The 72089-nt window shown below is 34.5% G+C and overlaps 1 protein-coding gene across 2 annotated transcripts; it reads right to left on the bottom strand.

The window, feature by feature from the left end:
- Window positions 1–14745: 14745 nt before the first annotated feature.
- Window positions 14746–40559, bottom strand: LOC145671327 (uncharacterized). Of its 2 annotated transcripts, none has more exons than XM_081740333.1 (3): window positions 40124–40559; window positions 34583–35131; window positions 14746–18189 (listed from the first exon to the last, which is right to left on the bottom strand). In XM_081740333.1, exons 2-3 carry the CDS (start codon window positions 35053–35055, stop codon window positions 17010–17012), a joined length of 1653 nt encoding a protein of 550 aa, XP_081596459.1. In that variant the 5' UTR covers window positions 35056–35131; window positions 40124–40559; the 3' UTR covers window positions 14746–17009. The 2 variants fall into 2 exon arrangements, with proteins under 2 accessions (XP_081596459.1, XP_081596458.1); XM_081740332.1 differs by lacking the exon at window positions 40124–40559 and adding an exon at window positions 39912–40102.
- Between the last annotated feature and the right edge of the window lie 31530 nt (window positions 40560–72089).

Below are 72089 nucleotides of genomic sequence, written 5' to 3'. Positions count from 1 at the left end.
GAGTATTCTGCACTTACTATTAGGTATCGGCCTGGGAACTTTGGCGCAGCTACCCAGCCTCCTTCTTGGTGTTGCATTTTTATGGCGAGTACTGAGTAGAAATCATCTTGTGAGCGAACACGTTTTCAGCTGACACCATACTTTTAATTGTTGCGACATAAAAAAAAAACATACCTGTTAATTAAAATGTACAGAGAAGTTGTTTGAGTTTGAATATAGGATTGTATATGGCTGTGCATTTTGCATTATTATTAAAGTGCTGGAACTAACTAACAACAAAGCATATGATAAATTCTTACAGTAATATATCACATATTGATTTACTCTGTATGAAAACGAAAATAGTTTAACATATGGTTAACCTCCTTTGTGCCCATAATTTTAAAATTAACGCTTGTGTCACTTTTCAACACTTGGCTTTGCAGTAGCTTCCCAACGAATTAGCAGGAAATCCAAACTTATAGGACACCCTGCAGGTAAATACATTTCTTTGGACACTTTCACTGCTCCAAACTAAGATTGTTAATTTTATTATTATTGGCACAAAGGAGATCAAACATATTTTAAGCTATTTAGTTTTCATACAGAGTAAAACAATATTTGACAACATTACAGTAAGAATGTATCATGCATTTTGCAGTATGTTGCAGCACTTTAATAATGGTGCACTATACGTACAATCTAGATCCTGCATATGTCCAATCCATATATTACAAGAAGGCAATACGTATGCGATACAGGTAAAATCCGTATATTTCATATGGACAACCTATTAGCTATATACATCCAATCCATACATTACATATGGCCAACCTGTACGCGACATACGTATAATCTATATGCTGCATGCATACAGTCTGTAAGCTACATATGTGCACTCTGTATGGTGCATATGGATATTCTGTATGCTGTATCTGGACAAGCTGTGTGCGACATAAGGAAAATCTGTATAATACATACGTACAATACGTATACTGTATCTAGTCGTACGTACGGGGCACAAGTACAATATAGATGCTGTCTTGGGGTTGAACGAAAGAAACATACGTAAAGAACGTATATTGCATACTTCTTGAAATTATGCTCCGTCCTGATAGTCAGTGTGTGTCGTCATTATTAACCCACATGCTACATACGATCCTGACGTCACAAAGCTAGATATCACCTCCGTATATATTTGTTACTGCAGATGACGTCACACGAATGACGTCATTGCACTTATGCAGACAGTGCGTATAATACATACTTTTTCAGCTATACGTTTGCTGCAGGATGTTATATACGGTTGTACGTTAAGTCCAGAAACTACAGGAATTACGAATGTAACCTACGTTTTTAAGTATGCCACCTACATTTTTTTTTCTCAGTGCACTATCGTTAGTGCTACAATATTTTGGAATTTATTCTACATTTTTGGTGGGGTGGGTAACTTCAGTAATATCAAATTCTATACAAATAGAGATAGGAACATAGGGTTAACGGCAATCGTTAGTGCATCGCTAGTGCACTTAAACGCAGTAAGCACTAATGTCAGTTCTACCGTATTTTGGTATTTATTCAAGATTTTTGGTTAGATGTCAAAGTTAGAAATATAAAATTCCATACAAATTGATGTAGAAACATGGGTTTAACAGCAATAGTTAGTGCTTCGCTAGTGCATTTAAACGCACTAAGCACAACGTTACTGCTACCATATTTCGGGATTTATTTAAGATTTTCGGTGGGGTGGGCAACTTCAGATATATCAAATTCTGTACAAATTGACGTAGAAACATGTGGTTAACGGCAATGGTTAGTGCATCGTTAGTGCACTTAAAAGCACTAAACACTGATGTTAGTGCTACCATATTTTGGGATTTATTCAAGATTTTTGGTGAGGGTCAACTTCAGAAATATCAAATTCTATACAAATAGAGGTAGAAACATGCAGTTAACGACAATCGTTATTGCATCGTTAGTGCACTTAAATGCAATAAGTACTAACGTTAGCATTACCATATTTTAGGATTTATTCAAGATTTTTTGGTGGGGGGGGGCAATTTCAGAAATATCGAAGTCCATACAAATCTTTAGTGCTTTCTAGAAGCACTAACGAATGGCATTAAATTTTTGTTAGTGCTTGAAGTTGGGGCAAGTTCACCGTGCCCTCCAAAGATATTGTAGCACCTACACTAATGAAGTACTAACGTTAGGGGTTGGTGCACTAAGAACTACTAACAATTGCACTAGAAGATATCATTAGTGCTCTTGAATTTGACGGAAACTTGATGCAATTAAAAATTCCCAATAAATTTCTTATGGGAATTTCGTGACATGTAATTGTTCATAACTACAGTAATATTGAAGTACTAACGAAACTGTTAGTGTTTTCTAGAAGCACTAACGATTGCACTAGAAGAGATCATTAGTGCTCTTGAATTTGACGGAAATTTAATTCAATGTAAAATAAATTTATTATGTGAGTTTTGTGACATGCAATTGGCCATAACTAAATTAATAGTGAAGCACTAACTTTTCTGTTAGTGTTTTCTAGGAGCACTAACAATGCACTAAAGAATGGCATTAAGTTTTTAGTTAGTGCTTGAAGTGGGGCGCTAAGTTCACTCTGGCCTCAAAAGGTATTTTAATTGTAGCACCTATACTAATGAAGCACTAACCTTAGGTGTAGATGCACTAAGAAGTACTAACAATGCACTAACGATTGCTCTAGAAGAGAACATTCGTGATTTTGAATTTGGCGGAAATTCGATTCAATAAAAAATTTGCCATAAATTTCTTGTGAGTGTCGTGATATATAATTGGCCATAACTACACTATTAGTGAGGCACTAACGAAATTGTTAGTGCTTTATAGAAGCACTAACGAATGGCACTATTTTTTCCGTTAGTGCTTAAAGTGTGGATGCGAAATTCACGCTGACTTCCCCAAAGGATTTTTTTTACTTGTAACACCTACACTAATGAAGCACTAACGTTCGGTGTTTGTGCTCTAAGAAGCACTTACGATGCACTAACAATTGCACTAACAGAGGTAATTAGGGCTTTTGAATGCGATGGGAATTTCATACAATGATTAATTCCCCATGTGTTTCTTATGGGAGTTGTGTGACTTATAACACTGTTCAACAAATTTTCATCGAAAGTATGTAAATTCTTTGAAATTGCGATTTTTACATTCATTTAAGCATAATATGAAAGGAAATGATAATAGAAGAATTTTCTTAGCTCAGGTTGTGAAAAAAACGCCCTTGTACAACAGTAGCTGTATATATACACAAATGTATTAATATTTATAGAACATTTAAGCAAAATCCTTGTAAAAACCTACATTTCACTTTTTTAAAAATCTATTTCACTGTGATGTGATAAGCTGGGGAGTTAAGAAGTATCCTAACCTATAGCTTTCTATACCCTTGTACTTCCTTTTTCAAAATTGCGCAAATACCAGTTTCACAGCGATACAGAAAATAAAGTAACCGTGGTCAAGTTAAACATTAACAATTCCGTAATAAAAATCAGTATTAACATCAAAACATGAAAAATATGTACAAATACCTTTTTGTGCAAGAACTACACTGTAATGTAGACAAAAGTTTCAAGTGATCCCTTGTACAGGATTATGTTTATTTTATTTTGAGCGTCTTCGCTTGGCTTGCCTTTTGTAGGTTACATCTGGAGCATCCCTTGCAATAGTCCAACAGTAGTCGGCCAATATGTTAGAACTCCACTTTCCCTCATATCTCTTCTCCATGGCTGCAATATCTTGATGGAAACGCTCACCATGTTCGTCACTTACTGCTCCACAATCTTCGGGAAAGAAGTCTAGATGTGAATGAAGAAAGTGGAGTTCACTAATAATGTAAACTTCTGACATTATTTATGTCTAATAAGACATAGATACCAGAATTATATTCTATTAGTTACTATAAAAAGGATTTAATTGCTAATGTTTAATATATTACGATAAGGCAAAGTTATTTCATGATCTTGATCACGTTAGTTTTATTTAAAGTAATCGTCGACTTTCTCTTTTACTAGATGTAAATATGTTACAAAAGAAAGAGACATCTATTATCCTCCTGATACATTATAGAGGCTTATACAAACATAATATTTCGAATTAGTAGCTTTTCCTATCGAAAGTATATTGATTAGTTCATTGAAATGTAAGTAACGAAACATGTTCTAATGTAATCGGTCACGAAAATAGCTTTGTAAGCCTTCGAACTGTCTGACAATATTTACATGAGTATAGTGCTGCAAACTGTTGGTCTTATATCCTACCTCAGCGGACGTTACCGATTCCTCAGCTTTTACATGGAATACTATTAGCCGATTAGCATTTTCTTCATTTGTCGCCTTCCCCACCAGGGGCCACGTACAACTCATGTTCTTGTCATTTTCCCTTTGCAGCAACTTGGTGCAGTTGCCAGACTACTGTTCACTTGTAAAAGCACTACGGTATATACTAATGTATGCACATTTTTATTACTCACAAAACGTCTTCTATCATTTGTAAAAGTGTAAACTCTCTTTGTATACGTTTGGAGGAGTCCGCCTACACTGCATCACCATATAACAAATGAAGAACGCGAACCGAACATACAGGAAGCGCGACCAGACGACGATTTCTCCCATCAGGCTCTTTACAGGCAAAGCTGTTATTGAGCTGGCGGGCCGCCACGCGAAATAACTGCGAAACTGCCGCAGGCACTTTAGCGGAACAGCTGCTATCGTCACCGGCGGGCTGCCGCCGGGAAAGAGCTACGAAACGGCATAAACGGGCAACGCCCATATACCGTCTTGACACCGCCTGTGTTCGCGGCCTGGCCGCCAAAGTATGGAGGCGGTCCGCCATCGATGGCGACAAATTGTCAATGGGGTTGTTATTATTATAAAATTAGTTTAGCAGAACAATAATAAGCAGTCATTTTTTCTAACGCAGTATGGCATTTCAGTCAGTGTTACATTATATGAACTCGTTTATATAGCTGTCAAATAAGAGTTTGTTCTGGCATTTACGTAAAGCGATTCGAAACATGAAATATTGCGTTTATAAAGTTAGCGAAGCTCATTAAATTTCCAATAAAGTAACTATTCGCATGAAAGATATAGCTGCGCTACTATCATCAACTTACAGTTCTCAACTACGATGATTAGTTTTTTCCTAACATATTAAAAGTTTCGGAAATAAAAGTAACGCGTTAGTAATGCATTACTTTCGAAGTATGGTAATAGTTACTTTGCTGGGACAAGTAACGCGTTACATTTTAAAGGAAAGTAAAGTAACTTGTAAAAACGTAACGCGTTACATTTTTCTAAGTAACTTACCAGTGTTGTATATAAGACATTTTACGAAACTATTCAGTTGATTTCAAAACTTCTCTCCGTTGGGAAGCTTGCCTGGTGTCAGTGATGATACGCTATACTTTGTCTCGAAAAATGGGCCCTCGGAGACTAAGGTGACATTTTTGATTCATTATATATAAGGAATTTTCAGATACTACTAAACCAGTTTAAAAAATTATTTTGCTGTTAGAGACTCATCAAATGCGAGCGATGATACGCTATATTCTATCGCGCAAAATGGGCTCTTGGGCGTCACTTTCCCTTTATATATATATATGAGAGATTTTGGGAAACAACCCATTTCAGAAATTCTTTCGCTGTTGGAAAGCCTGTCTAATGCGATATTGTACGCTATATTTGATGAAAAAGTGCCCTTGTGCGCTGCTGGTGGTAGTTTTTGATTCATTATGTATAAGAAATATTCAGCAATTCTTTCGCTGTCGGAAGCTCATCTAATGCCAGTGATGGTATACTAAATTTTATCCTGGAATTTGCGCTGCTGGACTGAAGGAAATTCAATTTTTGTTTTTTTATATATAAAGAAAAATGTTCTGAAACTAATTAACTGTTTTTAAAAATTCTTTCACCATAGGAAAGTTTATTTAATGCCAGTGGTAATATATTATATTTTATTCTGGAATACGAGTCCTTAGGCGCTAGGGTTGTCATTTTTCTTCATTATATATAAGAAATTTTCAGTGCCTACTGAACCGATTTCCGAAATTCTTTCTTTGTTGGAAAGCTTATGTTATGCCAGTGCAGATATAATATATTTTGCTTTGTTTTCACATGGGTAGTCAATCGTTAGAAGAGCGCAATATTAAATCCATTGAAATTCATTAGGTAAATAAATATAAAATACGGCATTCTAAACAAGTATATGTACAGTACAAAGTTAGTCAGTATATATGTTGTTAGTTGTATCATATAGTTAATTAGTATATAAGTCGTTAGTCGTATCATGTATACAGTATATCCTAATATCAAGTATCCACTGAAGATCAACGTATTTTACGCAATTAAGAAAACTAATGCTGGATGCCACCTGCAATTTCGCCCGTTGGGTTTATTTTCAACATCAAATCGGGAAATATCGGGAATTTATCATTCTAATTTATTTTAATTTATGAAATGGTTACTGAAATGTTTTTCAGTGTCAGGTATCTACTTAAGATCAATTTGTTTTACGAAATCGCGAAATGGCTGGATCTCACTGCAATTTCGCCCCTAAGTCAAACGGAAAAATTGGGAAATTATTCCCAATACTCCACTTAGGTGGGCCAATGTGGGAAATCAGTGAAAATTTGATGTGGGCACCCCTGCAGATCGATTGTTGTATTTCCCATGACTGCCAATGCATGGTATGCATGTCAACATGGGACAACGTCAGTTCCCTTTTCGGTCAACATTGATCCATATTGATCAATGTGGGACCCACATCTAACCCAAACTATGCGGGTACCACTTTGCCCTAAACAACTAATCGGCAGTTTAATTAGGAAAAAAAACAACTGTTTCACATTCTCACATGTGTACTTTGTTTTCCTGAACTTATTAAACAACCCTCGAACTATTTTACAACATGCGAAATTCGCTATTTTTACTTGACCAAGAATCGACACAATTGTTACACTTTTAATTTTGTTGTATGTTACGTATATCAACATAAACATGCGCTATTGCCAAACTTCCTCCTTTTCTTTTGGTATTTGCTAGACCTTAGTCTTTAGTTCATGGTCAAACAGGGAAAAGTTAGGAAATTACTTCTATAACACTGGGTGACAAATTTTGAACAACTTTATGTTTATCTGATTTTATTTCTTTCTTAAATATCGTTGGGTCGTACTAATAACGTGCATAACATTAGTTTTTCCAAAATGTCAAAAATCGCTTAAAAAATTCGTTTTGAACCCTTAGAAATCGGGTAATTTGTCGAATTTTTCTCCATTTTTCGTTAAAGCGTAATAACTGAAAAACCATTTGCCTTAACGCATACGGTTAAGCCTTGCTTTTTAAGCAAAGGAACAGGCTTTTAAACTGGGTAAGTTTATTTGCAAAATTACATGCGAAACAAAATTATTCAACAAATTTTGAGAAAATTCTTAATCTTTCCTCATAATTAAGTATTTTTTTTATTTCTGGAGTTGGTAACACTGTTTGTACACTTAGTCAAATTACATCAGTTTTTTTTTTTTTTTTGATCAGAAATTAATTCTGTAAGTTTTAAGTTGGTATTCACGAGATTGGTATTCACAAAATGTCGGGGAGAAAATTAGAAATTTCGTTATGAAATCAACTGGAACTTGACAAAGAAAAATGAAAAAAGTCATTTTTCATTTCCGTGCAATATAATAGTTCCTGACCTCTATTTTCAACTGAAATATATTACATTTCTAACACTTTCGTACGCAGAAGTGATTATTAAATGGCTAGTCTATATAAGCAGCAGTTTTGACCAGGTTTTGATTTTTATCGAGAAATTTAGAGCTAATTGCTATCTTAAAATATGCTTCACTGAAGAAATTATGCAGAATTAACTTATCACTATGGAGTGTGAACACAGTGCACAAAATAAAAAAAACTTAGCAAAAATATATCTACTTTCACTACAAGCACATAATGCAGTACATTTTAAAAATGGATACGCTTGCTTTTTTACTTGTGCAAAGCTGATATGTCATCAGAAATCGATGTCCAAATGTAATCTCCCATGTTCGCGGTGTCCCAGCGCTCTTGGTATCTTCTTTCCATTTTTTCATTGTCTTGAAGAAAACATTTACCATCTTCTTCACTTACATCTGCTAAATTTGGACGGAAAAAATCAAGATGGGAAAACAAAAATTGCTTTTTCAACAACATTCTACAACCCAAATTGCGATATAGGTCAATCAAGAATCTATTAACTCCCTAGAATTTTCACTTCTATTTTTACCAAGAAAACCTTGCACTACCGCCCTAACAGCTTCCCAAGCACTTTTTTCCTCTCGAGTCATTCTATTCTGAAGTTCTTCAGACTGAAGCATCACACGTATCTGTGGGCCAGTAAATACGCCTGTGATTTTCGCGTCAGTTAACTGGAAACATTTGTCTTATGTAAGAAAGAACTACAGAATGGGGATCTAATGCTCTAACAAACTGTTTTACAAGTTCTAATTTTATGTGGAGTAGTGGCAATAAGATTTCTTCCCTTTCAACTAAAGGTTCATGTATGACATTGTGAGTGCCAGGAAGTAAATGTTTCCTTTCTGGCCACACCTTGAGTGTATTATGACGGTCAGTAGCTCTGCTATCCCAAAGACAAAGAAAAGACGAATATTTAATATAGCCACTCTTCAAACCTAGAATAAAACCGATCATCTTAAAATCTCTACAAATATACCAATTATATTTTTGGTACTCAATCTTTTCCAATAATAATTTCACGTTTTCGCAGTCTTCCTTCATGTGGACTGTATGTGCAACTGGTACAGAAGGATTCACATTTCCATTGTGCAGAAGAACTGCCTTCAAACTTCTATATGAACTGCCTATGAAAAGACGCCACTCCTCTGGTTGATGTGGGAAACCGATAGCTTCAAATAGACCACTAACATCATGATAATAACACAAACTTCTTTCCTGTTTGAAGAATTGTGTAAACGTCTTTTGCCTTTTCGTATATTTTGATATTTTACATGTTGGAAGGAGAAAATTCCACTCATTTAAACGTGAAGCAACAAGTTCTGCCTTTGATTTTTAAATATCTAAATTTCTTATCAAGTCATCAAGTTCTTGCTGATTAAGCAAATGTGGTTCCTTTTTCCTGATTTCATGCGAAAAACTATCAAGATCGGAAGATTCCTCTGGCTCTCCTTCCGGTGAAAATATCTCTAGGGGTTTGGGTACAGGAAGTTCGTCACTGTGTGGAACTGGAGCAATGGATGAAGGTAAATTGGGATACTCTAATTTTCTTCTATTCTTTCTGTTTTTGTAGTCTGTCACGTCAACTGATCAGAAGTAGCAGTCATTATGGTGATTAGTAGGCTCTCTCTAAATTCGAGGAATACCAAATGGCATACAGTTTCTGGTTCCCCGTAACTAACCTTCTAATGTAGAGCGGCAACTATCCCCACACACATGCGGAGCCCAGTGTTTTTCTTGATCACTTACGGGCACTCGAAAGTAAGCTTCATATGCAACACATAATTTTGTTGCAAGCACAATGTTGTTTCTAAGTTGTTTGGGGTTTATGTAATATCCACAAACATAACAAAATGAGTCTGCTGACATTTTACAATGCCTGCTTGTAGACATTTTATCTTCCACACAGCACCTAGTGAAATTAAATCAAATGCCACTAATACAGTTATCACTACAGTTACTCAATACTGTATGCAACTGGCTATCCAAGTGGAGTCATATAGAAATTTACTTACTTTACTTAAGTGAAAGTTAATATTTTTTGTAAAAGTAAGGGGAAAAAATAAGAAATACTTTTCTATACAGTTATTTTCATTCAAAATAAATGCTGTATTCAAACTTTGTAATCATAGAGCGCATACGTTCCGAAACGGAACTTGCTAAATAATCCACAAGAGTTTGTTCCGGATTGTCATCTATGGACAGCCGAAGTTAAGGCTGCAATTCTTCTAAAATGGCGTTCTTGAACAAAGACGATTTTGTAAAATTCTTTACAAACAATCGACATTTGAGGAAAACTAATACCAGATTCGTAATTAGCACGTTAAAATCATTAGGTAAATGTAAAAACATTAACATAAACAATTTCTTGTTGAGCAGTGATAATTTAAGTAAGTAAAAATCCTTGTTAATATTAGGTATCGACTCCATATCAGTGATGGGTAAATTCCCGGGAAAATATTTTCGGGAATATTCCCAAAAATGGGAATACTCCAGAAACTTATGTACAAACACTAAGAAAATTGCATTCTATTACTACATTATGATTTGAAAAGAAAATTCGTTTTTAGAGTATACTTATTATTGTTGTCTCCAGAGGATTCTTTAAAATCTATGTTCTAAACGTTATTATGTTATTTTATTATCATTTTATTCTATTTAGAGACTACGCATAAATGTATGTTTACTTACAATATGTTTTATTAAGTAAATATGTACTAGGAAAAACAGTTGGTGTAGAAAGTCCACATACCTTTACAACGCAAAGACAGTTTAAATTTATATGTAAGCGAGTTTTCTACGCTTGACCCTATTACTAATATCATAATCATATAAATTTTCAAACCTTATAAACAAATTAGGTTAGTAACTACCAGAAAACATACGCAGTCTGTTGAAATTTCGTAAGGTTGCCAGTGTATGGGTTGGCAAATATACAGAATGTTGATTGGAGGTACACTGTGCTTTGTTACTGTGTTCCTACTGTATACTATTAAATCTCTAGTTTAAGATGTTCTATTTAGAACAATATACACGGTGTTACAAAAATTCGCTAACAAAGCATGGTACATGTATAAACCGTAAAAGAAATCAAACAAATCCTAATTACCACAAGTCCGGAAACAACGATACTAATGAAACATCCTGAGAAACAACCCTAATTTTGATATGTAAACATTACATTTTAAAATATATATATTTACGACTACAAAGATTTCTTTATTCAGTATCTCATTCTTTCTCAGAGATAGGAATTCAAATCAGACAGCAGAGAGACCGGCATCTATTACTAACGGTGGTTCGGAAGTATTGACAGTACTTCGACTCTATCTCTACACAATTACTAGAATACTTTAGAACCTTGTTCATAAATTACTACTTTGCCACTTTCTAGTGCAAATGAAAGCGGAAATTTAAAACAATCGTGTAATTAGTTACATAAAGTGCAGTCAACGAAGTTCGATGTTTTTAACCTCCAAATTATTTAAAACATAGATGTAAATGATAATAAATGGAAGTAAAGTAATTAGTCATTTGGCTCTTATAATTTGGAAAAGAAAGTAAAGAAATGGAAATAAATTCCTTCCGGGGATTTATATGCCAGGGAAAAAACCGGGAATATCCTCATTTGTTATTTTCCTTTCCACCGAGGATATTCACACTGCACGTCACTACTCTAAAACATCTAAGTTTGTGTAGCAAAAGTTTTCAAGTTCCAATAATTGTCAATTTTTTGTATAGAACCAAAGTCCAGAAATTCCGTTTTATTTTAATAAAAGCGTCACCGTGAGAGACAGTTATCTTCCCTTGTGTCGAAACTGTTGTCCTTGAACTGTCGTCCTTTTGGAAAGGAAGAATTTAATTGGACGATTTGGAGTACATATTCCGTATTAACAAACAATCCACTAATTAATTATATATTAAGAGCTATTAGTAGCATAACTTCCCGATTTTTCCTTTTACTTTGAAAGTAATCTTAGGTAAGGATAAGGTTTGGGTTGGGTGCTTCAACAACAAGAGTATCTTTTTTAACTTCAACAAAAAATTAAGGGGCAAAATTGCAGCTACCATCTGCATCTCTTTTTCTATTTGAATATGGTTACTTGATTTCTAATGGATATATGATTAAGAAACATTTCAGTAATTATTTATATATTAACATTAATTAAAATTGTAATTTCCCGTTTTCTTTCCAGATTGTTGGAAATAACCTTAAGGGTTGGTCGAAATTAAATTGGTATCCATCTTTACTTTTCTTCTTTGCACACAATTTCCTGATGTGCGGTAGGTACCCGATATTAGCAAACATTTCAGTAGACACCCCAGCTGTACCCACATATTGGACACGCATTTGAACCCACATTAGCCAATTATGAGTTTTAGATAGAATTCCTATATACCAGCGAAAATATAGTGCGTTTTCTAAAAAGCTAATGTAGCGACCGATGTAAAAAAATTTTATGTCGACTTTGTTGATTATAAAGTCAAGGAATAGGTTAAAAGAAAATGGGTAATCCATGTGAACCCCGGATGGATCAACATGACATTTCCATGTCCTATTTAGCTAAGAGGGATCAATGTGAGTCTGAGTAAAACCCGTTGTTAAAACCATGAAGTAAGTTAATCTGCATTTCTTTACTTGAGAGGTTTAAACTGCACAGCAATAACTTTATTTTCAGTTAAATCTTCGTTAGCTTCCGCGGTAAAATCATGGGGGCAGCGCTATCACTATGAAACTTAGTAGTGTACTCTTCGGCGCGACGGTAGCAAAGAAGAGATATTGGGCAGGGACCCTGCAATTTTCAAGTAATTCTACATGTGCTTTAGATACTTTTGAATTACACTTATTAGAAATTTTTATACTTCGTTATCAAATTTTGGAGGGATCTGTGCTCCACCCAACCGTTTTTTTTTTCCAGAAAAATACGAAGCCCCTATTCCTTAATTTTATGTCTACAAGATCTGTACATAATTGGCTTCGGTCCTCTTCTTGCTGCCATTTCGGTGGCAAATTTCAAAATTATGGATAGAAGCTTTTGCCCCAAACCGTTTTTCGTACAAATTAAAAAACTTTTTTTTTTTTTTTTTTTTTGCGTATTTCTCTAAATGAAGTTTCACTGCTATTCTACATATGCTTTAGGTACTAGTGAATTGCACTGATTTGAAACTTTGATATTTAAGGGTGGAATGTTTGGAGAATGCTGTGTCCGACCCAGTCATATTTTCCAGGAAAATAGGAAACATGTATTCCCTGATTTTATGTCTAGAATCTGTTTACAAATTATATTGCTTCGATCTATTTATTGATGGCCTTCGGTCGTCAACTTTCAAAATTTTTGTCGAGGCTTTTGCTCCCTAAACCGTTTGTCCGCAGAAAATAATTAAAAGCACAGGTGCTCAATTATTTCATGTGTAACACCTACCTGCCAATTTTTATCAGAGTGTAATACTTGCGTAGTATGCCTGATAATTATTATCGTATTCTAGAAAGTTCACCACTTCAGAAACAGTTCATAAAGTAATATAGTGAGGAACTCATTCTGCGTTTAAGACGTTTCTTTCCAAGTGAAAAAACGAAGAACAGACTAGACCTACTGTGACAAATTCTGCTTTAAGCATGTATTATTTCTGTTTCAGAAAGGATGGGAGGGATATTTTCAAGTAAAAATCCTACAAAAAAGTTTTTTTCTTTGTCATTTACGCTTCTAATTTTCTTTCGAACTCAGCAATTTTCCTACATCAAATTTGCAACATGATGTGCGGCGCAGGTAAAACATCCGAAAGCTTTTGCTTCAACAGGATTCATTTCCAAATCTGAAATGTATAGTCTTATTCAGGATCTAAAAGGCACATAAATCGGAATTAAAGCAGAAGAAACGATTGAGTTAATTTTGCTCAAACTACCATGGGCAGGGGATTAAGAGGAGCGGGTTAACGAGGTATGTCTTCGGAGATACCACTCGGGTGTAGAAGTATGCATTGTATCTAAATTACTCTGATAAATTAAACTTCATTGTAGAGAGAAAAAGGGAATAAGATGAAATACCAAGAAAAGACTAGAAAAGAAAAACAAAATATTTTTCCCTTCTCTTTTTAATTGCTGTCTGTGCTACAGCGTAACTAAAAATTGCCAAGAAATATTGCAAATGCAAAGGTTGGTACTCGTGAACATTGAAGGGTTTCATAAACGGAGTCCAGTTTACCTGTGGAACGAAAAATGGCTTCTTTCTGGAAATTTGGAAAAACAACGCCCATCTTTATTTTGACATTCGCAGTTAGAAATCTATATATTTCACGTTCTCTAGAGGTTGTTACAATCCTGCGAGGAGAAACTACATAAGGTAGACGTAGCAGGAGCTAAAGAAGTAGTTTAACATTGTGATCGCAAATGATACATATTGTACGCTAGCAAAATCCATTTTTAGTTTCACTACAGTAAAAAGGGAGCACGACTTGCATTACCCTGTTCACGCCACCTGCTTTGCAATACCAAACTTCTTGCATATTAAGTTGCAAAGTAGATTAAGAGTAATTTACGTATCACATTCAGTTCATATCAGTTTTAAATATTATTCATATTGTATATGATAAATAATAGAATTGTAAGAACGGGATAGGCTATATCCGGATAAGGAACCTTGTTTGTACTTAAGCTTGTAACACTATCAGCACACCACACTCACTCCACAGAATTATTTTAAACATATATTCACGTTTTCCAGCACATCATGCCGCTTCGAGTATTAAAGGAATATTTATTTTTATCTCTATTTTCGCCCCAAAACCTTACAAAAATCAATATGTGCTTACAGAAATATAGACACTAAATTTAAATCAGGTAACGCCTACACGGTTTCAAGAAGTCAGTATTTCCATCAATTTTTTTGAACGAGTTGCCCAATGTTAGATTGAAATATTTGTCCCAGTGAAATAAGATATTGATGCAAATATGTATGTATGTTTATTCATGTATTTTTATATGCATATACCAAAGAAATGTTTTCTAAAATTTAGTTTATTATAAAATCCACGCTCTTACATTAGGATTAAAATATTTTGTATAATAAAATTTTTAACTAAACTTCTTTTTAGCACTAGAACGGATGAAGGTTTACGTCAGTAAATCTTAACAAATGGTCTAGTGATTCTGATTTATGTTCATATTGATTACCAAAATGTCACCCATATTTGATAAAATGAATCTAGCCAACCTGATTAAGTCCCTTCCGAATTTTTTATAAGTGAATGGCTTCCTACCTTTCACACCTGTGTGTTCATATTTGCAAAACTTCACTAATTCCCCTCATATACTCTCGGTACAAGGTAAATCTATAACTTTTAATTGTTAAGGTAAGTATTTTTAAGTTCAATTTACGATAATTCCTTTATCCCATTCTTGGCTGAGGTTCTTACCTGTATAGATATTGCGCTACACGCTAAACGTAATTTTTCGATCAATACCAACCGACATTACTTATAGTTAAGGAGTTTCTGTTCTGTATATTTGAATATGTGTTGGCAAATGTGACTCTCAATACATTTCTCTTTACACTTTTGGCAGTTATATTAATATGTACTTGCACATGTTAAAATGTGTTGTCCAACTAAAAGTTCCATTACATTTGTTTTACATCTATGGAAGCCTGAGGCTTTTCACGTGTATGCATTAATGTGTTGCCCAATGTTAATATCTACTAAATCACTCTTTGCATTATTGGCATACTTCAGACTTTTTACCTGCAACTATTACCTTGTGTTGCCACATATATTTCTATTCCTACACCCTTCGCACGTATGATGTCTTTACCTCAGTGTATTAAAGTGTGCCCTAATAAACCTGATTTCGATCTGCATCTGTGAAAATTTTCAACTGTACGTGTTAAAATGTGCGTTAACACAGATTTTCACTAAATTTCCTTCCACGCTCATACCACGTGCAAGTATTTTCTACCTGTATTAAATGTGCCTTGGTGAAAGTGAATTTTAACATAAGCCTTTAACACACTCTTGGCACGGGTAAGGTATTTCAACAGTATGTATTACCATGTGGCCATTCAAAACTGATTTTTAACTAAATACTTTTCCACATACCAGAATGTTAATAGAATTTTCAACGGCATGTGCTGTTGCTAAATAAGATTTTCTATTAAATTTTAATCCACATTATTTGCATTACTGTTTCTCACCGGTATTGCAATGTAACTTGCGAATTCTGATTTTCGATTAACCGTTCCCGCCCTTGGCATGTATAAAGAATTTCAACGCTCGATATTAACATGTATATTGCCAAATGAGTATTCCCACATTTTTGGCTTGTCTGAGGTTTCTTACCTGCACGTATTATAATACCAATTTCTCAAATATGGTTTTCACCAAATACCTTTTCACACCTTCTGCAGGTATGAGGTTTCGCAACTATATACATTAACATTTCCTGCCAAAACCAGTTTTTGACATAATCCACATCAACTCTCTCCGCACGTATGAAGTTTCACACCTGTATGTATTAACTTTTGCAAAATATCATATTCGACTTTTTTCACACTCCTTGCATGTGTAAGATTCTTACCTGGATTGAAGAGCATCTGAATTGTCAAATTTCATGTGGCAAAACCGGTTCCCACAGTGTCGGCACGTATGTTGTTTCTTACCTTTTGAAATAAAATGTGCTTTACGAACCTTGAACTACGATGAAATTATATTCCAGACAGTCGCCACGTATGTGGCTTTCGACCTCTATGTTCTAAAGTGAGTATTGCCAAATCTCATTTTCGACTAAATTCCTTCGCACTGTTCGCAGAATTGAAGTCTCCCAGCGGTATGTATTAATATTCATTCTGCTACATGTGGTTTTTTACTACATTTCTAGTAAATGTTTGCACACTCTCGGCAAGCAAGCGGCTTCTCAACTGTATGATTATGTGCCTTGTCAAATATAGTTCTTGACAAAATGCTTTTCCATACCGGGGGCGCTGTAATTTGGTGCTAGGGACCCTGGTTCGATTCCAGCTCGTGCCGTGTGCAATTTTTGGTAAGCGAACAATGTGCTCGTGGAATTTTCCCTATTCTCCTACATTCTTTGTTATACCATTTCATTTAATTTTCTTAACCAGCGTCTCGTTTAGCCGAATAACATACACGTGGACTTAAAATTTAAAGATTTCAATTTGCTTCACTCTCTGCACCTATGATGTTTCTCACTTGCACAAATCAGCACCTGCGTTGCTATAATTTTGGGTTAAATCCCTTTGCATACTCTCACTAAGTATGAAGTTTTTCACCCGTATGTATTAAAACGTGCCTTGCCAAATGTGACTTTAAACTAAAACCCACTCCACACTCTTTGCAGGAATGAGATTTCTCACCTGCATGTATTAACATGTGCTTTGTCATATTTGATTTTTTCCTAAACCCTCTTCCACACTCTACGCAGATATGAGGCTTCTCGCCTGTATGTATTAACATGTGTGCTGCCAATGATCCTTTATGACTAAATCGATTTCCACACTCTACACATATATGTCGGTTCCCGACTTTATGTATTAAAATGTGCTTTGCCAAATCTGATTTGCGATTAAATCCCTTTCCACACTCTTCGCACTTTAAAGGTTTTTTATTGGTATGTGCTAACATGTGATCTGCCAAATATGGCTTTCGACTAAATACTTTTCCACACTCTTGGCACTTGTGAGGTTTCTTATCAGAATGTATTAACATGTGAGTTCTCAAATATGATTTCGTAGTATAGGCCTTTCCACATTCAAAGCACGTGTGAGGTTCCACACCTGTATGTATTAACATGTGTGATCTCAAACTGGATATTCTAGTATAGCCCTTTCCACACTCCCGGCACGTATGTTTATTCTCCCCTGTATGTATTAACATGTGATCTGCTAAATATTCTTTTCGCCCAAATCTCAATCCACATTCATCGCATGTATGAGGTTTATCATCTCTATGTATCAATATGTGCCTCACCAAAGTTTCTTTTCGTTTAAAACGCATCCCACACTCATCACATTTATGAGGTTTCTCGTCTGAATGCATTATTAGGTGGCTTACCAAATTTCCTTTTTGCCTAAAACCCTTTCCACACTGACCGCACGTATAAGGTTTCTCATCTCTATGTATTAAAGTGTGAGTTGACAAATGTGATTTTTGAGTAAAACTCCTACCACACAAATTGCATGTATGACTTTTCATAGTTCCGTCTATTAATATGTGCCTTCTCAGATCTGATTTTCCATTAAAACCCTTTCCACGTCCTTGCCAAATATGAGATTTTTCACCAGAATGTGTTAGTATAGGTTTCACCAAATGAGATTGAGTAGATCCTGTGTGAAATTCTTTCCAAGTATGAACCTTCTTAGCTGAACGAGAAATACTTTCCTTTTGTATAATAAATGTACTAATTTCTCTGGAAGCAGAATGTATATGGAACCTGTGGGAATCCATAAAAGAAGATGGAAATCGAGATTAACAATATTAAACAACATGAAAATGGCAACATTTGGTCCAAAAACTTGGTCTAATAACTGGCAAGTTGACATCGGTTCGCCTGGCCTAAGGTTCGATTTTCGCTAGGGTTAGATTTGAACGACTAAAGTTGTTCAGATTCCACTATAATCAACTTTGTGGTAGACAAACACCGTGTGCGTGGGTTTTCTCGGTGTTCTTCCGTTTCCTCCCACTCTTCATTCCACCATTTTGTTAATGTCCCATCATCACCGACTCCTTTAGCCTATCCGGCATAAACCTCCGCTGTAAAACTCAAAATGTTTCATTTTTCAGTATAAGCAATAAGTCCACGTTTTCATAAGCCCACGAGGCATAACGTTTGACGTTAAACTAAATAAAGCGAAATCAAACCAATCCTGCATCTAAAGTACTGGAAGAAGGGGAAGATAATTGTTTTCTATTATATTTATTCTATCGGAAATGTGAAGCAGAGCAAGGCAGTGATACGATATATTTTGATATACCGAGGTCTGTCAATGAGTTAATGTGCTAATATCTCTCATGATGTAGAAATATGGAAACAAGAATTGTCGAACGGTTCTTATATTATTACTTTTCCTCAATCTGTTCCCTTTAAGCAGAAAAAAATCACGTACACTGTAACTCATGATTTTTCGCATTTATGCATGTTCCTTACGTTTAATAAAATTGAGTTACTAGTAAGTGGACATAACAAAACAATCCATCCAACAAACAAAATATAAGAAAATAAAAATATAAGCAGAGAACAAAGTTATACTAGGTTTTATGTACCCCGGTAAATATGGTTCCGAGGGATTTGCAGAGCACGATTGCAAAGGGAATTTGACAATCTTCAGTAAATTGGATCAAGGAACTAGAAAACGCAGTAAAATAATGCATTTACTGGTTTAAACCTAGTCTATAGGTTGTCTGCCTAATATGTATTAGTTTCTGTAACCAAGATGTCTCAAGGAAATAAAATTAAAAAAAAACAAACAGAAAAAATCATTGTGTTGACATCGGAAGTGGCACGCACCATGACTAGAAAGGCTAATAGTTTAATAATAAGAGAGCAAACTAAAACTAGTCTCCGTGGTTAGGTGGGTAAAGAGGAGGAACACTATTGTTATACTATTTTGACACCAGATCAAATTCTATGGCGTTCGAAGGTTTTTTTCTTACAAAACATTATAGGAAGTGTATAATTTTCATGTTAATAAATAAGGCCCGGATTTTTATGTTTTTACATATTTTTTCCTTTGTATGTACGCTGGTGAAAATATGAAATGTTCGCAAATTACGAAGTAAGGAGTCATATAAACCAAAATCACGTTACATATTTTTACATATTTTGAAGTCTGTTACATATTTTCCGTCTACTGTACATATTTTTAAATAAATTCAGTTTTCTGGCTCCTTTTTGCTAATTTTCTTTAAATAATACGCAAATAAAAGTAGGCTTATATATGTAATAATAACTCAAAAAGTACTTTATTTAAATATCTGTATTTTTTTCTCTCACTTTGTTCAACCGATTTGCATTGAGGGAAAGCTGGGTTAAACCAAATCGTACACTCTACAATATGAAAAAAAAAACGTCGTCAGTTACCGCTTCCAATCCTCAAAAAAAAATTGTTTTCTTATATTTAAATAAAGAAAACAATATAAGGATTTTTGTGCTTATCGCCTTTGCAAGCAGACGCCACTCGGATGTGTGCCGACAAAACAAACTAAAACGCATACAGTTGGCTGGCTTTCTCACCTTTTTTTGTATGTGCAACCTCTACGGAAATACAAGAAACTCAACATTGTGCAGGGAGAAACAGGTGCGAAAATTGCCCGAAAGTTCCAGTCAGTTTTGAAGAGGAATCCAGGATACCTAACATTGAGGACTGCATGCAGGATATTGGATGGAGAAGAAACGGAGGCACCTGAGGAAATCAGTCCTGGAAAATGTCATTTGCTGAAGTTCGCGCCTGTCAATTCCTGCGACGTGGAGAGGCCTTTCTTAGCCTATAAAAGGATCCTGACTGACCAACGACTCTCTTTAGCTCCTGAACAATTGGAAAAGTATGTAGTGGTTCATTGAGCATCAGCAAAGTAAGCGCTTTTTTTTCTAAGATTTTTTTCATCATATACAATAATGTGGTTTTAATTTTTTCAGAGACAATTTCATTTGTTACTAGTAAAAGCTTGAAGTATCTGTGGCAAGTTAGAGATTTTTTCGAATACCATCATATAAAATACTTAGTGGTTCATTGTGCGCTCCGAAAGTAAGCGCTCGTTATTTTAAATATTTTTTTCTCTTTTGATATTCAATAATGTAATTTTCATTTCTCCACGAGACAATTTTATTTGTTCTTAGTGAAAATTTGAACGTATCAGTGACAAGTTAGTGACAAAGTTTTTCCACTGCGTAAAATTATTTAGTGGTTCATTGTTCGTCCCAAAAGTAAGTGTCTTTTGTTTAAATAAATATTTTTTTGTGTTTATATGTTCAATAATGTGATTTTTAATTTCTTTATACATATTTTCATTTGTTTCTTCTGAAAATTTGTACGTATCTGTAGGAAGTTATTTACACTTGTTAAGCTTTTATTACATAAATATGTTACAGTATATTAATTAGCTAAGAAAATAGCACAGACACAAAATAAACACGAAAAAATATTTTTACATATTTTCATATTTTTAACATATTTCTTACATATTTCATTGATTTTTGCTACATATTTATGTACATATTTCGGTACTTTGGACTACATAAAAATCCGGGCCTTATTAATAAAAACCGAAACAATATAATAAGGAAATAACTTATTGATATTTTCCTTTAATCGACGTATTCGTTCAGGATTATAGTACTAATTGTAACAGTGATTGTCCTCAGCTTATGGTCTTCCATGCTTTCTCTCCCAACCCCCCCGTTTTTGAACAACAGACCAACTGGAACACACTTTGGACCTGTGTGAGAAACCAACAGGAAAAACAAACGTGACCTGCTACCTTTGTAACCATAGCAACAAACATGATCTGTTACAGTCAATGAAATAGAAAAGCTTGTTGTCACTAAAGAACAACTAATGTAAATTATTCCTTTTGTGCAGTTTTGCTCTTTAGAATATTGCTTTTTATAAAGTCGTACCCACAAGTGCAAGAAATGGAATCAAAAGTCCGTGTAAGGAATAGAGTCCTTTCTTTGAACAAAAGTAAATTATACAACTCTGAGCGCGCGGAACACGAATACTTGCAAAGAATAAAACACGAAAGAACGATAATCATACAATTCTTTTAAAATACACAGCAGCATGAAAAACTGGAGTAACAAGTATACAACAAAACGGCATAAGCTTCTTTTGTAGCATACCAACACATTAAACGTAAACCATTAAATTTTGGGGATTACAAATTATGACTACACATGTTGGTGTTGGCGAATTAATTTTCATATTCGAATGCCGAAGAACGAGAGTGTGATGACAAAAATCAAATTTCAGCTTTCAATCAATTCAACTTTCATGGCCTCAACATATTTTGTTTGTCGGTTCGTCACACTTTTACATGCACTCATCTAGATGCCATAGAGCCAACGTGTCTGGTCCAAATTCTATACATAAAATTTTAATAATATTTTGTCGTTTCGAATTTTTCACTGACACCTAAAAATGAGGGTAGTTTACTGAAGGATAAAAATTTAAAAATACTAGTTACTCAAAAACAGCTTTGACGATTTTGTTTATTTTTATAAATAAATATTTTATTAACAACCCTATACTGTACTATGACTCATTGCTCTCAAAAAATACGAAAAGGAAAAGTTTGCTGTGTGCAATGGGTTCTTTTCTCAGTCGCATTCAATAATCACAATTGTCTCCATCGCATTTAATAAATTAATGTCACAAATAACCTAATAATATGCAACAACTCCCGCACGACTTTCCCATTAACGCCACAGGATATTTTGTTTAAATTTCGTAAAAAAAAAGCATCATTTTATATTTTATGGAAACACTAGCGGTATAGCAGAACTCGATTATCCTAAAATATCCCGGGGGTAATTTATTCCAGGGCTGACTTTTCCACGATTTTCACAGAAATTACTCAGACGCTTTTGCTCATAGTTTGCAAGCAATTGTTTCTTTAATAATTCTAACATATGGAATAAGTTATTTCTAAAGCAAATGTACTCAATGGGTCTTTGCTTTTGGCCGTAATGTTTCTTGGAACAGTTTTCGAATGCACATTACTTTATTCGTATTTTCCAAATAAATGTTTCAGGAAGAGCTGAAGCCTGCAAGGTTCAGTTTAGTAAATTGGATCGATAAAGTTTAGAGCGTTTGGTTCGTACCCTTTCTTATCCCGGCAGAATTCGCTCTATTTTTATAACGTGAGAACTCGCACCGGTCTTTTAGACCGATTCCAATAAAAAATATTGTAACATTTATAATATGCTTATTTTCTTGTTAAAAAGTGTACACAGAAGATTTTTTTTATTTAAGGTGTTGATATAGAAGTATTTAATACCTTTTTGTTGCGGAGAATAACTACGAGAGTTAAACTGTGATCTATTAGAAGCGCTTCTGCGAGAGGCATGAACGTATACCCTTATCGGTTGTTATATTACGTCCACAATTATAAAAGGGCTGGATCAGTCTTTCAATTATACTCTTGGCGCTGTTATCAACTTGAAAGGGGCATTTGGCTGCTTTCCACTCTACAATTTCATGTTGTATAGTAAGACGTACGGGAGTCTGCGAATACAAATAATTTCAAACCAAATTTGGCCGGCTTGTTTGGAATATATTGCCTAAACTTCCATTTCCCACGAATCTCTTCCAAGCATTCGTCAATATTTGGCATTCACTTGGTGAGTAGTTTGCCTTGCCCATCTCTACAAACCCGTCAAACAATCGGATGGCCGCTAGGTTCTTCAAACTCTTTCTTTCTTCACAATTTAAGATATCGTCAAAGTGAAATGCTCGCAAGAGAAATCGAAACCTGCTCAGGGATATAGTCAGTTTTAACCTTTCTAGTCCTGTCCCATCACTAGCCGATAGTTCCCTCAGATTGGAATGGTTACATTTTAAGACACCAACCAAATAAAGAAGACTAATGAGAGCATTTAGCTCTGGCAAATCTATATATTTAGCATCTCGTTTATTTTCTACGCCTATTAATCCAAATATTGGTATAATGTACTATTTTCGCAAGGACGTCATCTGTAAAAAATAAGTTCCAGGATTCCAATGGAGTCTCAACATTTCTAGCTTCATGAATGGGTACCGGTAAATGTGTTACAAGGTTTTACACAAGCAGGAAAAGACTGTACAATGTTGTGACGCGACAACTCGCACTGGGTTGAAAAGACCGGAATTGAACAAAACAGCCCTCTAATTGTCGTAGAGACAGTGAATAATGTTTACTTGATAATGGGGTGGTAGGGGAGGGTGCATAGAACAAAATCACGGAAGGTCATGAACCTGTGACCGTTTCCGAATAGTAGTACCACTTAAACACACTTTCGGTCTTTTCCCCGCTATGCGAGTCCTCCCGGGTTAAATATATTTTTAAATGTTAGACTTAATCCCAATTTAGTAACAAAATCGAAACTTTTTAATAATGTGCTATGTTGTGGTGAATTGTTTGAAGACCATTGTTCCTGAATTTGATTCCCGGTGACAGCTACTGCATTTTCGTCCAACGTTAAGGTATAGGTGACACTAGGTGCACAAAAATGGTGTTTAAAAACCCAAGCCAAGCTAAACAATCATACAAACAAATAATAAGTTACGAAATGTCCAACCGATTTTTCCAATTCCAAAGGTAAAAAAATGAAAGGTACAATACCAAGTTAATCAATGGTCTCTAGGTAAGGCTATCCTGCTAAGAAGTGATTCAGATACCAAAAAATGATGTAATCGCTGGGAGATATATTATGAGAATACAGTTGGTAACAGAGTTTTTAACTGCAAATCATGGATAATCTGCACCTTAGTTAGTCATTTCGGCCGACCATTGAAGTGCGTATATAGGCTTGCAACTAAATAAACAGGAGAACACATCTGGTGGACATTGATGGGGGCTTGCGGACAGAATTGCAGTCTATTTCATGGGATTCCACAGTGTAACGATCCTAGCAAACGCCTGAGCCTTCTCCACTGTTCACTGTAAGTTAAAGTCTTGTACAATTAAAACTCCACTCTTTATATTTAAGAAATATATAATAATAATAATAATAATAATAAAACAAAACGAACATTTGCATAATTTCTGAACATAAATTAACATTCATTTAAGCATATAAGTTCAATGGACTGAAGTTATTGGTCTCTCTCTGAACGCACTAGCCCGTAGTGTACCATGGAGTAGAAGCAGATTTCTGGCACACATGACTTTTGGCTGATGTGTGGTCAGCCCACCGGCTAACTTTGTTGTTAGTCCTACCTTTCTAGATGGAATGCAGTTATTTTAAGTAGAAAATACAAATTTCTATTTCTATCAAAGTAAATAATTATACTTATTCCATTGGCCGCGTTACACCGGAATATATGGTATGGCCTTATTTTTCCCAACTATTTCAACTGCTTCAATTGAAATGGATCTATAATAATAAGAGAGCAAACGTAGTCTTCTTACTTTTGGATTTAGAAATAAGGCTTAAGGAAATTTTATACAAAATAATACTACTCAGAATTTTATAGAGTAGACTGTTTTATATAGAGTAGTAGATCGAAATAAAATACTTTCCGCAATTGTTTGGGGCTTAAAGTATTTATAGGACAGAGAGACTATTTTGTGAGAACTTAATAAAACTCGTTCATTAAAACATACCAGCTTTCTTATGAAATATTGCTTATAGTTTCTTTGAAGATTTCAATCATAATTGGCTTGTAGGCTAGTTGCAATCGCTCTAAGGCAAGCGGAGATATTTACTCCTAGTATAAGTTCATTTTTCCGGAAATCCTAAGTCAATAATGATAATAATAATCTTAACTAAACTAAGAATTCTCTGAGCTTAGTGAATTAGCAGAATTCCACAAGTTAAAAAGAATTTCGTTCCTTTCATGTAAGTGTAGAAGCACTTAAACCCTGTTGCTTTCAATATACGGAGATAGCATCAAACTGTCAAATTATTAGTTACATAAAACGCCATAAGTAACATAATACAGTACAGAGTCTTCATTTCTAGGTTATCTGAAGAACACTTTTCTTTTAGCAGAGAAAGAAAGAAAACAGAGAATGCTGAGTGTTTTCCTATGCAGATAGTTTGCTTGTGTGTGTGTGTGTGTTTATGTATGTGTTAAGACTCTTAACACAAGGACGCATACAGAAAAAAAGATAGAAGGAATAGCACCAATTTGTCTTTGTATGGCAGCGGTCTGTCTTTGTGAAAGTACAATTCACGTAAAATGTAACTACCAAAAAGTGTTATCCTAGTCCAAATCATTGTCTAGGTTTTACAACGGCGTGTTGGTAGCCTATCAAAATACTACTCTCTAAGCTTTAAGACCTCGTATACTGTATAAGATAACTACTTCGAAAAATCACTATATATTTGCGCAATGCTACAGAACGGGAGTTTCAAAAGCAAATCGGGAGTTTCTTATTTTGATTCAAGAAGTTTACAGTGCAAAGCAAGCCGCTGAAATAAGTGGGACTTCTCAACAAACTACTCAATTTTAAGTATAGTTCCACCGAGAGACAAGGGAAACTGCGCGCAGTACTGTAAGTAAGAGAAAGTGTATTACCTCTCCTGAAGATGAAACATTGTGAGGACTGCAGCAGAAAGACCATTCCTCACTTCCAGACACATGAAGCAAATTTTCCTCCGTCTCGCGATACCGCGAGGAGGCAGTTGAGGTCTGCTAATCTCTTTGCAAGGAGGGCGGCAGTCAAAGAGTTCCTGCTGGAAGAATACGTGAAGGGCGTCTTGCACTTGCTAAAGAAAATGGGAATCGTGACTGGAAGGATATCTTCAGCGACGAAAGAACATTTTCTTCTTCAAATGATGGTCCCGTCAGTGCGTATCGCCCAAACGGAACGGGATGTAACTCACGATACGTATATCGAAGAAAATTCTTTGGTAGGATATATGTCCTCTTGAGAACTCATCTCCTCTCATGGAATTGGGTTACTTCATTGTGTAAACGGGAGACTAACAGCTGCCAAATATTTACGCATCAGATGGAGTAATCCATTTCCAACATGATAGATGTTCGATCCATATGTCTGGATTGGTCTCCCAGAGGGGCTGATATGAACCCAATCGAGAACGTGTGTGTTCAAGTCAAGAGAATAATGAGAGCTAAGTAGCTCTCATCACCTCTAAGCGCACAAGATAGTTTGTGGGGGTTAGTAGAAAAGGCTTAGGAAGAGTTCCTAAAAAGCCATAATTATATCAAAATCCTGAAAGCATGCCACGACGGCTTCAAGCCGTAATTGATGCAGATGGACGTTGAACTTCAAGCTGAACTCCCCAACACAATTAATCAGCCTTTTAAGGGCTAAATTTTAAATTCCAAAATGTAAAATACAAATTAATATGACTCCGTATAACGACTTACCGAGGGTAGTCGTCAACCTGGTTCGGCGAAATATGATATACAAATCTCGAGTGGTAGTAATCTTTAATAATTATATACTATCGTTCTCACCTTTTATATAAGAATGATAACGTCGATAAACAGTGCCAAAAATGGTTTATTAGTTGATATACTTTATAATATATTTTCCTTAACACTGTCAAGCACACAAACTTGCTGACTCGGTATCCATAAACATGTACATAGCAACAACTATCCCATAATAATATCTTACATATCCTAAAAACATTCTTCTTCTGTTATTATTAAATTAACATTCTATGAAGTATAGTGCATATGTATGAGCACTTTCTGCCCAAGGTACAGGTAATTATTAACCTATCCAAAGTATTTTGTTATATAAAAATGTCGCCCGACAAATGGACTGAATATAAAAGTCATAAGCGAGTTTGGCTTTTATGTTCAAGAACCACTGGTCCGTTTACAATAATGTTCTTAAATTACATATGTTCTTTATATTTTGATCACACCTCGTATATATCTTCATTACATTTCATATATATATATAAATACATTTATAACAAATCTTTCACATTATTAATACTTATCTTTTTTTATTACATTAATTATATTTCTTTTATTATCATTCATTACATTATTATTATTATATTTTATCCTTTATTACTAAAAACGTCGACACTTATTAATATAATTGACGAGGGTGAAACACTAATTACCATGATTAATAGTTTTGATCATTATTAAAACGGTGATGTTGCAAATAATGTTTGCTCTTTCAGGGCGCATTGAATAACAAATAAGTTGGATGTTGCATTTTAATGTATACACCGTAGCACTAAAATGTCATAAATAAAGAAGAACTTTGTTCGAATAATATATAGGATAGCTCATAAAAACAGTCGTCGAATAATTAGTTTTATAGAATAGATCTTCTTCTTAACATAATCTTTGACAATTAAGTTTTCAACGCAAGTCAATCTAATATAAATAACCTTTGCTTTTAATTAATTATAAATCGAATTATGATTCTTAACATTAATAAGAAAGAAAAAAAATCATTTGAAAATTAGCTTTTCAGTCTACCTAAAACTCTATTTAAGCACTTCAAGTATTTATAAGAATCGTTTTCATTATTGATATTAACACATAAACTTAAAAATAAAAATTCACAAGAATCTATGACTGATACGAATTTAACCTAATTTCATTAACGGTAATCAGGTTACGTTCATACTTGCATATGAATCTAATAAAGTACATTGTACTGCACAATCATGATTAGGTTCTGTACTATTTTGTACATGTATTACGTCGTGATTCTGATTTTGATATGAAGTGTCATCTCTTGACCTCCAATTACGTCTATCCACGTCTAACCTATTTTGATTATATGATCTAACATATGGATTGCTACGATTAATTAGGTTAGGCGGATTCCCTACATAACTTTGTCTATTTTGTTCGTTTTGACTGCTAGAATTTACTCGGCTTAGGTTATGTTCCGTATTGTTCACACTTCGGATATTCAAATTCCGAACAGGCACAAAATGATCTGAATTATTCTTATTTTTACCCATTCCTGCTTGTTGATTCATAGCATGGTATTGAGTTCCATAGCATTGGACAAGCATTAATAAATGGTTGAAACTCATACACTGTGTGGAAAATAAGATCTGTTGTAACTTAAATGGAAGCAAATTTCGAATGGATGCTATTATTCTCGATTCCGATTGCAATGGATTAACGACCTTTAATTCGTTGTATGTATTTACAACAAACTCTACAACAGATTTATGCAATCGAGGATTGAAGTGTTGATTTCTAATGGTGGCATCTCTATTTGCCAGCAAAAAGTCATTTTCATAATTTGCGATCAGTGCCGCTTTGAATTCATCATATGTACTGATGTGATCACGTACTGCTTTAAACCATAGTGAACAAGGTGGGAGTAATACATGAGGGATTAATTTCATATATTGTGATCTATCTATACACATTATATTGCACTCATCCTGGAATTTCTCTAAGAAAGAAGTAGCATTCTCGTTACACTTACCACTGAATTTACTCATGGCTCGTATTTCACTCATCTTAACACTTAATTTTACCTTCCTTTTATCATTCCATGTACCCATTGGGTGACAGTTCCTATTCATGACGTGATGTGTCGTTACACCATCTATGTTTCGTCCATCTGTACTCTTCGGATGAATTTCTTCTAAAATGATATCCTCATTAGATATCGGCGAAGGTGGGTTCATCTCTGGTGAGTGTGGAAACTCCAAGCGGCCATCACACAGGTTATTGTGGTATGTGTGGTCCTTAACCTGTAGCATTCTAATTTCTTCCTGTAACGTAGCTAACAATTGCGTATTTGTACGTATGTTGTTAGCATTACTGATGACCTGGATCTTTTGTTGTTGAACAGAAGATTCGGTTACTTCTAAATCCTTTTTTATATCACTGATTTCTTGGCTCAGGTGGTTGTGATTACTCTGGCATTGCTCCGATATTCCTTTTAACTTTTCCTCGAACTGCGAGGTGATATCGCTCATCGTCTGGATAATTAATTGTTTTGTTTCATCCGACTTCTGTTCCATTCGTTTGCTTAATTCCTCGTATTGCTTGTTAGATTCGTCAGACTTCTGTTCTATTCGTCTACTTAATTCTTCAGAGTTATGCTTCATCGTCTGCTTTAACTCAGTAGACATCTGCATCAATTGCTGCTGTAATACTAGCAAGATTCGATCTTATGATGATGTCATTTCTGGTGCTACATTATGTTCACCATTGTCACTATTATGGGATTCCTTTTCCATTGTTTCATTGTCCATTTTTCTTATAATTGTTCTACCACTTCGTAATATGGTCAAATTTGTATTCATTAACTATATGACAAAAAGTAAATTCAACCTTACTCTGCTTCGGGATGTGAATTTGCAGTATTTCCCGGGTGAGGTAAACCAAAATTTTTATAACGACTTACCGAGGGTAGTCGTCAACCTGGTTCGGCGAAATATGATATACAAATCTCGAGTGGTAGTAATCTTTAATAATTATATACTATCGTTCTCACCTTTTATATAAGAATGATAACGTCGATAAACAGTGCTAAAAATGGTTTATTAGTTGATATACTTTATAATATATTTTCCTTAACACTGTCAAGCACACAAACTTGCTGACTCGGTATCCATAAACATGTACATAGCAACAACTATCCCATAATAATATCTTACATATCCTAAAAACATTCTTCTTCTGTTATTATTAAATTAACATTCTATGAAGTATAGTGCATATGTATGAGCACTTTCTGCCCAAGGTACAGGTAATTATTAACCTATCCAAAGTATTTTGTTATATCCGTTATTCTATAATGTTAAGTAAGAAAAAAGCTTTAAACAATGTCTGTGAGTGGATTAAAACCACTTATACTTAGCTTTAAGAAATCGTATTTTTCCGCTGCTCCAGATCACATTCCCTACAGAAATCACTTGAAAGAGCAGACTAAGAAGCAGAAACGGAAGTAGAATAATTCATGATTTTAACGTTGCAGATAAACGATGGTACTGAAATAGGATTATTATTTTCTCATTTTCGAGAAGTTAACTCAGGGATCGGAAGGTTTAAAGAAGAAAAATTCACAGAATTGTTGTATATTCGATGCACTTGTGATTAATGGAGTAAGACAATGTAAATAATTTATTGTTTGGAATATACTGAGAGTAACAAAGCCTTTACTCTATGGAAGGTTTGGGTACAAAACCTCGCGGCCAGAACCTCGCCTCCCAAAACCTCGCGGCCCAAAATCTCGCCAGGCCGAAACTTCGCCTGGCCAAAACCTCGCCGCCCAAAATCTCGCGGGACAAAATCTCGCCGGGCTAAAACCTCGCCGCCCAAAACGTCGCGGGCCAAAACCTCGCCACCCGAAACCTCGCGGGCCAAAACCTCGCCACCCAAAACCTTGCGGGCCAAAACCTCGCGCCCCAAAATATCGCCATACCCAAAATCTCGCCTGACCAAAATGTAAATGTTCCAACAGATGATAAGGATGACGGTATAAAAGACGCTGTTTCAGAAGAAGTATCACGGGTATTTGACCAAGTCCCGCGATACCATATGAAAATTCTATTTCTGTATTAGAGGATTTCAATGTGAAGGTAGGGCGACAGGATGTTTTTAAACTGGTTATAGGGAAAAAAAGTCTGCATAAGGAAAGTAATGACAACTAACGAGGTTAGTGTCGTGAACTTTGGAACATCCAAAAACTTAAAATTTTAACAAAAATCTAATATTATTTATGAAAATATGAAACAATATATGAGTTTTTACGACGTCCGTTGATTATGTCCTATAGGTTAAAGGAGACGTAGATGATCAGGATGAAGGAAATGATCTAATAAAGAAAGTGGGATGAAACGGGAATAACCCGAGAAAGCCCACGCACACGATGTTTTGTATATTATTATTATTATTATTTGTAATGTGGAATTGCATATTAGGAAACACATTGGGTAAATTTTAAAGAAAAGTTTCATTCGCGGCGAGGTTTTGGCACGGCGAGATTTTGTCCTGCGAGGTTTTGGCCACGCGAGGTTTTGGGCGGCGAGGTTTTGGCCCGGCGAGATTTTGTCCCGCGAGGTTTTGGCCCGGCGAGATTTTGTCCCGCGAGGTTTTGGCCGGCGAGATTTTGGGCGGCGATGTTTCGGCCGCGAGATTTTGTCCGTATACCCTATGGAAATGTCAAAGGGGATATGTTAATGGTGTAAGTTGCAAACTGCTATAGAAGTGAAAAATTAAAGGAAATCTCTAAAACTCTGAAATTACAAATGCAAATTGATCGATTGTTAAGTAAAACTGCAAAATCTGCTCAAAGTAAAAAAAAAAATATATTAATAATCTGTGTTACAGGTTCAGGCACATCATTGTCATATATAAACGACGATAGAAATAAATCACGAATATAAGGTGAATTTAGATTTTAGGAATACCAAGAATTGATTTTATTAGATGTAAATTTTGGAAAAACATTTTTATAAAGGATTATTTTATTTTTTGTTAGCAAGCTTCTCCTCTTCCACGTGAGGTAGATTGTAATCGGCCAAGGGCGTTTTCCAAAAATGCGGAGCACCTTCCGTTTTCGACTTGTGAATAATTCGTTTAGGATCCTGTCGAATCAAGGCTGCCTCAATGGTAGATTGGAAGTGCAAGACAATAGCTCCAAGCAGTACGCTCGAAAGGCTCCGCATACTTAAAGACTTCGACCCTTTAGGAAAATGGACACTTTTCATTATTTCAAATTTATTCTTAGAGGTCAAAATATTTTACCATAAATCATTTTGTAAGATGTTTTACGATTGTATATATTAATTTCGAAAATTGTACTCATAAAGTAATATACCATCAGGTATTTGAAAATATCGAAATTCGCATAAGTGTATCGTGTTTGATGTGCAACTCTCATCTTCATTATTGACATCACAATCTCTTTTAGTCCCATACAACACGAATCGGATGGATGACTTTCGGTTAAATAATCAGGAAATGCCTACTGCTATTTTCTGCGGGGAACGTGTTTTGGTATCTTCGTTTAGAGCCTTTATACCCGCTCACCAAGCGATAATGGTCTTTCAAGATGTTGAAATAACTTTGGACATTACACCTGCAGATCGTAATCGATTTAATGGAAACACGCGACATGTATGATTGCTGCAGTGTACAGTGAACTAAGCAGATGATGATAGTGCAAAAGAGACGACCTCTGTGACTTCAAAATGTAATGTTGCTAGTCCGTTATGTAGTCCGACCGTGACAAAGGAGGCAAGTATGTTGCATGTGTGAAGAATGATAGGGTCAAAGTAATCACGGGCTACAAACTCACAACAAAACAACATACCTGCTAAGAGGAACAGAGTTCGAAAAAAAAACTCTCAGCGATGGGTCACTTAGAGCATTAAAGCGGATCATCGTTCTCAACCGTCGTGCGACAGCAGTATAATTGACAGAGAACTCAAGTAACTCCTTCTAAAACCAGCCTTCACAATTAGAGGTCACTGCGAGTTAGTTGGACATTGAAATGAGGAGTCGAGTTCCACGGGCGGACCCGTTGATAAAGGACCATATCGACTTACGAAATGTCAATGACGTCGCTAACATGCAACATGAACTGCTGATGAGTGAAAGTTATGACATGGTCTTATAATTCATTATCCATTTTATTTGAAAGGACGTTCCGTGTTTGTATGGCGGACACCCAAAGAAACGTATGATCCGTAGTGTCTCTGGCTAACTGTGAAACATGAAGACGACTCTGATTCTATGGGGTCTAAATATCGAGGTTTTCAGAGAATTCTAGACCGACACTTACTACTAATATCACGGCCTGTCATTAGCCGCAATTCTAGATCATGTACAACCTATGGTCTAGATATTGCTGTTGCTATGGTCTAGATACAATGACGCCATATTTTAATATGATAATAGGCGTATTCACTCAGCTTAAGCTCTTGATACATGGTTTGAAAAACATCAAGATGAAGTTGGACAAATGCCCAGTCAATGGATCTGAACATAGTTGAGGTGTGTGTTTAGGATAAAAGAATTCGGTGCAGCTTTCCACCTACATCCTCTCTCAAGGAGCGTAGTGATGCATTGCAAACGAGGTGGTGTAATATTTTACTTGATACCATTTACGATCATCAAGAGTTCATTTTACATCGAGTCAGAGCTGTTCTGAGGGCAAAGATGGTTTAACGCCTATTAATCCATTACGTCGCAAGTTTCTCAGGGTGTTTCTGTAAAATTGCTATAGAGTTGTATATATTACGCATGGTCACCTTCATAGGTTTAAATAATAGGAAGGTACTTTGAGCATATTCCCTAATTCACGGCTCTTAGAATGTATTACATTGTCCTTCCATATTTAGTAAAAGTTGCGGGATTAGTAAGCAGAGATGATACAAGGCGTTTTATCTATGAAAATATTCTCAGAACGTTTTAAAAATACGTTCTCAGATCGTTTGTCCACCACAAAGTCCATACGGCGCGAGCTGGGATCGAACCAGGGACCCCAAGTACCGTAGGTGAACGCTCTACCACCGAGCCACCGCGCACCTCTACGTGAAAAAGATTTCTAAAGTTAAAAAATTTTATGAAGTCTATAATTTCTTTTCGTAGTCTCTCTTAGGCATTCCTATTTACTGGGGTGTTCTGAATATGAAATAAAGTTACTTTCAAAACTGGTAAATAAATAAATACAAAAATATGAGCAATTTGTATCGTCAAAATTTTGAGTGAGATGCGAAAGTTATAGATAAGCCTGTGAGGTACTGCTCCCTATAACACAAAACGTATTATCGAATTCTCCACGCGTAAAATAAATATATTTCCTACTTAGTGTTTCCGAAGACTTTTGTCTTGATGCTTTACACTAAGGTATATATTGTTTAAAGAATTACTGAGAGATAATTTTACTTACGAGAACTCGTTTATAAGAAGAATCGCCCTTGACATAACTCATTAGGTCAGTATTCACTCCTAACCCTCAAGGCTTGGCGCAAGAAGGAAGTTTATAGCAATTTATCGTTACGATTTCATACTTATTTTACCGCTGAACAGTCTCACGTCTTACAAAGTTTTGCTTTAGGGTGCGTTCCCTTATGTGATCAAATAATTCCGATTCTATTAAGAAAGCCAATGAATAAAGAATATGTAATGAAATACTGCATGTGTTGAAAAGAAATATTTATACAAAAAAAGCTTTGATGAAATAAACGCATTTAAACGTACCTCAAGTCTTGAACACTACTATCTAATTCTTGGATATCATTTTCTTGATCGTCCTCTTCGTGTTCTTTCTTATCTTCAATAGTAGGAAATATGTAACTGCTTGACTCTTCTGTGTTGTGTGTAAAATCGGAAGATTTTGGCTTGATGTTACTGTGAAAACTTCTAGCATTTACATGAGCTGTTGATAAACGCTTGACTAAACATACTGCCTTCGAGGTTAGCTTCCAATCTGATATTGTTTGATCCTCATTACTTTCTGAGCCAATATTCTCTGCTTCAGTTGTACTTTCTGGTTCCTGATATTCCATACATATTGCAAGAGGATCTTTATGATCATTAGTATTACTAGGACATAGTTCATAATTACATTCTTCAAGTGACTCGTTTTCTGTTTTTATTTCAACTTTGAAAGGATCATTTTTGGATTTCATTCCAATTTTATTACAAGCAAAGTCGGAATAACGAAAAGACATTTTGATAATAGAAAAACAGTTCACGTTGGGAATTTAACACCTGCAGCACTTAAATGTTCAAAAAAGACCAAGAAATCTGAAAGCAATAAGAAAAATATTATTTCTTTTTATAAAAAATGAGCGGGTCTACATAAAACAACGGTAATTACTACTTTAGGTGAAATTGAGTAAGTGGGTGAATTGGTTTCGAATCAAACTAACGATATAAAAGTTACTGAAACCAGTATTTTAAAATATCCAAGCATTTACTCCTACTTATGTCAATATATTTAAATACTCATACCTAAATACAAAAATACTAATCAATATTCAATGTTTTTTTCTCTTTTGTTATAGCAAAACCTATTGTATTGTTTCTTGAACTTTACACACGCGTATATTATAGGAATATATTATCTTTAATGTATATTATTGTGTATTTGCTATACACAGGTACATCTTATCGAAGTACGATTCTCGTTTTTGTCTCTGATTTTTAGAAGTAAAGTTAGGAGTTCCCAACCTACGTTCGATGTTGAATGATTAAAAAAACGCCAAAATTAAGACATGCCCTGCTACGCCACAAGATTATATATCTTAAAATATGGAAACCAATTTTATACAAATTTTCCACTTAAAAAATGTTATATTTTCAGGACGTACCGTAATATTTTAAAGACAGATTTACTTCTCATAGCTTTTCGTCAAATGCTCGTGGCCTTATGGATTTCTAGTTAATTTTATTTTATTGTCGTTATTGCATGTTTAAATTCGCTTTTCATGCATTCTTTCGTTATTCGGTTTTTCAGTGTTTAATTATTACTGGATGTTTGTTGTTTGCTTTCTAGTAACATGGCATTTCTTGATTGATTAGCTCTATTGTTGTTTAGTGTCCATTTTTGTACTAATGTTATTTGAAACCTGGACCTACTGGATACTAAAAGCATGGCTCCCTACCAGAAATGAACCGGTCTTTCGTGCGGAAGGCACACAGACTAAAAACAGAGTTGTTATATAGGGATGTTGAAAAAAAGAAAAAAAATATATATCTACTTATTTCTTTTATTAGTGCAGCGTACACCCACCTTAAATCAATGAAAGAACAAACATAGTACGACCATAAGTATAGGGCATATTTTACTGAACTGAAACATATCATAAAAATATTTGCTCTCATATCATTTTTGTTTTGGGGTGTAGTGATATTTTTCGATATTTAAAACATTAAAATCAAAAGAACCAAATCTTAACAAGGAATAGTTCTATCGGTATACATGCAAATGAAAAATTACATTTCTTTTGAAACTTAAAGTGAAATATCAAGAGCTATTATCATTTTACTTAACAAATTTATTTTAATAAATTCATTTTACTAAAAAGAAAATATATATATATTAATAAGTCTTTTGCAATTTACACGGTTATCTTTCTTATTTGGATGCAGAAATCTTCATTTTTTCTACATTACAATTAAACAATAGAAAGTGACGTTCTTCATTTTTTATAAATACTAGTTTCAGTCAGACGTTACTCTTGGTAGTTTCTTTCATAGTTGTCAAACAATCTCCCTCTAAACAGTCAAAGTAGTTTCTTAACTGTAGCTACGAAATTCTCCTGTGGGATTCTTACTGATAGAACTCAACTAGGTTTACAAGTGCTCTCGCAGTATTTTTTTATTTTGTAGGAAAAATCTCCTGAACTTATCACCACTACCGTTGATTATTTGAATGACATACTAGCACTTTTAGTACTAATGTGTATATATACGAAATGACCTCACTTACAGACTGACATTATAGACTTATTTCAAATCAAAATTTATTTTGTTTACCTTAATACTTGTACGCAATTAGCAATTTTGGATTATACCCTAGATTTAATAGATCAAAATGTAGTTACCAGATGAGACGCAAATGCTGCTCACTATTCTGTGGGTGTTCTTATCCCATAGCAATGTGTATCTTGTCTCACGGCAAAAATGGCGAGAAAATATGTCTCACCATATACCGCTAACTTTCGAAGAGAAGTTCAGCGAAACTGTCGGTATTTTTTTTCATACAAAGGTATTTAACATGTTTTAATGGTTTTAGTGAACTTTTGTATATTAGACAACAAAACTGCCAAAAGGAAACTATATATTTTCAAATTATGAAATACATTCGTGAGCAACTGATTGTATGAAGGAGGAGACCCATGCGGGAAACTTTCAAAGATAGACAATTACTAGACTGACTTAGGAAAACACATTTTTCATAAAATTCCACCAGAAAATCTAATTTGTAAAGAAACTTGCCTCGAATTCTTTCATTTATGAAAAATACTTCAAATCATAAATCAGTACGATGTAGTGCAGTAAAAATGATGTTTTTTTTTTTAAAAACTATTATAGATAAATACAATCAGTAGAATATGGTGCACTTACTTCCTTCTTGCAAGTATGTCTCATTAACCTTTCATTATTTGTAATTTTTATATAAAAAGCATTGTTGGTGGGCACTTAGCACAAGTTCGCGCTTCACTCGAGCAGACGGTTCTACCAAATAGAAAATTTATAGGTAAAATAACATGTGAAACATTTTTCATGACGGAATGAGAGTGAGAAAGTAAGTAATTACTCTCAGTGGAGAGAATATTGAAATAAATTTTGAGTAATAGTAAATGTATTGTATATTTAAATTGCTTTTCCATTGTCCTCGTTATTCGTATGATTTCGTCGCTGACGCACCTGCTTCCTACGGACGTACACCCTCGCTAACGCTCAGACCCCCTGCTGCGCTCCTGCCCTGACTGGGTTGGGTAGCATTCGTGGTTTTTAATGGCCACCTAACATAAGTTGGTTCGCTTTAAGCACTAGTTTTTATAGTTATGGGTAAATTCCCGAGAATGTTCACAGAAATGGGAATTTATGTACAAACACAAGGAAAATTGCATTTTATTGCTATATTCTGATTTCAAAATAAAATTCGTATTTATGACACTATACTTATTACTGTTCTTTCCAGAGAATTGTTTAAAATGTGTATTCTGATCGGTATTATGTTATTTATTATCATTTTATAGTATTTAGAGACAGCGTGGATTGGTTTAAATCAGTCTGATTTAAATCACGATTTTAATCAAGATTTAAATCACTTGATTTTTTTAATAAAAATCGTTGATTTAAATCAAATTCCGAAATGAATTAATTTAAAGTGAAAGTAAGTAAAATCCCGTTTCTCTTCTGTTATTCCGATTATGGAAGATAATACTCATAACACAGTGAGACTCAAATGTATGTAAGCACAGCATGAAACGAGTATCATGTGGGAACTATCAGGGAAAGTCCCGTTTGAACGGGTTACGGGTGAACCCTGCTTTCTTCTCTTTGTAACACAGGGTTTTAAAATTTCTGTTGCAACGGGGAAATCACCATGGACATTTAAGATGAAAGCTCTTTTGTGTTCATGTCTATTTGTTTGTTTCCAGATAATATGGGCGTATTTAGAGGGTTCGATCCCCTCTCCGAAACAAAAAAAAAAAAAAATAATTTTAAAATTTTGGGCGAAATTTATGTACTAAATACATAGAAGTTCCTCGGGATCGTAACACGACAAATTTTGGATGCGTTAAAATATCGAATAATACTTTTGATAAAGTGGATACTTGACCCCATTGCAGAACATGCCGCGATCTGCGATGTGATCGCCGAAAATTTGCCGCTCCTGTGCAGGAAAAATTGTAAGAGGAAATAAAATAGCCAACAGAAAAGTATAAAAACGTGCCTGCTATGTATAGAGGTCTTAAATGCACGGACAACTCGCATTTGAACTGTTTTTCACGTCACATAAAACATATTTTTAACAATCACAAGTGTTTCTTCTTCTGGAACTGATCATCTTAATTTTTTTATTTTGGAATTCCTGCAGGGAATTCGTGTTATTATTCAGTTCAAAATCTCTTATCATTGCGAATTGTGTCGAGGAATTTCAAGCTTTAAAATATATAAAACGATAATTATGCCTGTTGTGCTGTATGGTTGTGAAACATGGTCGCTTACGCTGAGGGAAGAACGCAGACTGAAAGTATTTGAGAATAAAATCCTGAAACGAATATTCGGAACCAAAAGGAACGGAAATGAGAAATGGGAAAACTTCATGATGAGAAACTGCATAATTTATACCATTCACCAAACATTGTTAGGGTCATCAAATCTTGGAGGTTCAGGTGGGCAGGACTGTAGCGAGAATGGAAGAAAGTAGGAACGCTTTCAAAGTTTTAACTGGAAGTCCAATCGGAAAACGACCATTAGGAAGACCTAGTCGCACATGGGAGGGCAATATTAAGATGGATCTCGCAGAAATAAGAATACAAAATAGAAACTGGATTCAGTTGACTAAGGATAGAAGTCAGGAGAGCTTTTGTGAACATGGCATTGAACCTCCGGGTTCCATAGGTCATAGAGTTAGTTAGTTAATTTTAGGCGAAATTTATGTACTTTATATGTATTTCGTGCCGCTAGCTAGTTCCAATTGTTTAAAAATATGCCCCTGCCAAATGTCAGTAACTTTCGTGAAAAGAAAAGTGTCATGTTGATGTACATTGCTGTACTTTTTCCTTAATGCTTAAGAAACATTGTTTGGGATTGAAATAGGTTAACGATTGGGATTTAATTCAAAATTAAAACCCAATACTTTCACTTAAATGACATAATTAACATTTAATACTAAGTCCTAATGTTTTTCCTTCAGTTCGCGACTTGTATCATACGAAGAAAAAGATTTGATTTAAATAAAAAAAAATCGATTTAAATCAAAAAAATCAACAAAAATGATTTTTTTGAAAAAAATCATGATTTTTTCCACCCTGTTTAGAGACAACCCATAAATATGTTTACTCACAATGTGTTTTACGCGAGTAGATATGTAGGATAAAAGCGTGGTATCTATAGAAAATCCACATACTTTACACTACGAAAACAGTTTAAATTTATATGTAAGTGGATTTTCTAAACTTGACCCTACTACTGATAATACAAACATGATCGTTTTTTTTTTCTTAAGTTATAAACAAATTAGGTTGCTAACTCCCAAAAAACAAATGTAGTACGTACCTACCGGGCGGAAGTTCATCTTCTTCTTCTTGTTCTTCATAAGACTATTATCAGTCAAATTGGTCGGTGCACCAGCTTTCTAGTCATATGTGCTACTAATGCTAATTGTTCAAATGTGTACGTCAAACAGAGGATTTATGATTGAAAAACAAAATGGAATAAGATACAGGTCACAATCGGGAAGAAGGTCAAAGGCAGGAAAAGGTAAAAATCGGGAAAGATCTGACAGTGAAAGAGGGCTGTATGCTAAGTTGAACAGGGTAAAAAGTTAGAGGAAAGTGGGACGTGTAAAATGAAAAGGGTACAAAGAGTAGAAAAACTAGGGGATGTATGTACGTGTAAATGAAAAGAAAGTGTAAGAGGAGTGTAGATTTATATAAGATCCCATTTAACTCTCTTCCTCGCAGAGCACTACCACAAACGAGGCACTCATCGTAACGGCCACTGTCAAACTCCACAAACAAGGTCAGTGGGAGCAGGGTTGCCACACACGAGAATCGCGATGATGCCAAACACGGGTCTGAATTATGCTAAATTTTTGTAAATTATGTCAGATTTTCAAAATTATCTTTCCTAACTAATTTTAAAGACCCGCCCGTACTTATCTTCATTATTTTAATGAAGTGTTTCAACCAGGGTTGGCTGGTTTAAACCAAGGTGGTTTAAACCATGGTTTAAACCAAGGTTTAAACCAGCTGGTTTTTTCAAAAAAACCAACTGGTTTAAACCAAAAAACGAAAAATGTTCGTAAAAGTGTAAGTATTTGTAAAATCTTGATGAACACACATTTGTGAGTTATCAGTTTTCACTCCCGTACATTATTCGTATTATATTCAGACCTAAATTCCCCATTCATTACTCAAAAAGATTATACTACAAAAGCAACTTTTTTATATAAGTTTATAAATGTTCGTTTTGTGATTTTTTGTAGCTGTTATTATTGTTGTGTAATTGCAATCAAAGAGAAATTCTAAATATTGTTTTGTTTCAATGTTTACTATTGATAAAATACATCGTACTTTGTGTGTGTGTGTGTGGGGGGGGGTCATACAGACCCCACGAGAGGCATTTAGTGAAATGAGAAGTATCTTTGGTATCTATTTATGTATAAATGAGTCTGAGCCAAAGTGGACTCAAATAATTCGTATCTTTAGTCACTTTTCTAACTGATATGCAAATTAAGTCGTTGTATTTCTTTAATTTGGACCAATAAAAGTCGTTGTTAACTAACTTGAACTAAATTAGTTCTTCTGTAGTACTTTGAAATTGTCCATATGTAATTCTGTATAATGGTTTCACTTGTGCAACTGTTCATTTTTTTGTCCTGAAATAACTCTTGACAGTTATATTAAGAAGCATGTAAGGTCAGTACAACGTATTTTTATCAGGATTTCTTCGTGAGTGAGTCGGCAGACGTATCGCATTTGTGGCCAATTAGTCCTGGTTCCGAGTTCAAATGGAGGACAATTTCTCTCGGATGTAACTCGAGAAGCAGTTTTTATTCCGCTTTAAGCTTATGTGACCCCTTCCAGCATAACCCAGCTGTTACATAATAACATCAAGGCGAAACAAACTTATTTCTGTCTATATATGATATGAATACAAAGAGCAAATTACTTAAACCAAATAAACCTGGTTTAAACCAAAAAAACCTGGTTTAAACCATAAAAACCGGTTTTTTTGGTTTTTTTAATAAAAACCATGGTTTTTGCCAACCCTGGTTTCAACTGTATTCATGTACAAAGCTAATATGACGCTGTCAGGAAAGATAATGAAATAAATTGGTAAATGGCACATTATAGGGGAAGAAGGTCGAATTTATTTTTTATGAATGGATGATATTTTAAGAAATATATACACAACATGCCGCTTCCGACACAGGCCTGAACCATTTCTTTTAGTGTATTGCTACCTGTCCCCTGACGTTCATATTCCTCCCCTGTCAAGTCGTAAATTGAAAGGGACAGAAACATCCCACGTAACAAAACATTCAGGTTTCAGTTGACAGTAATAAAACTATGGGTAAGTAAATATGTTTTGTAGAGTCAGATTTTGCTATTTTTGAACATTTCTCTGAATTAAACAATAAATTAAAACCGCAGAAATACTGACTGGTCTCACTGTTCCAGCCATCGTTTCAACTAAAAAGAATAATTCCCGACGGTCCTTGAAACATCTACATTTTCGTTCTTTTTCTATTCATCAGAGGGAACAATGAAATTATGCTATAATTGGCGAAGATGCTAAACTCAAGGTGCTAGATGCTAAATGCATGTGAATTGTGCTAAATCTAGCACCAAGATACTGGATATGGCTTCACTGACTGGGAGAGAGACTTCGAGACGCAGGGTGCCAGTACCATGTAAATTATTTAAACACGGTAGAACACTGTGCAATGAAGTGGGGACATTCACTAATGGTTTGCGTCAAGGCAACGCTAATCTTAGATACTCTGCATAATAGTTATAATAACATATACGCAGCCAAAAATTAAAACATGTTTTCATCAATATCTTGGTCTATTTAAACTTCAATTTCACCACATAAATTTCTCGGTATCAACAGAAGATTATGTCAAAAGAGTGGTGACCTTCAGTAATGGTTTGTGTAAATGAAACGCTAATCTTGCGGTAATCTTTAATCATAACATTTACGTCGCCTAAAATTAAAAAAAAAAATGTTTTCATCATAATCGTGCTCTTTTTAAACTTCAATTTCACCGTATAAATTTTTCGGTGTCAATAGAAGATTCTTTTGAAAAGACAAAAGAGATCTTCAGTAATGGTTTTCCTAGAGGAAACGCTAATTTTGCGATAATCTGCATAATAGTTATAATAATATTTACATTGACTAAAGTAAAAGAATGTTTTCCTCAATATCATTCTCTATTTGAACTTCAACTTTTCCGTATACATTTTTCGGTGTCAAAAGATTTTTTTCTAAAGACAGCGGGCACATTCAGTAACAGTTTGTGTACACGCAAAGATAATCTTGCTATAATTGTCATTTTAGTTACAATGACATTTGTGTGTGTGTGTGTTGCGTTACTGTGCGCAGAATTTTTTGAAGACTGGTTCGGAATGAGACTCAGCATTAATTAGTGTCAAGCGATTAGCTTTTTAATCTGATGAGGCCTTATGCATAGTTTTTTTGAGATATGATTAGTGCCGTTCTAAAAGCCTGACTACTGCAGGCAACTTATGTTAGTCGAACGCTTTAGTATTGTGCTAATTACGACTCTGCATAAGACCCATGGTCTTAATTATCATGAATATTTCTTATTACTATCTAGAAACCCATCAATTGAGTAATAATACTAAAGTTAACAATAACGAATTGAAAATTATGATACTTGTTTAATTTAGTGTTAATGCATCATTCAATGCAATTTAATAATACTACATTAAGAACCCAATTAAGCCGTTTGATGTCGCTAGCATCAAAATTCTACGTTACTCGCTGTCTCAAGGTCGTTGATTCTGAGGGGTCTGGGCTCTCCAATGCTCATGTGGGCCCCATGTGTTTTTATGAATATACAATATTTTACGTACCTTGAATTCAATTTGTCATAAAAACCTCATATACGCCTTCGTAGACCCTTGTCTGCAACCAAACACACGTATGAATACCCCCCTAAGTTACAGAGAAATAGGCTACTTTGCTCCCGTGACTCCAATTCAATATATGTTTTTTTAAAAAAAAACCATCTGAAGAAAATTATTCATATAATCGTAAATAGTCGAGATGAGAAGGTCACTTGTTCTACACTAATATCTACTATTTTGCGATACACAAGCGCAAGTCTAAATACTTACCGGGTATCTAAATTATGTACTGATATGTCATCTACTAGAAACTATCACAGCAACCACATTATAACCAGGGGTGAAAGTGAGGAGAAATGCCGGGGACGCCGTTACCTCTCTTCTAGAAAAATATGTATGACGTCCCTCCACTTAAAAAAAAATAAATAAAAAAAATACAATCGGCAAAGATAGACAGTAGCGGCGCTACAGGGGGCGACAAGGTGCGACCACCACCCCAATATTTTTTTTCGCCCCTCTATCCCCCCAATTTTTCTATGTACAACCGGTGAACTCATGATCTTGAACTACTGCTGTAGAATTTGCCACTGAAATGTACATGGCATTGAAATCTTTATTGTTCATTGACATATTTACATATATAGAACCTACCTTTATTCATTAACGCATTCTTTAATGCTGGTTCTGATTCATAATTAAGTAAGCTCTTCTGAGCATGGCTAACCACTGAATATTTCCATGTTTCCATGTTTTACGTTGAACATTTTACAATCTCTTTGTACTTCCGTCTATTGATAACTATTGATAAACTGCAGCCACATGTGTGTTATAAAGTTAATACTGTTATTATGTGTATAATGAGAAAATGTATTTTCGGGTAAATTTCATAGGAAAGGAATTATAAATAACAAAATTAGAGGAATACTAAGAGGAATAAGTACATGTCAGCCTGATCCTGAAAGATCCTACTCAAATGCTTATCAACTACATGAACCTAATAGTTTTATTTACTATGTAAAAAGCACTTTGGAATCCTATAAAAGCGAGCCAGTAGAATACATAGGGGATAATGTAGCAGAAGAATTTATAAAAAGGTTAACAGAAGAAGCAATCAAAATAGCAAAAATATATGATACTTATACACCTATGATTCCATTATCTAAAGAGGAAGAAGAAATATATGAATCAGCCACAATATGTCATATTTGTGAAGGAAGTCTTGAAGATCTACCACGTTTATTAGTAAAGAAAATAGAAGGTTTAAAGATTAAAATTGAGTATTTAAAGAAGAAAATAAAAGAAGGAGCTAAACACTTGGAAGAAGAACATCATCTCAAAATAGAAGATGAGGAGGATGATGGCATAATAGAGATAAAAGAGCAGAGAAAAGAGATAAAAGAAGTCCTAGTAAATTGTGAGAATGAATATAAAAAGCTTAAAAATAGTAGAGAGTCATGTAAAACAAAAGTGCATGATCATGATCATTTAACAGGTAAATTTAAAGGCGCTGCTCATTCTTATTGTAATATAAAATATACAAATCCAAGATTTATTCCTGTATATTTCCACAATCTCTCTAGGTATGATGCACATTTATTTATAAAAAGCTTAGGAGGTGGAGATGAGAAAGAAAAAATAGATGTAATAGCTAACACTGAAGAAAACTACATTACATTTTCAAAAACCATTCGATATAAGGATGCAAAAGGAAAAGATAAATCTATCAAGTTAAGATTCATTGATTCATTCAGATTTTTACTAAAAAGCTTAGCAGAGTTAGCAAAGAATTTAAAGCCAGAACAATTTCGAGAAACATTAAAGTTTTTTCCAATTGATAAGGTTGATCTAGTTACTACAAAAGGTGATTATCCATATGATTATGTTGATTCTAAGGAAAAGTTAAAGGAGCCTGTTCCATTATTTCCAGACAAATTTACAAACAGATTAACAGGAGAAAAATGAATCCTGAGCGTCATAACCTTCATGTACGAGTTTGTAAAGAATTCGATCTGAAATTAATAGATGACTTTACTGTTCATTACAACAAAACAGATGTTCTTCAACTAACAGATATTATTGAAAATTTCAGAGATACAGCTCTTAAAACATATAAATTGGATCCAGCGTGGTATCTTACCGGTCCTGGGTTTTTCTGGGATGCAATGTTAAAGATGACAAAACAAAAATTAGAATTATTAACTGACTATGACAAATTACTATTTATAGAGAAGGGTATAAGAGGTGGAATCTCTCAATGTTCAAATCGATATGCAGTTGCTAATAATAAATACTTAGATAACTTTGATATGAAGAAAAAGAGTTCTTATATAACTTACATGGATGCAAATAACGAGTATGGTTGGGCGATGAATCATCACATGCCGTATGGTGGTTTTCAATGGATATATGTTAATAAGTATAATGAGAAACATTTAGCAAAAACAATACTAGAAACAAAAGATGATTCTGAAGATGGTTATATTTTAGAAGTTGACTTAGAATATCCAAAGGAACTCCATAATAAACATTCAGATTTTCCCTTAGCTCCAGAAAACTATATTAATAACAAAAAACTTCCAAAGCTATTGACAACTCTATATGATAAAGAGCATTATATACTACACTATCAAAACCTTAAATTCTACTTGTCACAAGGAATGAAGCTTAAGAAAATACATAAGGTAATAACTTTTAAACAATCAGCCTGGTTAAAGAAATATATAGATCTAAATACTAATATACGGTCACAAGCAAAGAATGAATTTGAGAAGGATTTTTATAAGTTGGCTAATAATGCTGTCTTTGGTAAAACTATGGAAAATATAAGAAAAAGAATAAATGTAAGATTAGTACATAATGAAAATTTGTTAGAGGATTTAGTAGCTAAAGCTAACTTTAAAGATAGAACAATATTCTCTGAAAATTTAGCTGCTATTCATATGTATAAAACTAAAATTGTATTTAACAAACCTATCTATGTAGGAATGGCAGTACTAGATATCTCTAAAATATGTTTGTATGATTTTTACTACAATGTTTTGAAAAAGAGATATGAAGACAATGTAAAATTGTTAATGACTGATACTGATTCTGTTATAGCGCATATAGAAACAGAAGACCTTTACGAAGATATGTATGAATATTTAGATACTTCTGATTATAAAGAAAACAATGAATATGGATTGAAATTAGTTAATAAAAAGGTATTAGGAAAATTTAAAGATGAATTGAAAGGTGTTGTAATAGAAAAGTTTGTCGGTCTGAAATCAAAAATGTATGCTATTAAAAAGAAAGGAGATCAGGATGAACCGATTAGAAAAGCAAAGGGCATAAAGAAAAGTGTAGTTATAAAAGATATATCATTTGAGGATTATGAGAACTGTGTTTTAGAAAAGAAAGAGTTATATAGAATACAAAATCATATTCGTAGTAAAAAGCATAATGTATACTCGGTAGAAGAAAACAAGTTAGCTTTAAGTGCTTATGATAAGAGATATATATTGAATGATGGTATACATACTCTAGCTTGGGGTCATTATAATATAGAATTAAGGAAAGAAGATTTGATTCCCAAGTTAAAAGAGTTATATGACCAATATGCTAAGAGTAGACAAGAAAGAGAAATACAACGAATAGAAGAGTTAAATTAGATGTAAGTAATTTTAAACGTAAGTTTTAGATGTAAGTAGTTTTAGATGTAAGTTTTTATCATTTAATGTGATAAAAGCCAATACACAGTAACAGTACCCAATCTCTCTTTGTGCTATTCTTCTTTGTTGAAGTACTATGGTCAGTGGCGGGTTTGGGGTTGGATGGGAAAAGTGCGCTAGAACTGGTATCAATGATACTACTATAATATTGTTCTAACACTACGCACCGGTGCATGTAACGTATATGTATCTTGAGATGCAAACCAATCTATAATTTTTTCTTTTGATAATTTTGTTTTCTGTTGTATTGTTTTAATACTTGATAAAGAAGCAGGATTCGTATAATCATAATATATTTTGACAATTTTGCTATTTTTACATTTTATATTCTTTCCAATTTTTAAGTATATTTGCTATTACTGAAGGACTTCTTGATTTTTTAACTTTACTAGGTGTTTTCAGTATTGTTGTACAAATAAATTCACGCGGTACATTAAGTTCACCTAGTAAACTTTCAAATTCATGAATACCTATTACGTTTCTTGAATATTTCCGTGTACGTACAACATCTTATATTAAATCTATAATATTAAAACGTAGTATTGTTTTTCCTTGAATGCGTGAACAATTTCCGATTGATCCCAATGAATTTTATTTGAACCTGTCAATTGTTTTAATAATAGATCTGCTTTACTTCGATGTGCTTTTGGTATTGATTGTAAAGTGTCCAATACAAAGGGTAAAATAAAATTATTTTTATCTTCTTCAATTACTGTTTCTTGAACTTCATCTTCGATAATCGGTAATGTAATCGGATTTTGTGAAACTAGTGAAGTATAATTTAAATATTGACGTAATGCTTGCTGATACAATTTCCATTTTTCTTCAATACTAACATGAATACGTTTTAAGAGATTTATCATTTTTCATCTAAACGCGATTGATGTGTATTTCGATATCATATTTGCATGCATTTGTTGCATTGCATTTTCAGGAACTAAAATCATTTAACGAAATTCTGCCATAATTTACCTTCCAAATAAAGTACTTGCTACTGGAACAAGTAACGGTCCTAGTATTAATGGCAAAAACGCACCACTTTTGTAATAAAATATTCTTTTCCTTGTTAGGTGCTGTATATTGCGCGTATAAGGCGCTTAAGATCTTTATGTGTCGACGTAAACGTTTTTTCTGACGCAAATTCAACGGAATGTTTCCTTTTATTTTATTTTTAGCAACTTGTGAAATGGTACCTACTAAATCACCGGATACATGACGTACTATTTGGTAGAGCTTTCCACTTTTACTTTTACACAGAGCACGGAGAGTATCATTCACATTTTGAACTAAACTAAACGTAAACTACTGAATTACTGTCTTTTACATTTGCATAAATATGCACTGTTTCATTGTACGTAGAATGTACGAAAAATGTTTCATTGTACGAAAAAATATTTGTACGTAGAAGCAATAAATCATTTGTTTTTTGCGTTATATTAAGTAAGTCAATGTGAGGGTCACGTGTTACATCTTCGAGTAGATGAACACAACTCTTTTACCAAAACGGGGTCACGGTGGCTCAGTGGTAGAGCGTTCACCTCTGGTGCTACGGGTCTCGGGTTCAAACCCTGCTCCCGCCAAGTGAACTTTGTGGTGGACAAACACCGTGTGCGTGGGTTTTATCGGGGTTCTCCTGTTTCCTCCCACTTTCTTCATTCCACCATTTCATTCATCACTCATCATCACCGTCTCCTTTAGCCTAACCGGCATAACCGTGGGACGTAAATCTCAAAAATTTCATTTAATTTTTTCTTTTACCAAAACATGGCATAATTTGTCTAGCTAAATATTGAATTTGTAACTTATCACGAGGATTTTTAAATACTATAATATACTTTGCATTTAAACTTATATCGGCGGCATGTTGTCCTTTCGGAAATACTTTTTTTACAATGAACATTAAAGTTAATTTTTATGACGTGCATGTTTTCTAAATAAGCTTGCAACGTCACCATTTGTTTCAGATCTTAAATTATTTAATTATAATGAATTTTCGTGTATTTTAAAAATGTACATTTCTAGAATACCTTCAATGAATCGTACTCGCGAACGAGCATCCAAGTTTTGTATTACTGCACCATAGTGCCGAAGAATTTCATTAAATTTTGTAGCAAGCAATTGTTCACGTTCATTTAATAAACGGTATACAAAATAGGTTTTACCTTCACGTGAAGGAACAACAATAAAAATGGTAGACGGATGTTGATACTTTAGCATCTTGTTTCAAAGTGAATGCATACAACAAATACTTTATATACATACATACATACCTTCACACATTCACACATATTTATGATGATAAAATGATAAAATTAATAGATATCTAATGTACTTCTATTCGATTATAAGTTAAAGTACTATCTTGTTATTTTTAATTAGTTATATACAATACATTTGAACTTCATAAAATCTTTTACGCGTAAAGAAAATATCAATTTTGTATAAACACAACATTTCAAATTAATAAGAATAAAACATTGTTTATTCGATGTATCGTACCTATTTTATTATCTCGTAATAATTTACCCGAAAACTGTGTGATCGTATTAACAACTCGTTAATTTTAGTTCGCACGATTTTTAGTTGAATCTCATCTTTTTATTTACTGGTTCGCTTCAATAGAAAGCTTTGAAGAATCTTTGATTGTGAACCTACAAATAATTCGTTCCTGCAGAAACTCTGCCCAACTTTGTTGGGGTCCATTAAATTTATATGCTGTGATCCTATAAAAATTTCGTTTTCATAAAAATAATACTATAACATTTTAAATAATAAACAAATTGAACAAAAACGAAAGAAATGAAAGAATGACAGTATACAAATCGTGAAATAATAATTAAGTTGATATACGCATTTTAAATTATCATTTTAATATAACTGTATATGTACCACCTAGTGTAACTGCAAATTAGTTGTATTGTATGATTTATTTATTAGTAAAGTGTTTAATTGTAATATTAGTTTTTGTCATTAATTGTCAACAATATTTTTTTTACTTTGATAATTCTTTATATTCTGTGAATATTAAGATTGTATTATATTAGTAAATCAATACAATACATATTTGTAATTTATTTATAATGATACTTTGAAAGTTATTATACGTATAAAGATTGTATTTACAATATACAGAACTAAAAAATGTTATTTGTAAAACAAAATTCAATACGCAATATGTTCGTTTCACTATTTGAAACTATTTCAAATGTTGGTCAAAAATAAAGAAATGCTAGTTGCAAAATGTAACTTATGTAATTAAAAATGCAGTTCTTAACATGTTCGTTTCATTACATGAAACTATTTAAAATGTTAACGAAAACTGAAAATACAAATATAAAACTAAAAATAAAATTGTGTTTAAAGATTAAGCTGCAAACAAAATGTACCTTTTTAAAAAATATATAAACTGCAAGTTGCTAAACTAAAAATGCAACTCTTAATATGCTAACTGCATTACATAAAAGTCTATTTAAAATCTTCATGTAAACTGAAAATAAAGATTTTAGTTTAAAAATAAAAATACAAAATAAAAAATAAAAATAGAATTCTTTACATTTTCGTTTCATTACATGAAACTCTATTTCAAATGTTAATCAAAATGTAACTTTGGTAAAACAAACTGCAATTGGTTAAACTAAAGATGCAACTTTTAATATGTTCGCTTGAATACGTAAAACTGTTTCAAATAAGTATAAAAAATAAAAAATAAGTTTAAAAATAAAAAGTAAAAGGTAAAAATAAATAGACATGTTGCAAACTAAAATTTTATTTTCAAAAATAAAAATACACATTGTAAAATAAAAATATTAGTTTAAAAATTGTTTAAAAAATGCAATTCTTAATATGATTGTTTCATTATATGAAACTCTATTTCAAATGTTATCGTAAACTATAAACAAATAAAAATAAAAACGTGATTTTGGAAAAAACACAAGTTTAAAATAAAAATATAATTCTTAATATGTTCGCTTCATTGCATGAAACTGTTTCAAATGTGTATAAAAATAAAAAATAAAAATGTGACTTTAAAACTAAAAACTACAAGTTTAAAAATAAAATGTTATTTTGAAAATTAAAAATGCATGGTGCAAAATAAAAATGTCAAAGTGAAAAATGAAATTGTTTTAAAATGTTAATTCTTAATGTGATCGTTTCATTATATTTATTTATTTAACAACCACCAGATACAGCTCAGAGGCAATTTTATACTGGATATCTAACAACAACAACGGAAAAGATTTGGGAAGGTATCGGCCAGAGCCTGTTTAGTAGGTACCATCCCGGCATTTGCCTGGTCGAACTGAGGAAAACCCTGGAAAACCCCAGTCAGGATGGTAGGCAGCGGGATTCGAACCCGCGGCCTTCCGAATGCCAATCCAACGCTCTATCACTTAAGCTACTTTGCTCGGTATGTAACTATTTCAAATGTTCATGTAAACTGTAAAAAAAATATAACATTGGAAAAGTAAGAAATACAACTTGTAAAATAAAGATTAATTCTTAATATCTTTGTTTTATTAAATGAAACTCTATTTCAAATGTTAACGTACACTGAAAATAAAAGGGTTAGTTTAAAAATAAAAAGTACAAGTTGAAAAATAAAATGTCATTTCTAAAATTAAAAATACATATTGCAAAATAAAAATGTCAAAGTGAAAAACGCAATTGTGTTTTAAAAATGTAATTCTTAATGTGATCGTTCATTATGAAACTATTTTATTTGTTAATGTAAACTGTAAATAAAAATGTAACTTTGGGGAAATAAAAAATGCAAGTTCTGAAACGAAAAATGCATTCTTCTTACCTTCGTTTTAGTATATGAAACTCTATTTCAAATGTTAATGTAAACTGAAAATAGGAATGTTAGCTTAAAAATAAAAAGTACAAGTTGAAAAATAAAAATACAATTCTTATCATCTTCGTTTCATTAGAAGAAACTATTTGAAATGCTAATGAAATGTAACTTTGGAAAAATAAACTGCAAGTTGTAAAACTAAAGATGCAACTCTTTATATGTTCGCTTGAATACATAAAACTCTATTTGAAATGTTAATGAAAAGGAAACTTGGAAAAATAAAAATAAAAGTTTAAAATAAATAAAAGTGTTTCTTTACAAATTAAAATACATTTCTTCGTACTTTACTTTGAATGTGTAAAACTTTAATTCTTAAAATAATGAAAGTGAAGTTCATCCGTGTTATAGTTAAATAAGTTTATCATAATTCTAAATACTTTTATTTGTTTATGATAAAATCGTTTCATATTATTTTTAATTCTTCACATACTGACGTTAATTTTTTCAAACAACTTTTTTATGAATAAACAGACATAAACTATATGTATATTTTTTCAAGATGAAATAAATTTCTTACATAAAAGTATTCTTAATTAATAATACTAAGTTTAGTCGTAGGAAACAATAATAAAAAGCAAATAAAATATAGTAATAATAAAAATTTATTACATCGTTCAAAATTAAAACATATTTATATTACAATAATGTTTATACAAATATTTGATAAAAGTGTTAACGCAAAACTTAAAAATTCATATGTTAAGTTCTCTTAAATGTTATTTAATACATTCAATGGTTACGAATTCATATGAACAATTACAAGTCGGCCAATTGAATGCTAATTGAAAATGTTCTTCAGATTTCAAAAACAAACCTTCCACGGCGGAAACATCACTACGTTTTTCCGTTAAGTTACGGTCTTCGTTTTCGGTAATAACAGTTTTCCTTTTACTTTCTACTAAGTTTTGCAAATGTTTAACTTCACTAGCACTGCAGTTTGTAACACTTGTCTTGCTCATGTTACTTTATTAGTTTTCAAATCTAAAGTTGTGCACACTAGATATTTTCTGAAATATAAGTTCAATATTTTCACCTGACACATGTTGCACCAAATCTTTTAGTACGTTCGTATAAACTGAACGAATAATTATGAAATATTTAATTAAAAAAGTGGAATAGAACAAAAATGGTGAGCAAATAATACGTAAAAGATAAATAGTGCCACACTATAAATTGTAAACTTGGAGATAGTATTTGGCCACGTTGTCACGACATGGAGACACAAACTTCAAAAATACATAATTTTTCTTCTACAAATATATTTGCAGATAGTATTTTATAACATAACGTTAAAATATAATTCACATTTGGTAAAATATCCATTAACAGCATAATGTAAACGTGGTTTCAGACTTGGTAAAATATACATTCACTGCAAAATGTAATTGTATTTTCACACTCGGTAAAATATCCATTCACTGCAAAATGTAGACGTATTTTCACACTTCACTGGTTATCACTATCTGAATATGCTGCGCTCATATCCTTATGTAATAACATTCACCAAGTCGCCACGGAAAACTTTTCCATACGCAAAGAGTTTATATGCAATATTAAATTGTTCACACGTTTCTTCGTTAACTGTATGACTGTCTGCATAAATTGCAAAAATTTCTACTCGTACACCATCTCTTAGTTGCGAACAGGCACTACCTGCAAGTCCATCATAATCATACACTTCACACATGCACATCCACTTCCAGGTTTCATGTTTATAACACCCATCAGGCAGTAAGCAAGAATTACGTTGCCACTTGATAATACTGTTCTTTACACAGTCCATATCAACGTTTTGTATGCACATCCACATTTAATGTCTGGTAAATTACTTAATAATGATAGGGAATCCTCACGAGATTCTGAAGAATCATCGATTGTATATGTTTCATTATCTTCTTCCAATTTTAATTCTAGAAAAGATTCGCTATCTTTATCTCCTACTTATGCTTGATGTGTATGATGAAATGTAACATCATTATCATCAGAAATATAAATTATTTCCTCAGTGTCACTCCGTGAAACATCGGAGTTCCACTCAAACTCGTTGGCTGCAGCAATCTCACGTTGAATAATCGCTCTTCTGGTGCCATACTTAAAACAATACTTTATATTTTTCAAAGTGAAGTAATTAAAGAAAAATCTATGCTTACGAAACCAATCGCGTGATGCGTTCACAATAATATTCTTTTAGAGAAAGGTAATCCATCCGGGTATGTCCGCACGTATTTTTCCGTTCCCGCATCCGCGACCGCACCACACCCCGCGCCGCGTTTCAAAGACCGGCCGCTAAAGTGCGTGTTCAAACAAATTTTTCCCGCCTTCCAATAATGTTAACACTATAAAGCGTATAGTTTTTTCTATGAATTCAATCGGTAAATACGTGTCTGGTTTTCCATATACATCAAAGAAATATAATATAATAATCATTAATTTTATTATTATCATGCATAATTTAATTCACATTTAATTGTATATTAAGCAAATAGCTACCTATAAAAATGTTTATAATAACAACATTCCACTCATAATTAAACAAATAAAAGTATGTGTATTCTTACTATGTATCCTTCTCTTTTGCATACGATAATTTTATTATTCTTATTATATACTTATCAAATAAACACAGTAAGGGTAATAATATTTTATAACCAACAATAAACTTAAATACGCGTTGTTACCTCTGCACCCTCCTTTTTCTTTGTATACAATACGGTTATTTTTTATGTTTAACGCTTAATTATGTCAAAGCTTTAAAATGTTATATGTGTTTGCATTAAATATTTTTTTTCAAAGTTTCATACAAAGAGAACCCGCTTCCTTTTAAATATCTTTCTTTCACCTCCTTTCACTATTCCTTTATTTAAATACCGCCAAAGCCCAAGATGTAAGCTTTATCAGCGCCTACCATTATTCTCTTTGTTCATTCACCGCGGAATGATTTTTATTGTGCCCTTAACAACAGGTTTATTATACCATAGTCTTTAACGTATACATTAACAATAACTTTTATGATACTCTTTTCTTCTGTATCTACAATAACAAAAGGTTTTATAACCTTCCTTTCTATATAACAATAGAATTTTATGATTGTATAGAAACGGACACATTCCAAAGACTCAACTTACGTTGATTAGTTTATGTCAATTTTCTGTATAGTTGTGCGGGGGAGGTTCAGTGGAAAATGGAAAATGGAAAAGGTTACTTTTGGAGAACAAAAAACGCGTTACAACTTATGCGAAAGTTAAGTAAATTGTAACGCGTTGCATTTTAACAAGCAACCTACCCAACCCTGATTCGAAGGCATTGAATACTTCTGAACCACTCAAAAGATCGTGATACCAAAATGGCAGCCATGTTAGAGTCAGAAGCTGCAGCTTCAATTTTGGCGATAAATTGCAAGAAAAAAGGAAACAAAGATATAGAACAATGTGGATTCATCCTATAAACCGATCAAGACTGGAAGAATGTTCATTTTACAGTACAACGAACGTTTTATTTTACCTGAGTTTGGTTTTATTTTGCCTGAGTTTATAAATATGTGACAACTGCTTACTACGATAATTATACATTGATTGCACACTATTATTACAGATTTCAAATGATAAGCGGCATGGCCTTGAGTTGGCTTCACGCGGCATCCAATTGGCTTTGAGCGGTGTTGACAATTCGCGACAAGCAGTCCTGCACGCTGACTTCTCGCGCTACTGCGAATCTTGACAATAGCAGAGGCGCTTATTAGAAATATTGTATTAGCACATCAACTGCTCACTTTACGAAGTAGAGAAAAGAATTACGAGCACATACGTGAAAACTGCATCTTTTTATGTCAACTGGTTGTTATGATACACGCTTTTAAAGGTTTCCATATAAAACAATTAGTAAAACGAGCGATGAGTCCCGCGTCTAATTTCCAGTCGATTTTTCTTCAATTTGGAAATAGAACTCAACTTTTATTACAGAATAATCATAGGTGTAACCAGCAGGTTGTTCTAGGGAAACATTACTTTCAGGGGGAGGAAAGCTTTTCACACATTTAAAAGAGAACAAATGATCTCTTTCAGAATATGAAAGCATTTTAACTCACCATACATACTATACACATGTTATATTTTCACGATGCTACTTTATCAAAAGACGGATCTTGACAGTACTGAGTTGAAAACCAGATTGTAGATGAATCAATAAGCTATTCATAAGAAAACAAATGCTGTTTATAGCAGTCTGTTTATCTGACTTTGTATTTAAATGGGTTAAAATAGTAAAGGAAAAAAACTCGAAAAAATATCAACTCAGATATTATTATGCAATAATCTAATAGAGAGTTCATACGGTGTGCTCCCAGTTAGGGAAATGAGAATATAAAGCATATGGTTAATTTTAGTTGTTTTAATTAGGTACAGAAACTGTATTGATGATGTTTGATTTTTTTTTAATTTTCATATTTTATTATAAATGTCCCTCATTTGTATTAACTATTAAATACGTTTATTAAACACATACCACGAACCTCATTTTGGAGTTGGAAATAGTTTGGAAAGACAGGGCCCCCTTTTGCCCCGTGGCTACACGCCTTTGGAATCTGGTTCATTTATATATATATATATATATATATATATATATATATATATATATATATATATATATATATATATATATATATATATATAATATGCCTAATATCGTAAGAACAAAGTATGGGAAGTTCGTAATATTGTTTTGAAATTTACTTCGGGATAAATTCTTCCTTATTCCACAGAAAAAACGCAGTATGTTTTTTTTTCCTTTACGTTTCACTACCTTACATACATGCGACCACTTATTCCCTCTTTCCTCCTCCAGCAGGGATTCAAAAGCACCAGGCGTAAACCAAAACTATCGTAAACCAAAACTATCGTAACCCAAAACAAACTCGATCATATGGACTTGCTTAGGAATCAGACGGATTGTTTTTGTGTGACCTAGACCAAGCCCAAGAATGTTATTTGTTATGAAAACTGAGAAGGAAACAAAGGTGTTAGTTGTATTGGAACGTAACTTCTCTTCTAGCATAAACAGAATTCATCAGTGTCTGGGTTACTTTCTTTAGTGGTAGTTCGTTTCTTCTCCAAAATTATAGTTGACAATGTCTTTAAGCAAACCGAGTACAAGTGCGGAGCTTTCTTTAAAAAAATAAAAATAAAAAAATAAAGTGCTACGAAATCAGGCTCGAAGAATTATTTTTGTGTTTACATTTTTTTTCAGCCCATGATAATAAATTCAGCCCATGACTCAGATTCAGACAATGACGAATTATTAACTGACATAGACGATAGTGAAAGTAGTGTTGAAGACGAGTGTTTAGCATATCCACTGGAAAAGTTAATAGGTAAGTAATTTAATTGCTATATATACTTCTAGGATGCACAGTCAAAATTCTTGAGTTTGCTGGTATAGTATATTTACATTGCGAATAATGTTGCCAATGTATGTGTCATAATCTCAACTGGAGGAAGAGCGAGAAGGGAAAGGAGAGTCCATGATCCGGCAACACCGCGCGGAATATCGCGCACCATTGGCTATTGCCCGTGATGCTTTACATCTGAAACACACAGTAGCAATCATTTAAATGCACTATATTTCAGAATAGTATTTGTTTCACAGCGATTTACTACACTTCTGCATAATAACATGGTGTCATCTTGCATTATATTTTTATAGTCCAGAAAGTATAACGTCGTTGGCTTCCCGCGCTCGGACCTGCTCGTCACTGAGGGTGTAGTAAGCTGGTAGCCAATCACCACCAACCGTCTACTGCGCTCAGCGAGCCACGAGTAACCAAGCTGGTAACTCACTATAAATGTCACTACAACCAGCGGTGTCCAAACTAATGAGGTCGGCGCTCACGAGTTCGGAGCTCATGCTAACTCGACCTCAACCTCACGAAGTGAGCGTGAGGTTGAGTAAGAGTGAGGTGAGACTGGTTATGTGAGCGTGAGGTCAGGCTGGTTATGTGAGAGTGCGGTTGATTCAGCGTGAGATGAGACTAATTATGTGAGCGTGAGGTTGATTCAGCGTGAGATCAGGCTGGTTATGTGAGCGTGATGTCAGACTGGTGATGTGAGCATGAGGTTGAGTTTGCGTGAGGTCAAATTGGTTATGTGAGCTTGAGGTCAGGCTGGTGATGTAAACGTGAGGTCGAGTGAGCGTGAAGTCAGACTGGTGGTGTGAGCGTGAGGTCAGACTGGTGATGTGAGCGTAAGTTTGAATGAGCGTGAGGTCGAAATGAGTTTGTGAGCGTGAAGTTGAGTGAGGCTGGATCAAAGTAGACACCTGGTTCTTCCAATAGCAGGGAGAAGTATATTGTAATTCGAAAAGGCCGTGGATATTTTGTTCTCTACACAAAAGCTTCTTTTCCTCTATATGAAGACAACGCCTGCTGTGAAACGACCATAGGTAAGCAGGGAGTATCTTTGGTCTGTTACCTTTTTTTTTTTCATTGTCCAACTTGGGATAGAAGTTTTAATTCTTTGTCATCAGGTATTTCTTAGAAGCAAGGAGAAAATATTCATGGAATGTCTTGATGTTTTGTGAGGCACACTGGTGTCGCACAGTGGAGTATTTGGCCTCGAAATCCGGTCAAGAATATTCATCATTTAGTGTCATAAAAGAACCGATTACATTAAATTGTTTTGCATTTACCTATATTTTTAAAGATATATTACCGCCTAAACTGGTTTGAATGGTTTCTTTTGTCCCTTTAACTATAGTTCCTTCTTGTAATTTCGATTGTCATTGTTTAACAGGGATTTTGTAGGCTAAGCCACTGTTTTATTTACGAATATTCTAGAGGGGAGGATAATTTTGAATCTTGGGCGAGCAGTTAACCACAAGAGAATTGCAGCCCTCCCCCGCCCTTGGCAGAGAGGAGCCCATCTCTCCAACTACTGCAATTTCTCCCCTAATATATTATTCGCCCCCAAAACAGAGTGCTTAAATTCTTAGCGAGATTCCCCCTCCCCAATGAGTTTTCACACTTGTTTGCATGTCGAATACATTGTAGGCTATATGACTTAGTACTCCTTGTCCATTCTTTCTAAACAGGACCAGTCTACACAGCACTTTCTTCCACCTTCCGTCATAATTTTATCCTTTCAAGCCACAGATAATACATTCATTCGCCTTCACAGTTGTCATTCTTAAAAGGAAGATTATAGTTTAATTGAAAGTACGATTCCGTCATTTTGAAAGAAAATATGCCCTCCCCTCAAAAAGAAGAAAAAAAGAAAAAAGAAAAGTCTAACGAGTGCAACCAAAGCTCTAAAAGAGCCTGTGGGCACCCCTGCCAGTTCCAAATTGAAAATGGAATTTACATATTTTCTGGGCGAGTATTTAAGATACATTATTACATCTTGATAAGTATATAGAATTTCATATACACCGACTATTTATTTGGAAATAAAATTCATATAGTTAGCAAGTAATTGTTTCTGTATAAATATAAATATGCAGAACAGCCATAAATAAATGGTTTTTAATTACTAGGGTAAATGTGCCAGCCCTCGATTACTTAACTCATTTTCGTATAATCCTTACACATGTGTTCCTAGAGCTATATTTCATCTATATTTTATCCAAAACGGAGATAACTTATACCACTTATGTAATATTAGTGGGACAAACACCGATGATTTATTTATTTTTAGTGTTCTACTCAGAGCAGGATTTAATGTTTTGCCGCCCCTAGGCACAAAAGCGTTTGGCGCTCCCTTCCCCTCTTCCCTGTCGATGTACAAAATTTTAACAAAAAAATAATCATATAGAAAAAACTTATTTTATAAATATCTTCGTTTTGTACATATTTTAATGCATTTTCCCTTTGTATCCTGTACAGAAAGATTTGAATTGTTACAAGTTCAGTTTTTTAAGTAAATTTACAGAGAATGATTAATTTGAGTTATACAATACGAGCTAGTTCAATAAATACAAGAAATTCTTTTCGAATTTTCAACTGTACGTAATAGTTTTAATATTGAAAGTACCGAGAGTGTCTCTGAAATGACCAGAATAACTATTTGGACTGTTGAAATTTATCTAGATAGAGATTGGTAAGGTGGCAGATATCGAGGGTCACATGCGAAAGAGAACTTATAAAAGAGGGTGAAGCACATCTTACGGACCGGCCTCTATGCAAATGTTTACTACAAGTATAAGGTTCAAATTTCACTTAACTTCGACCAATGATTCAAGCCATAGATTTGCAAAATCAGTTATTGCTTGGAGAGCTTCATTTCTACTTTTATTATTATTATTATTATTATTATTATTATTATTATTATTATTATTATTATTATTATTATTATTATTATTATTATTATTATTATTATTATTGAACTTTTACCTTTTTGGGGATCGCGGTGGCTTATTGGTAGAGCGTTCACCTCTGATGCGTAGGGTCCCGGGTTCGATTCCAGCTCCCGCTTAGTGGACTTTGTGGTGGACAAACACCGTGTGCGTGGGTTTTCTCGGGATTCTCCCGTTGCCTCCTAATTTATTCATTCCACCATCTTCTTCTTTCTTTCATCATCACCGTCTCCTTTGGCCTCGTCCAAAGTGCGCCTCATGGAACCTTGCTCCCCTTGGCCCGGGCCTCGCGGTAAATCCAACCCTGGTTCGACCACTTTTCGTTAATGTTCGACAGCATACTGTTTAGTCATGGAGCACTACTCGGTTAATGTGATTTTAACTACTATATGAAGGCAACAATATATTTTTTTACCTAATTAATAACGTATGTAGATGATAGATCATTAGTTTTTTTTTCTGATATCACTTCGCAGTTTCGCATAATAATCGATAGGAATAAATAATTTTATGAGAGTTTGTTAGAAAGGTATCACCAAATTCATTTAATGCTCAGTGGAATGCAGCACTAATCAGGTTTTGCCTTCTCGGATAGAAAGTTAAACCGTTGGGCCCGTGATGATAGATGCTTGGTCCTAACCTAGCCCCATTATAAATAAAAGCAGAGACGGCGCCAGACTAAAGTTAGTGGAGGAACTAAGGACTGTGGCTTCAATTTTCAGGGGAGCTGACTACCAATATTATTACATACAGTATTTGGAGAATAGATTTAAATTTTGGGGGGGGGGGGGGGTACTGTGCGCTGAACGCCCTTTTGGAGGGCTATAGCCCTTCCTATAGCGCTGTTCTTGTATGAAACCCTTTAATCTTTAGATATTTTTTAATATCGAATAAGCCTAAGGGCTTAGCAAATTACATCAGCAAAATAAGAAGTAATGTGTTCAAATTTCAAAATGCTGGACAATTTTACTATTGTATTCGTTGTTATACAACTACATACTCTTTATTTATTTACTTATAATAGAACCTATTCGATTTTCGAAAACGAAAGGAAACGTCCTTCTTGAAGATGCTCATATATGGGCTAAAATGCTAACAAATTGATTTTGAGCATTCTCAAAATTTTTGATCGCAGTGACACTAGCGTCTGATGAAGGTTCTCGGGGTCAAGGTGAAGTCATAGCTCAAGTTTCAGCTCAATCGGATGTTTTATAGCATCCACAAATCTTCTGTATCCCGATTGAAAACGTTAGTGTATTTGAACCACTTTCGGTTTAAGTAGAGAGTTGTGGATGGAAATAAAACGCGTTCTTGAGACGCTTAATCGACAGCAGAAAACCGATTCTCGCTGTGTATTACTGCTTTTACTCTCTCTCTCTCTCTCTCTCTCTCTCTCTATATATATATATATATATATATATATATATATAATTATTGAAACCGAAAGTTATAGTATATTTGAAATACTTCCGATTTTGGTACAGAATGACGGGTGGAAATTTAATGTTCTTGAAACGCATAATCGATTGCAGAAAACCGCTTATGGCTACATGTTACCGTGTACGCTGTATGGCATTTAATAGTAAAACCGGAAACATTTTATTTCTACAGCCAGGCATAGAAGTAATTCCTCCCCTAAGCTCTCAAATTCCATTACTTGAGGTCCAGGTAATTTGCAGGTGCGAGAACGCCTAGACACATGCAACCCAACTTCCACGTAACTCTTCTCGCCACTGACAGCAGTTGTTAGCACTGAGTCAAGTCTGTACGGAAGTAAAATTGTCAGTAGATGAAGCACGAAACATTTCTCCATTCTGAGATCAATCTCTCTGGTTCAGAGCGTGTTGTCCAATGAACATCATATGTTAATCTCAATATTGCTGTGTATGTAATGTATTTCTTCATTATATACTGTATAATCAAAGAAATAAAAACACTGATCACATATGAATCAGAAAATGCTTGAAAGTAACTGAAAATATCAAATCTAGAACAACTGATTGAAATAACTTTGTAAATGATTGCCACCATTGAGAGACCGTCTCCAATTCTCTTCATTCCAACATCATCTTCTTTCTGGAGGAGAGAAGATCTTGCCTATCACATTGAGCATGTATTGAAATTGAAAGAAGAAAACTTGAAAAAGGTTCAGCCTGGCTGGGACTCGAACCCGAGTCCACCAAATAGAAGTTCAATGCGATAAACACTCACCCATCTCGCCATTTAAACTTCTACCCAAACTAATACCTAGTTAAAATCGTATCATGGAAAAATATAAACAAGATACTGAAATATAACAAAAACAAACAAATATAAACAAAATGTAAATAGAAATATAAATAAGAAAATACAAGCAACTTGTGTAAGTGTCTTAATGACTTACTCGAGATTTCCTTGTTTAACTCAAAAATAAGTTATATAGATGTTCCTCAATGAGGAAAATATCACGAAACGTTCTTCAAGTTGAGACTACGCCATTGGAAGAGCCATAACTTGTGGGGACAGGGGGCAACTGCGCCCCCAGAGAAGCTCCCCGCCGCTCGAGGGGGCACATTTTCAGACAAATTTTTCTGACTCCAGATACGATAGGAACATGAAATTAGAAATGAAGCATCAAATAGGGTCGTTATATTACATAAACAAAACAGCACACAGCGGGTAAATAGAACAAAAATGATCTTGGACCCATTTCAGTAAAAAAGAAATGTCTACTACTATGGGCTCTAGAAATAATATTTATTCGTACGGCTTTGAGATTTATCAATATTATCCCTTAATAATTTTGTCATATATGGAATGGGCCCAGGGAGTAACTAACGGAACCGCAGACCCTGCCGTGCGGGAGGGCCCACAGGCTCCGGGAGGCCCATAAAGATTAAGAGAAAGTTGGAAACAGGGTACCCAAGAATCAGAAGAACAACTTTTTCCAGGGTCCGAAATAAGCTTATTAATGCTTGCCCTCCCACAGAAAAAATCTAAGTTACGGCGCTGGACACCGTTCGCAGGGATTGTCCCGAGAAGAAAAGACGACAGAAATTATTTTCACATTCTTTAAGTTGTATCAACACGTGTAGAAATAGACAGTTCTATGTTTATGTTCCATAACTACTAGTTTAATTTCTTATGTTCATATGAGAAATTTGTGGCAAATTGAGGCCACATGATCATGAGGCGCAATCCACTAGCGGTTCGAATTCCTCTGAAGAGCAAGGTCGGAATTTTAGCTGTCCTCAGTATTTCGGTGTTCGTGTTCCTGTAGTCTTTGGAATACGTCGAAAGGGCATGCGGAGCCAGTGGCGAACAATACTCCGGTTAGAGCGATTTGTTTAAAAGAAATTGTTTTTTTTAGCTGATAACAGTAATGCATTTTCTTTCGCCTTCTTCTAGGTAGAAAGGTGAGGTGACATCTGAAATAGGATCATTCTCGTGACCAGCGATCCCTATTGTAAGTTCGATCACTATTAGCAATTTGTTTACAGCTACGAACAATTCCTTGGAACTCAGTTTTGACCCATACTACAGCAGTAAGGACGTGTTTATGTATTCATCAATTCTTGTCCAAACACGTTACGAGTACTTGCAAGACGGTTACGAATGAAGTTGATACGGATGATGTAATTTTGTGTTGTTGGTATTTCACCTGTGAAGGAGGTGGTCTCAACTTTCAGACCCAGAGAAATTGAACATTTTTCATGTTAATATACATCAGAAGTATCAGTTTTGTAGATTATAAAAATTTAGAGAATTGCCACACCCGGAATCGATCTCGCGTCCCCAACATTACGAAACTAACGCTTAAGCCACTACTCTAAGACATCACTGTTCTGGAAGAAGGACAAAATGGAGCTGTAGTGAATTCAGTAATTTTACTTCAGTACTTTTACGATTCCAGTGTAATAATGCTGAAACTTTCTGATTTCAGTCATGATAAAATAGTAAAGTATTACGCAGAGAGAATAGTCCAGAGAAGTCAACTTTAAATTGACAACTCATATGTACCGAGGTGCTGCCATATGCTCTCGCCTCGGGCCCTGATTTTTCAAGGCACGGCATTGGGCAGATACTTATATGAATGGAATCTGGCGTTTCAGGGCACTGGATTATTCTTTTTAAGTTAATTAATTTAACGAACCTTCCTGAGTACCTTGTTTCCTATTTTTAGGCGTTTTACTCACATTTACAGTTTTCCCGCTAACTCTTTAAGAAGAGAGACAAAAACATAGAAACATTAAGAGAGTAAAAATCACAAACACTATTCGCACGTTCTCCCTTAAAACAAATGAAGTAAAACAATAAAATATGGAGAATATTGAATTTTTGGTCATCCAACTTCTGTGTTCTCAAATCTGTAAAACCAAGCCAAACAAAGAGCAATACTACTACACAAAACGCTCAACATGTTAGCTATTCATGACATAACTATTGCTTGATCCGAAAAACTCCAGTATATCCACAAATCATCATTTTTCATATTTTACCAAAATACGCCGTGAGTTTTCTGACAATCTGATACTTTAAAGTTGTTACTACGCAAAGTTCATTGATGTCAGCACATATTCACTTACTCTCTTATGATCATCACAACCTTTAGGGTATTTCCCGTAGATATAGAAAGGTGAAATGTAGTATCCAGGCTTGGTATAGCATGCAAGTAAACAAATAAAAAACAACAGGATGATATTTCCCGCCGCCAAGTCCCCTTTAATTGAGTGTGTTCTTTATTCAACAAAAAGACGTGAAATCCAATCAGAAAATTCATAAATTATAAAATATGTAGCCAAGTCTCAACTTTGCAGTAATAATAATAATAATAATAATAATAATAATAATAATAATAATAATAATAATAATAATAATAATAATAATAATAATAATAAAGGAATAGCAAAATTAGAATATCAGTTACGTAAACAATACTTTCCAATCAAGAAAAAAATAAATCTCACACCGGGATTCGAACCCTGGTGACTCTAATGGCAGCCTCTGCTCTCACACTTTGCCATCAATTCCTCAGACAAAGATAAGAAAATAAACTAGTACTTATGTTAGATAATCATAGCACACACTATTTCTACAAGTGTTGATATAATTCAGAGAGTGTGAAAATAATTCCTATCGTTTTTCTTCTTTGGAAACGAGAAGGTAAAGAAGAATTGTAGGGATGGGCACGAGCGAGTTCGAACGAGTTTTCAATCAAACTCGACTTGACTCTAAATAGACATCTTTGAGCTCGACTCGAGAACTCAACTCGAAAAATTCCCTCCAACTTGACTCGAATTTAACTCGAGTTTCGATTCGAGTCGAGTCAAAACGAAGAAAATCGAACCTAATGCTATGTGTAGTTTCAAGTACTTTCTTCAAGTATCCCGCATAAACGATATAACTTTTTTCAATGATGTTACTACTACTACCACTACTACTTCTACTTATTATTATTATTATTATTATTATTATTATTATTATTATTATTATTATTATTATTATTATTATTATTATTATTACTTTTGCTATGGGTCCGTATAGTAAAACTGCAAGCTTATTTTAATGAAAAAAGTGTTATGAAAATTTAAAAAATCCTTGGGCAAGGTTTGAACTCACTCCAAAAAGTATTTTCATTAGTAGAACGTTGTCCTAAAACACTAGGACACTAGGGCCGACAGCAGTTTGCCTTAATTTCAATATATGTAGGTTATGACTCTTGATGTCCTATCTGTATCGTCCAATAAAATCAGAGGATATCTGAAATTCTTGGAATCTCGCGCACACCAAAGTCTGCGGGGTCGTTGGGTCGTTAGTTACGCCTCTGCGCTCGTTCCATACACGACAAATTAAATAAGGTGACCATATTAACAAATCTGACAATAATATACTATTATGTATTATTTCCAGTGCCCCTAATAGTAGACAGTTTTTACAGAAATGGGCCCACGACTCATTATTGTTTTATTTATGTTTAGTGTGCTGTTCTGTCTATGCAATGTAGTGAACCTTTTTGATGCTTCACTTATAATTTCATTTTCGTATCGTATATGGAGTAAAACATTTTTTTCTTAAAATGTGATATCCTTGAACGGAGGGGGTTTCTCTAGGGGTGGGGGGCAGTGGCCCTCCTTGCCCCCATAAGTTACGGCCCGTCGTCGTGGCAATCATTTTTCTTAATTGGAAGGTATTGTTTACGTAATTGATTTTGTAATTCTGGTATTTCTTTATTTTATTATTATTATTATTATTATTATTATTATTATTATTATTATTATTATTATTATTATTATTATTATTATTATTATTGCAAGTCGAGACTTGGCTACATATTTTATATTTTATGAATTTTCTGATTGGATTCCAACTCTTTCCGTTGAATAATCAACACATTTCACTTCAGGGGTTTTGGAGGAGGGAGATAGTATCCTGTTGCTTTTCACTGGTTTACTTGCACGCTAATCCAAGCCTGGATACTACATTTCACCTCTCTATATCTAAGGGAAGTACTCTAAAGGTTGTGATGGTCGTAAAAGAATAAGTGATGTGCGTATTAACATAATATCAAATATCAGGTTATCAGAAAAGTCATGACGAATTTCGGTAAAATATGACAAATGATGGTTTGTGGATATACTAGAGTTATTCGGATCATGCAATAGTTTGTCATGAATAGCTAAGATGTTGAGCGTTTTTGTAGTAGTATTGCTCTTTGTTTGGTTTGGTTTTACAAATTTGATCAGAGATGGCGTGGGTCAATGAAAACTTGACCCACCACCCACCGCAACCCACTCTGACCAACACAACACAACACAACTTGGCCCTCTCTGAGCTACTGCCCACCCTGACCCACTCCGACCCACAACCCTCCATGAACCACTGACCCACCAAAACACATCGTCATCAACTCTGACACATGATCCACGTCCTCTTTTCTACCGACTAAAGAGTTTATACTTGTAATAAAACCAGGTTGTCAAATTCTAACTAATCGGAGTTTGAATTTCTACGGTCAATCCCTCAAGCACCGCTCTGGTACAATAATGATGGATCTGACCTTTACGATATAAAATGATAAAGTGTTTGTCATGGGCAAACTTACGATGAATTTCAATTAAGTTATCATGGTCTAACTATTTCCTTGTTGAATTATCGATACTTCTTAGTGGAAAGGCGGATGAAATTTGAAACTCTCAAATCAAGGTACATAGACCAACATATAGAAGCTTACATTACAAATTTTGTGTCTATTTTTCTCACAACTTTATGGGTTTATTGCCCTGTGCTCTAAACGCTCCATATAATAAACAAGCTTTTAGCAATTATTATAAAGCGCATGGTAAGCATACATGGATATATGATGCGAAGCACTGTATTTTTTGTTGAGTTGAGTCTAGTTGATTTAGAGTTTAACGTCCGTTTCAGCAGCGAGGCTATATGAAAATGGACTTACTTCATGTCGTAAACGTCGCCAACACCTAGTGACTCACTTGCGGGTAAACGTCGACCATCAATATAGAGACGAGTCGAAGGATTGCCGCTAGTGTCCCACTGTGGGCAGAGTTTCGTCGAGTCGAAACAGATATCTCGCGTCGGGGTGTTGACGTTACCAGCGGGGACTTCGTTTTGGTTCGCGCTCCTTCGATTCGTCGCAGAGAATCGCGAAGGAACCAACAAGAACTATTGCCGGTCATGTGCATGCGGTTATTATTATATATTATTTTTTCCTGACGAATTGTTCCTAAAGTGAGATCCAGGGGTCAAGAATAACCACTGCCTCAACATCATGAAGTGAAAAATCTTGAGTGCGATAATTGCATGAATTTAAATGGCAACTGTCGTCGAGAATTAGAAAGTAAGTATGGGAGAACTATGAAATAAAGTAAATAGATACGCGTCATTTTGTTATAAAATTACATGGCGAATGCATTTTTCTTATCCCAAACAGTTATCGTCTTACGGTTAAAAGAGCATTCTGATTGACCAAATTAAAACGATCTAAACGATTTATCCCTTTACAAGCGACGTCTCCTTCATCGCCTTCGTGGCGAAGTCGGAAAACACCCGCACAATAATCATAAGGTTGGTGGTTCGAACCTCCTCCGGGATACTTTTCTAGTGCTTTTAGTCTCACCGAAATGTTAACAAATCACACATATAGGCGATTAACGTATTTTGGGGGAGTAATTTTGTTTTGTTGCGTCAAAAGATGCTGTCTACAATGCATTGAGCAGAGAAGGTCGGTGGGTGAGAGTGTGTCATAGTGAGTGGTGGGTCACGGTGGATGATGGGTTGCAGTGGGTCACATGCTGTTGACCCATGACCTACTGACCTACTCCACCTCTGGATTTGACACCACATAGAAAATGGAAGACAAAAAATTGCATGTTCACCATATTTTATTGTTGGTGTTGCAGTTGCTTTCCCAATGGTTTTTCAAAATACATATCAAAATTTTAAATTTTCTTATTCACACCTACAGTTAGTGAAGTTAGCAGTGAATGTAAATAATTGTTTTTTTACATGAAATAATACATGGTTCTAGGTACAGTGAAACCTGTCTATATTGGCCACCATCGGTACCATCGAAAAATGGCCAACTTACAGAAAATAAGTGTGATTTTTGTATTTTTAGAATAGGATTTCTAGTATTACTTGATTGTAAAATTTTAATAAGCAGTGGCACGGCAGCTACTTATAAATAATGTATATAGAGTAATCATAAAAATATACAGTACTGTACTAGAAAATATTACTATAGTATGTTTAATATATGTGCATACCTTTCTCTTCCTGAAAACTAGTCTGGTACATTGGATTATTCGGATTGAAAGCACAATAACACAAGCAACCATGAAATAGAAGAGTATGCACGCAGTTTATTGAAATTGATATTATGGCACACTGAGTTATTCAGATTGAAAACAAAAAAGCTGTTATAAATTGAGAAATTCATATGCAATTTATATGACTTGTTTTCAGTTGTTACTGAATGGTGGTTCATTCTAGACGTATTTGTTTTATTCTTTTTGGCAGATACGCACATCCTAATATTGTAGTTAACTACCTCTTGTTAATGAGCTAGAAGTGTTTCCCTCGTAGCAAAAGATGTTTTGATAACATCTTGAGGGAACTCATATCTCAAAAACTCCGCTATCTTTTGACAAGCCAACAGGTGCCAATAGTTGACAATTGAGATGGTTAGTTTTAACCTTGAGAATTTTCCGGCATTACTAAAGCTCCCCACTGATGAGAGGAGCTGATATAGATAATGGTTTTACCAAAACAGACAGGGTAAACAAATACTTACAACTATTTCCTGAATTCCTGTACGTGCTTTTTCTTATTCACATCTTCCTTCACCAACCCTTTATCAGGGTAATCTTCTGGCCATTGACCTCCAAGAACAAATCGCGGGAATCCTTGCTTTTCTCCAGTCAAAAATACAGAACATTTGCCTCTCATATGGGAATACGAAAGAGTTAAGAAAAATAACAAAATGGTATTTTGCGTGGCCAAGATACGCAGGTAAATTTATCATTATCATCATGGATAAACATTGCTTCAGTGTGGCCAACTTCCAAGATAGGTGGCCAACTTATAGAGTAGTAAGTAACGAATGTCTTATGAGAAAGTGCAGGTTCAAAAAGATCTAGGGCAAGATAAGCAGGTGGCCAAGTTGACTGGTTTCACTGTATTTCTATTCGTGGCTTTGCTTGTAGTCGGTCCTTTTGCTCCTTCCCCCTGTAAAAAATCCTGAGGGAGTTACTATGTCTAAATTTCCTTTTAAAATTCGCTTATATACTACATATACATCTATATAGCAACTAGTTTTTAATAAAGATGAATATATATTTATGATTACACCAACCAAAACGATTAAATAATCGAAAGCCGTAATTAGTAGACAGTACTTTACTTGGTTAGTGCATCGCATACACGACAATAGCAGCTAGCACATCTGAGGATGTTTCATACTGTGACCAGAAAAATTTACTTCGAAATATCCCACACTACTAATATTATATGAGAATTTATATACTTGAAAAGAAAGATAAATTTCCCATCAGGATCCTGCCGCCTATAGTCGGACAATTTGTCCATGCCGACCAGATGCCGCAGTCGGATTGCCGGCGTCTTTCCGCTCGATTTTCGACCGCGACGAGCAAAAAGAGATTCGTTCACCAAAAGAAAACAAAGATAGTTAGAAGGTAATTTGTTGCTTTAAAATACGAATTAGGGCTTATATTTTCCTCGTATAAAGCTTTCTCGAAACAGTCGGCAGACAGTCGGACGACGACTGCAAAAGGAGACTGCCGGCAATTTCTTGAAAAACGACGTCGGCGAAAGTTTCAATGACGCGTACCAGCGGCAAAGAGTCGAATTTTGGAAAATGAATAGAGCCTGTATCTTCTTTAATGATAAAGTAAAAATTGAAACTGTCCGAAAATTTTTTTGTGGGTGGGCACTAATTCCATAAAATATGTCTTGTGAAAACGGAGTCGGCATACAGCGAACGCAACGACCTGGCAAATGATGGTTGCAAAGACGTCGAAACGTTGACGGCGTGCCGACCATAAAAAAGGAAAATGTATGAAAAGAAATGTAGTAAAGGGGCTACATGTAAAGGGTATATGAGAAGTAAATACTTAAAATAAAACTACAAGTACGAGAGGATCCTTGACAACCATTTTGGAAGAAGACGGCAAAAAGCAGACGGGCGACCGCGACAAATATTGTCGGAAAAACGCCGAAACGCTGGCGGCGTGCCGACAAATAAAGGAGCCAAAAGAAGGTCGGCAAACAGTGGACGGACCGACCTTGGAAAGATGCTCGGACAGGCGCCGAGCCGCCTTTGCCGCTGAAGAGCCTGATTGCAGAAATCGTAGTCTGGTTGCGCTGCCTGTATATTCGGTTCGCGTTCTTCATTTGTCACATGGTGATGCAGTGTGGGTGATCTGCTTCAAACAAAGTTCGTTGAGGTGAGTTTACAAGTGGGGAAAAAATGTTTATGATAAAAATATTCGGGTAAAGTATATGTCGAGCTGCATCAGTTACCCGAAGGAGCAGGACGCTCATAGTTTTACGGATTATTCATTGAGTATGAAGTGAGAGAGCTATATACATGTGGTGAGTTAATTAATATTATGCATATACATTTCAAATTGTCATAAATTTTATATGTTGTGTTACATATGTTAATTGTTGCTGCGCATGAAAAAGATTCGGTTATAGTATGTTCCCGCGCACTGGCATCTCTGGCATGTAAAATTTGGGGGTGGTATCAAAGAAAGTGATTTGAATGGTACTACCTAGCCCAACCTGTGTATTAACTTCGATTCTATTTGTTACCTTTCTGCTTACCTTCACGAACCCCCTAAGGCATATCAAGAACTCGATTACAATTGTAGGGTCCGCGCTTTCTCAGTGGTAGAACGTTCACCTCTCGTGCCCAACCATAGCCATGTGAACTTTGTGGTGGACAAACACCGTTTGTGTGGGTTTCCTCGGGGTTCTCCCGTTTATTTACACTTTCT

The sequence above is a fragment of the Thermobia domestica genome, chromosome 15 (assembly GCF_964235325.1).
Source record: "Thermobia domestica chromosome 15, izTheDome1.hap1.1, whole genome shotgun sequence".
Lineage (NCBI taxonomy): Eukaryota > Metazoa > Arthropoda > Insecta > Zygentoma > Lepismatidae > Thermobia > Thermobia domestica.
Note: the sequence above shows the minus strand (reverse complement) of the source record. Positions and strands in the feature narration are given on the sequence as shown.

Excerpts from the sequence above, each read along its gene's own strand:
- LOC145671327 (XM_081740333.1), bottom strand. The coding sequence starts at position 35,055 with ATGTCTTTTCGTTATTCCGACTTTGCTTGTAATAAAATTGGAATGAAA. Across the intron at positions 18,190-34,582 it reads AGTAGTGTTCAAGACTTGAG|GTTCCATATACATTCTGCTT; the intron begins GTACGTTTAAAT and ends GGATTCCCACAG.